General features: G+C 39.7%; 2 protein-coding genes across 2 annotated transcripts; both read left to right on the top strand.

Annotated features, from left to right (window-relative positions):
• Window positions 1-25408: 25408 nt before the first annotated feature.
• On the top strand, window positions 25409-36763 carry LOC127579908 (phosphoinositide-interacting protein-like). Its single transcript, XM_052032966.1, is given in 3 exon segments — window positions 25409-25611; window positions 33767-34011; window positions 34013-36763. Coding segments are annotated over 2 exon segments (405 nt in total). The 5' UTR covers window positions 25409-25611; window positions 33767-33799; the 3' UTR covers window positions 34206-36763.
• Window positions 36764-41677: 4914 nt separating this feature from the next.
• LOC127580124 (transmembrane protein 238-like) lies at window positions 41678-53142 on the top strand. Its single transcript, XM_052033338.1, has 3 exons — window positions 41678-41773; window positions 41843-42325; window positions 52220-53142. The coding sequence occupies exons 1-2, from the start codon at window positions 41678-41680 to the stop codon at window positions 42320-42322; spliced, it is 576 nt and encodes a 191-aa protein (XP_051889298.1). The 3' UTR covers window positions 42323-42325; window positions 52220-53142.
• The last annotated feature ends 18947 nt before the right edge of the window (window positions 53143-72089 follow it).

Genomic DNA, 72089 nt, shown 5'->3' with positions numbered 1-72089 from the left:
TGAAACATTAACACTTTCACTTGGCACAAATCTATATAAAGTAGCCTGTTGCTTCTTCCCATAATAATTGAAGAGGCACAATCACAGATCTAGATGCAAGCAGCCTTGAAGATGCACCAATGAGTAATTGGCACATTTAACCATGGTGTAAACTGCCTTTAATGTTAATCGAAGACAAAAACCTGCTTCGAGTAAAGGAATGTAATAATTACAGTTTCTGATTTAATGGAGACCAGCCATTTCAGAATACTGATTTAAGGAAAAGATCCCAATGCCAGAAATCTGAACTAGATTCAGCATACTCTGGGAATACACAGCTGGGCCCTCACCTTCTAGTCAGTGTATAATCAGAGATCACAGAGTGCGTCATTCAGCTCTTCAGCTTCTGTAACAGTTAACAGTTGCCCCACTCCACTTTTCCTTAAGATGTTCCCATTTTGAATGTGATCCCTCAGCAAAATATTAGCAAAAGTTCACTTGAAATGTCAAGCTAATTTTCCTTTTCAACTACTGATTGACCTGCTGTTTATTTCTAGCACTTGGAACTCACTAATGTAGATTTGGTCCTGGTCACCAAATGTGTCAAATATAAATTTTCCACCATGTTCCAATACCTGCATGGCATCATTCCTCATACCTTCATAATCTGCTAGAACACTACAGCCCACCTTCCCCACTCTCTGTATGCTTGTTGAGCAAACCCAATTCTTTGCCTTGTCATTGACCAGTCTATCTTCAGCTGCTTAGCCTTCAAACTAGCTTCGAGTAAATTCTCTCCCTAAACCCTTTTGCCTCCCCATCTGCCCCCTTATAAATGCACTTAAAACCCACTTCTTCAAACATGATTTTGGTCACCTCCATTCCCCTAATATTTCCTCTATTGTTTTGTTTTACTATGTCTCTGTGAAGCCCTTTTAATATTTCACTGGTTAAAGGATCCAAATCATTGCAAGTTCTTTTTACCTCTAAGGAATCCAAAGAAGATTTAAATGTAATGATGTAAATCAGAAGAACACAACAAAGCCATTCATAAACTGACATGAATGCTATGCATTATTCCAACCTGCCATTGCTTTTAAACTTGTGTTAATTTATAAAATGTCAAATTTATGAGGGCTTTAATTATTATACTGATACTGTATGTATAGCTATACTGTAACATGTGTTCATGCATGTCACATAGACCATTTATTAAAAGTTTCAATAAATCATCCTGCAGCAGCTCTTGCAACCATTTTAAATTTTCACTTGAATGATCTGTTTACCAATTCTTTCTTGAGATGCATTCTATTAAAGTTTTAAAAAGGTTATTGCACTCATTCTGGAGACAAGAACTAAATGCAAGGTCCATTACAGTAGAATGGGCTGAGTGTTGGGAGTGCATCAGGTGCTCCAGAATATAAAGTAAGAGATCCCAGAATGACGAACAAGAGAAAATTTCTAAAAGTAGGAATGTGGGAAGGGTTACTAACCTGCCAACGCTGTGCAAGTGCTGAAGCTTAATTTCCTGGAACTCACTGCAAATAAGCCAGAAGGAAAATCAACGAAATTTAATCCTGATCTTTCATTTCCTATAATAATTAAGTTTGTTAATTGTCAAAATAATATAAATATAGGGGTAAAGACATGTTTATTGGACAGTCAGTTGGTTGTGATGAATCCTCCAAGAACGTTTGACAACCCCAAGGGAAAGGGGGAGAGTTACCAAGTCCAGATTTAGAGATCCAGTTGTCCCAGTTTACTTCCATTAATACAAAGGTAGCACCTAAAAAGAGAAAAACATTGCCATATATCAAGATTTTTAAAAATAAAGAAAGAATAATTGAGACACTATTCTCCCATTTCACAAAAAGTTTATGGGATTATGATATGTAAATTGGATTTCTCTATCGAAATCCCAAAGCATTGACAGAAGTATCAACACAGAGGAGCCTGTGCTCACCTTGAAAACTGCCTTATACAGACATTTACCATAAAAGGCCAAATGTGCCTCTGCTGTCTCACTTACTTCGGATTCCAGCAAGAGCCTTACTAAGTATTGATTTCCCCAACCAATATTAGCACAGTGAGTTAAAACACTTTTTTTCACCTGTTTATTTGAATCTAAGCAAACTCAGGAGGTGGCAGTTGCCAGTTCCTGTTTGTTTAGATGGTTTTATTATAAGTTTAACGTGAGAGGGGAAAGATTTAATTGGAATGGGCAATGGGGGGCAAAGTTTTTACACAAAGGGTGGTATGTTGTGGAATGAGCCGCCAGTGGAAGTGGTTGAGGCAGGTCCAATAAGAATTTTTAAAAGACGGTTGGATAGGTACATGGATTGGAAAGGTTTAGAAGGTTATTGGCCAATCACTAGCAAATGGGACTTGCTTGGATGGGCGTCTTGGTTGGCATGGACCAGTTAGGCCAAAGGACCTATTTCCATGGTATATAACTCTATAGTCCAAGGTTAAAAAAAGTTCAAGTTATTTCACCCTAATGAATGGTGATAAATGTAATTATGCATCTAAGGTGTGATTCAAACTCAGAGAATTGTTTAGTATGAGATATAGCAATATACAACTGTGGTGTGACGTATTCTTTTAAATTTAGGCATGTTATTGGAACGGCGTACAGGAATTTCTGCATATAATCCATCCTATGTCTGTTCTGAGCAAGTCCTGTTGGACATATTCCTTCCTGGATGACAAGCAAGTAGAAAAGCATTCCACTTGCAACACCACAAATGAGTAGAACCATGTGTTAGCTACTGGCATTACATTTAGTGTTGTTAATTAACTTGAAACAATATTTTGGCAAAACAAAATCATATACGTTACAAGCATTTCAAGAAAAGCAAATAGGCCAAAATAGCACCAAATGATTTGCACAGTCAAATTACTAATGCACCCTTTCCACTTAAACAAGTGATATATGAATAAATAGCAGGATTTTTTTACTTTAAAATATATGCCTACATTTAATATTTCAATGGAGTCAAGTTTATGCCATTAACCATTTCACCCATTAATCTCATAAGTGGTCTGCTTGAATTTACATTCCAGGGTAGCATCTACATGCTGCAACATAATTGCATTTTAACATAGAACTGTGATTAACCAAGTAGACATTAATTATGAGGGATACAGATCCCCAGAGAAGAAGTTAATGATATATTCAATATCTAATGCTCATCATCCAATTAAATGAAAAGTATTTATATTTATGCTTCCCTATAATACAAACTAGATTGCAGTGAAAAATATTTATTTTCCTATTTATGTTAATTTTCAATCAAACAAATTAACAAAATTAGTAGCAATTTCCCTAGAGTAAAAAAAAATGGCTCAGCAATATACTGACTGTTCTGGTGATTTGATTTAATGCTAATTATACTTCATGCAACAGTTGAGCTCTACCAAGTAGCTTTGTGATTCTTCTATTAATTTGGGCGCATGGTCTAACTCATTCAAGTGTCCTGACCTCTTTCATTTCTCTGTTTTTTGTAGCAATCATACACTGTGCTGTTACTCTGAAAATTTTTATTGCATTGAGCAATCGACAAAACGTGTGTTTCTCAATGTGAATGAGCAACCAGCACTGAGAAAGAATAATTCTTCCAGTTTGGCAACCATGAATAACATGGGATAATTGGAACTAGGGCTGCTTAGGTTGATTGCTATTAAAGCTGTATCTAAATTCCCCAGCAATGGAGCTCAACCCCAAAACAATAAATAATTATAGTCTCTGTGAGTGAATATTCTTAGTTCTAATTAATATAAGGCCATATTTATGGCTCGGTTTTGCCCATTTAAAGTTGGTTTGAAACTAGTCAAATTCATTTCAATTCGAATCTCACAGCTTTTACGGAGAACAGGACAACACCCAAGCAGCAGTAGTTAAGCAGCAAAGAATAAGCTTTATAAGCTCTTCTCATTATTTCAATATGAGATGCAGAAGTAATTAAGGCTTGTGAATTACTCTGTCAGTAAGAGCTCCCTTGAGCTAGAAAGAAGGAAAATCACCCAGGGTTCCCAACTGCAACATTTGTTCAGTGACTTCCTTCCCTTATAGGTATCAGCAAGGGCTCAGTAACAGCACAATGAAGTCAATGGGTTCAAATTCTGCATTGGAGAATTAAGCACAAAATCTGCATTGGGAGTGTCGCCCTGTCAAAGGTGGAGACTTTTGAATGAGATGTTAAACCAAGGCCCCACACCAGAATAATGGACCTTGGTCTCCTGGCCAATATTTTACTCCCAAATAACATTAATGAAAGAGATTTTGTGAGGGCATACTATCATACTGCTGTTGTGGAACCTTACTGGACATAAATTTGCTGCCACGTTTACTGTGTTACAGCTGATTAGAATTCAAAAGAAAAGCTATCAGTCTTTTGGAACATCCCAAGATGCTATTTCAGTACAAGCCATCCATTCTAAAGACTATTTCAGAGTCTAGTCTATTGCTCCCACGATTGCATTATCTGTTGACTCTTTCCATTTTGGCTCATACATAAGTAACAGCTATTAAAGCAGTTCTTATATTGCTACTCTACCATCTTAGTATAACCATCTTCCAACGCAGATCTTATACAGCCTCTGACAATCTCAAAGTAAAATAGTGTTCACTGAGCTCAGACTCAGAGAAGTCCTATTTAACATGGACCAGGAAGAACTCTTAGGTTTTGGCCTGAATGTCTGACTTTCTTGAATCAGAAGCTGGCAACAGCAAGCTGATAGCAAACAGTTCTGGGCAAGGACCCAGGCCATCTTATTATAGGACCCAGGAATGGTGGGCGGACATCCCCTGTCGTAAATCCCATCAACAGGGATGTCAGCCTCTTCTCTCCTAGAAGTAAGGCCCACCTGCTTGACAAAGGCACAATTACCTTGGTCGGGATGTGATCCTCCTGAAAGTGAGATCACTAGCATTAGATTCTCCATTTTAATTGCTACCTTATGTTTTATTTTAAAATATTTTTTTTCCAAAAGTAGTTTATAATGGCAAGTAAAGGTTCACTGCCAAGTCCATTCTGATTTTTTTAAAGATTTCTCTTTTTGGAGTGCAACAGTCTATCAGAGGGCCAAGAACCTGGTGTCCAACTTCCTTGACCAAACACCACCCCCCACCACAAGGAGGAAAGACACCCAGGAAGCTCTGTACATGATGTAGATACTCACTTCCTTTTCTGTAAATGATCCCATTCTTCAGTTTTTGAACTAGGCCCTGATCTTGCCTCTGAAGATCGAAGTGAAGGGGCAGTAGAGGGGTTTTATTTTGGAAGTTGGGAACCTGGTTGCTTTGCATGCTGTGTAGTCTTAACTCAATGGTGTGTTTGAGTTCCTTTGTCAGGCAGGATTCCCAGCTGGAAGCCAGACAAATTAGCAGGGCTGTCTACAAGCCCATCAGCAACTAGGGAGCTGCAGCTGATTAGAGGGAGTGCAGGAATGAGTCCAAAGTTCTGTGGTGTTTGGGTTCTGATCTTAATTAAAAGCTGGAAGGTGGATGTAGCAGTCCCCAGAAGAAGTTTGTAGTGATCAAATATACACAAAATGGAGTTGATACCAAGGTGGTGTCTCATCTTGGTGTAACAGGGCCAGACGCCAACCTCATGTCATGACTTTGGATTAGGAATGTGTCTGATGTCAGAGAGGAGAGGAAGGTTGGTGGGTTGAAGCAGCCCTGGCCCTCTTGCCCCACGAGAAGTACTGGAAAGGCACTTTTCCTTGAGGTGATCTTTCCTTCCTTTATTTGCCAGGTCAACCTGGGAAATCTGGTTAAACTTGAGGCACCCCAGCCTTCCTGTGGTATTTAAACAGCCAGCCCACCTCCTGTTACCATTGACTACCCTCATTCCCCACCCTCTGACCCCATCCCACCTCCATGAAACCCAGAAGGAGACAGGGTTGAAGATGAGTTGGAGCTGAGTTTGAGTCTTTAAACTTTATCAACTCTCACAACCTTAACACATATTTTTGTGGTTAAAATAACAACCATTGTATCATTGCCGGTAAGTGGAAGTCTTTGAAAATCTTTTCATGAAAATCTGTAAAAGACAATACAGGACAGTCAGTAAAGGGTCAACAGGAAACTGGCCCAATGCCTGAATGGAACAGATATCTCTTAACACAGCACAGTCGAGATTTATTTATGTTGTATCGCAACCCCTTGCAAACAGGATTATGAGGATCTGAGTTTGTCTGGCAGGCTTTTGTTATCTAGTTTAGAGGAGTGTGTAGATTATGCAAATTGTTTTGTTTGTTGAACTGCTTTATGCCTGCACTTTAATTTATGTTGATTTACTTACATTGCCTCAGATAATAATGTCTTTATCATGTCCCACTGTCATATTGGTCAACTTGTATATGATCTACTCTGTACAAAATGCTTCATTTACTTTTTTTCTTTGTGCTAGGCAGGCCAGTTTTTTTTAAAGTATAGCAGACTCCAGGACCAAGACCGCTACAATGAATTAGCTCTCTATAGGGTAGCACTGGTGGAGTAGATTAGGTAAAGACCGCTACAATGAATTAGCTCTCTATAGGGTAGCACTGGTGGAGTAGATTAGGTAAGGATAGCAAATCTCCTTCCACAAAATATTAGTGAATCAAATGGGTTTCATGGTCCACTTTACTGATTTTTTTTAAATTCCAGATTATTTAGTTAACAGAATTTAAATTCCTCTGCTGCCATAGTAGTAGTTAAACTCTGGAATCTCGATCATTAGATCAAACTCCTGGATTGCTAGTACAATAACCTAACCCTCAGTAATAGCATAGACCACAATGAAGCAAATGGCCTCAGTTTCTTTCCTTTCCATCAGTAGGATTCAATGTTTGTGCTCCATCACAGCCTCACACACATTACAATGTTGTCAGATTCACACCAACATCTCACAACTCACACATACTGTCAGCCACTCAATCATATTACCCAAACACAGGTGCAACACCTTGATGCATCACCTTACCCTCCAGAGAGAAGAGACAGATGGAACCTTTCGGTGCTGCATTATGGAGTCCTTTGTCCACAAGGCTGTGACCATCAAAGACAACGATAGTTTCACAGCTAATCCTTCTTCCTTACACCTCACTTGCCGTATGCCACCATCTGCAGCTGGTATAAGCCTGCACCTCTGACTCTTGCCCTCATTTCAACCTTTCCCTTTTCAGGTGGCGAAAAACCGGCCATCAATTGGAGATAAATCGAGAAGAGGTGAAAATGAAGGCTCACCATCACTGAATGTAACATTCCCAATACCAGCCTCAATGTAGTTACTTTGCACAGTTTTAGAGGTCAACATTAGTGCAATCCACACGTGTTGAGTGATTGGAAGCAAGGGGTTTACAGAGGAGTTGGAGAGTAGAGCACAGGCACCATATCCTCAAAGGGTGACGTGCACATGAGTTCACTTGCAGCAGATTGAGATGAGAATTCAGGAGAAGGCTGTGAGATGCGCAATGAAAATTTTAGAGCATTGACATACCTGGCACAAAACTCGATCCTCACGCAGGAAGCTGAGAATGACCCTGACCTTGACCTCCACAAGTTAAGCAGTCCAGGCTCATATGTAAGGCTGTAATTGAATTGCAGGAGGTCACAGGTCTCAGTAAGGATTGTGCTGGTGAAACATAGCATGCATAGGCACTGATTCTCGGACAAGCTGTGTGAACAGGATGGGTGACGTCTTGGGTGATGAATCCTTCTATGCTTCCTTCCACCTCATCCCTTTGCTGCCTGTAACGCCTCTGTCATCCAAGATCCTTCTCCATCCCAGATGATTGCAAGTAGACAAATCCTCATTGGAAGCAGTCTTGACTACAGAAAAATCATTGTGAGTGCAGGAAAGGTTTAGGTGCAGGATGGGGTATAGAGTGCTGGGTGGAGTAACCTGGTTGAGTATTGGCCTTGTATGTAGCACAGTTTCAGTGGAAACATGGGTAGTAAAAGCTGGTTGTTATATAAGTGACAGAATCTGAGGGTAATTGATGGGAATGTGGGGAGAATATGGAATGGGATTAGAGCACGATTATTGTAAATGGGTGGTTGATGTTGGCAGAGACTTGGTGGGCTGAAGGGACTGTTTCCATGATGTATAACTCTCTGGCTCCATGACTATGACTCTGTAACTGTTGATTTTCAGACCAGCTAAGTCGAAATTTGTGCTGCAGATAAATTCTGGGTGTTGCACCTTTGTGGGTGTCATTTAAGGAAAATCAGTGATTGAATTTCTGCCAGGCACTAAGAGGCCAGGAAATGGCCATGATAATGCTCCAGCCCAGGTCAAACCTATTTACCACTGCACAACAAAGTTTCTTAGGCAGTGTGAGAGTAATAACTAAGCCAAACTTTTGCCTGATTTTCAATCTCTCAAGTGCCATTAAAATAAAACCTAGCCTTTTCAATTGGGCTGGAATAATCTGATCAAAGAAAATGAAATTTCCTGAGAGGTTTAGATGCCTGAAATATTGGTCTACATTCAGCCTGAGATAATTACTCATTAAAACCAGTAGCATCTATAAAGGAAGACTGAGGTAGCTGCTGAAGAAAACAAAATATTGCACTTTATGAAATGAAGACAGATAAGCAAATTTTCCCCATTCTATCTCTTGGGAAAATAAATGTGTCGTCTACACAGAGTCAAAAAGATTCCAACAGCATCCTTGAGTGTAGATGATAACATGTTGCAATACATGATAATGAGATGGCATTCTCCTTTACTTCTATGGGATGTCAGTTCACTTTCACTGAACTTACACTCTTCTTTAAAGTTAATGTTTATCCTTTTGTCCCTATTAAGTTGGCCAAGTCCTGCGACTATAGCCATGGGGATATAACAGTCAGCCTCCATGTCCCGTGGTTAAGTAAAGAGGAACTTCAGTTGGCAGTCTTAATATTCAGCATAATGCAGTGACCCCTGCTGGACACCATGTATTTGAGCTGAAGGCAGGATTATACTCAACTACTGTGCGTCACGGTCAAATGGCCTGTTAAACATTTGCTGTCTAAGCTCATGCACAGCCTGATTTTATAACCATGGAACCTTTCAGTTCAGCCCATCTGACCTGTACTTTCTTTTTGAAACAAGCTACAGGAACAGTTCTTCACCTTCTAATTAGGCACATTACAGCTTTCTGGATTCAACACTGATTTTGACAATTTCAGATAACCAGCCATTCCAGTCTTGTATCTCTCATTTCCAACATTCTGTTTTCTCTCTCTCTTTCTACCTCTGGTATTTCAGATTGTATTCTATTTACACCTCCTCCAGAGCAACCTTCAGTTACCCACCAGCCTTTACCGCTCCCTGTCAGCCAGGTCCATCACACCATCATTCAATCTCAGCTGATCTCCACCCTATCACAGATCTTCCCTTTTGTTCTCCCGAGCCACTCGATCATTATATCCCGAGATGTCTGTACGTGAATTCTTTTAACCGAGGGGGGCCAATGTTTGCCAGCTCTCACGGGGTTTTGACAGAGCAATCCATTAGCGGCCAAAGGTGTCTTCTTTTACTGTTCTCTGGTCCTGCCCAGAGATTCATCCTTGCTTTCTCTTATTTCGCATTTACATGTCACCCCTTGGTAACATCTTTTATAAAACACCATATTAGTTTCAATGTTAATGATGCACAGCTCTACCTCATTGCCACCTTTTTCAGCAACCCCCAGTACCTCTAAATACTCCAAATCCAGCACTCAATAAGCCCCACATAGTCCAGTGCCAGTTTCCTTTTCTGATAACATTCCTGTGAACGTGAACAACCTTTGGGCAATTTATCACCTTGAAAGTGCTAAATGAATACAAGCTGCTGTTTTTGTATACGTCATTTTTAATTGTGGAAATGATGGATACTGAGCTATGCTTTGAAAATATAGAAAATTCCCGTGACACAGAGTAAATCTCTTCCCTGTCCAATAGTATTTGTGGACTTTCCTTGGAGTGTGGTTCTTGGAACAATTTTTGTTTTAGGTGATTTAATATCTTTTACCACTTGGGGTCAGCCAAGCTCAATAAATAAATAGAAGTTGCTGTTCCTGTTATCAGGCAACACACTTGTTGACTTTTTTTCTCAGGAAACCATCACAACAAAGGAACAATATTGAGAGCATTCTGGCAAACAAAACACTGTAATGCAAGCATTTTATTCTACAATTGTTAATATTTTCCTCTTTAAAGTTCCCATCTACTTCTCTCCCTTCTTAACAGCTATCAGTCCCTTATGTCCTTGCCAGGCCTTTGTAATTCCACAGCAGTCTACAAGCCCGTCGACCATCACCCACCCTTCTCTCCACACTCTATACTCCTTTCTTCTCTCTTTCACCATAGCCAACAAAATGTCACTTGCTGGAGTGAGCAGTGACACAGGCAAAAGGAATAACTACCATTTGTAATTCCAACTTCCTCTTGAATTTTGCTGCATACCAAGATTTTATAATATGGTTATCATCAAAAAAATGTTCAAAATAAAACAATAAGCCATTAAGCAACTAGAGATTAATTTTTTTCAGAGATTTGCCATCAGTAATTAAAATGATAATGGGAAAAGGAAAATTGGCTGATACTAAATACAGGAGAGTTGAAAGAGAATAACTGTGCTGAATTTACCAGCCACAGAACAAATATTTACCAGCCTTTCAGCCAGCGGGTTACTGAGAAAGGTATGGGTGATAATGGGTGGGTGGCCTGTGATGAAAGTGGACCAAGGTCCAGGTAACAGGAATACAGTGCAACAACAATTCAACCAAGTGATTCAGAAAATTTCATAAATTCAGGAATATAAAAATAATAAAATGGAGGGAATATGAAATATTCATTCATACCTCCCACAGGCCCCTATCATGGACACTTCTCCCCTGATATGTTTTTGTGAGAGAAAATTTTGCAAAACATCAAAGGATCCATCCTTTCTCATGTTTCCATTATTCAAGCCTGGGTCGTAGCACTTCCACCCGTTCTCTTCCCCATTCATTTCCCCACCCACCCCTGTGCACAACACCTAAACAGGCATGAACAAAAAAGCATGTCATCGATATTGAATTTGGCTCTCCTCCATTGCTCATCTTTTAAAGAACAGAGAACATTATTACTTTCTAATCCTGTTGCTGATTGCTAATTGCTGCTGAAACTTAAAAATGTAGTCCATAATTATAACATGATAAGTATATCCAGAATAGTACAAGTGTGCTTTGTGAATGTCCTGTAATGAAGTGAGCAATTTTAGCGAGAAAGCGTCAACTTAAGAGAAGCTGATATGAATGACATAAAATACTGCTCTGTCCATGAGGTGAGCAAAAGCTGAAAACAAGAAGGATTACTTGGCTCTTCCAGTTTAATGATAGTTTGAATATTGCAATTAATATTTACTTCATTGTACCTTGGATTAAACGAGATTTTTTTAAAAAGGTGCCTTCTTGTATTGGACTTTGTAGCAGGATGCAATCTCTCTGTCTGAGCTGGGTTTCCTACAGTGCAGAAACAAGTAATTCCATTCACTGTCAGCAACATGCCTGGATTGGTAAACAGATAATCAAAATGAGACAGTACGAGGTTCATTTCCTGTAATTATTCCATCCTTTTCTTTTCAATCTTAATTGGCTCAATTAGCAGTAATAAAAAAAACATTAATCAGATTATTTTAGTTTATGATCATTGAAAGGATATCACTCTAGTATAATTTTTGTTCTGTAAGTATCTGCTAAAGCTAAACAATAATTCTGGCTTCTTTTCTAAACCATCTTTTTCTGTGATGATTTCATGCAAAAGTGATATGTTATTCCAGATTTTCTTCTCAAAACCAAAATGATACATTATTGCATCTTTTAACTTTGAAAATAGTAGATAACTTTTCTTGGTCTGATCACATTTATTTCAAAGACCAAGATTCCTTTCATCAAAGATGTTAATTTCCAGGTTTTTGTTCCATATTGAGGCTAGTTTGGGTCGGTGATCTTTGTAATTTCATACTGGAGATGTTACCCCATGTGGGGTGAATTATATTGAGTTCATGGACTGACATTGGATCTGGAAGATTGTGCTGCCCACATATTTATTTTAAGCCCTTGTCATGAGAGATGATGCTTGGTGTGAGACTGCAGTGCTTCCCCGCTGCTTTGTGCAGACATGCTTTTCATGTGTCACCAGTCTCTCTGAACTATAAAGGGACACTGCAGCACATTGGAATTCAACAGCAATCAGTAGTGCTGATTGTGCTATAGTGTAGCAACACACAAAATGCTGTTGGAACACAGCAGGTCAGGCAGCATCTATGGAGGGAAATAAACAGTCGATGTTTTGGGCCGAGACCCTTCATCAGGACTGGAAAGGAAGAGGGCAGAAGCCAGAATGAGAAGGTCGGGGGAGGGGCAGGAGCACACACAGGCAGGTGACAGGTGAGTCCAGGTGAGTGGGGGAAGCTAGGTGGGTGGGGGAGGGAGGAATGAAAGGAAGTGAAGTAAGAAGCTGAGAAGTGATAGGTGGTAGAGCTATATGACTATATTTATATAAGTGCTATATTGCAGTATCTGTGTATTGCACTCCGCTTCCAAAATTCAAAAGGAATAGTCTATACAGAAATTTAAGTCGTTCTTTTGTGCAATGCTGTTTTTAGTAAATAATTAGTTTTTGTTTTAAAAATCTTCAAAGCTTACAAAAGATGAACATGCACTGCCTGTTATGATACTGAGCTCAGACACAGTAAGACACGAGCTCTGCATTTGGACAGAAGTAGAGCAAATTGGTGCAAAATGAAGGCACAAGCACCAATTTTAGGACAAACCAAACCACACCCTAGCTACATCTGACCCAGTATTATGTCATGCAATGCTCAGGTACTTTTAGCAGCTTTATAATCAAGGTCACTCGAATCTTTTACTGAAGATCCTGGTGTTTTGTCAAAGACTTTATTGTGAACATCACCAATTTTAATAAAGCTAGACCTGATCTGTTCCATTCAGTTTTCTGTTCCATAATGTGACAAATCCATTAAAATATAAATATTTTCAAACTTACTTTCAAGGTGAGTAAGGACAGTGAAAAGAGCTCTCAAGTCTCCTGACAGCCCACAGTCAGGTCTATCCTTCCTAATCATCCTAAGATCTTCCTCGCAGCAGCTACTAGTTGGCCCAGCTTAATTTTTGTCAAACTGGCAGGCAGCAGCACAGTGGCTCACAGCACCAGAGACCAGAGTTCAATCCTCAGTGGAGTTCGTACATTCTACCTGTGACTGCATAGGTTTCCTCTGGGTGCTCAAGTTTCCTCTTACATCCCAAAGACATATGGGTTGGTAGGTTAATTGACCACTGGAAATTTCCCCTAGTGTGTAAATGAGTGGTAGAATCTGGGGGGAATTGATGAGAATGTGGGAAGAATAAAAAATAGGATTAAGGTAGGATTAGTATCAATGATGGTTGGTGGTCGATGAACGCAGTGCACTGAAGGGCCTGTGTTCAGCCTGTAAATCTCTATGACTCTGGATGCCTTGACTTTCCAAGCAATCGGCCAATGACGATGGGTGAGTCTGAGGTCTCTGGCTTCTGGTACAAGCTCCAAGCGGGGCAACTTATTTCAGGGCGTAAAATAGTTCAAAGTTCCTCATGTTTGACCTCATGAAACCGAATAATACAATCAGATCACACACCGAAGATGGAAAGACTGGGAAACATTTAACAATTAAGATCTAATATAATGTCATATGTTTCAAATTTTCCAAGGCATTTTACAGAAGGAAGAAAAATTGTAGGCGGACTTTACACAGATGTATTTTCACCATGATAGGAGGCAGCATTGAGCATAATTGTAATTTCAAGTAGTTCTTGTCAAAGCTGAGAGCATGCCCAGAACATCCAGACGTCCAGAGACTTGGGCAACTAATGTATGAAAGCATCTATAAGGGAATGAAATTGCCTGTGTCTATTGCTAATTGGAAAGCAAAAAACTGCAGATGCTGGATATCTGAAATAAAAACAGAAAATACTGGGGATACTCAGCAGATCAGGAAACATCTGTGGGGACAGAAATAGTTAATAGTTCGGGTCAATGACACTTCATCAGGAGTTTGTAGTCACCTTTGCAATTCTGATGATGGACCATGGACCGGACACCTTAACTCAGTTTTTCTCTCTCCATAGATGCTGCCTGACCTGCTGAATATCCCCAGCATTTTCTGCTTTTATTGAAGCTATTGTCTGATGATTTATGAAAACAACTTGATAATTCATTTGGAGCTGTAATGGTCAGATTTTCCAGTTATAGCTCCTCCTCATCCATTCCCTCCTAAATAAATTACAGCTAAAATGACTTCAATACACTTTCTCAAATAGGCTTATTGCATCTGTCGATGTTCACTCGACATCAATGAAATTATATTAACATTAATTACAAAGCATGGTTCATCATTGAAAATATGTGGCTTAACTCTCCCTCTCAATACCTTCATCTAAATCCTTATATCCTCAGTCAACCCCAAGCTGGGTCATCTCAAGAACTCCATAATTACTATCAAATGAAAATGTGATTAAAATATATTGCCACAGGTTTCACATTTCTACTGCAACTTTGTGCATCAGCTGCAAAATGGCAGGTCATGAGGTTACTCTATTCAACAGCCAAACAAAGATGCTGAAAGCACTCAGAGGGAGGAATCCATGAAACTATAGCCGTTAACGAAATACTGCAGCTGCAGAAAATCTGAAGTGGAAACAGAAAATGCTGGAAATACTCAGCAGGGCAGTGGAGCTAGAGACAGAGTTCACATTTCGGGTCGATGACCTTTCATCAGAATTGGGAGAAATTAGCAACAAGAAAAGATTTAAGTTTGCAAAGAAAAGTAAGGATAATGAAGGTTTGTTTTCAGGAGAGCTGGTGATGATGGTGCCAACTGAAAAAGGATGGTGAAGACCACTGAACAAGAAACAAAATGTCTGGGAAAGGTGTAAATACACAGAGACCAATGAAATCTGAAATTACCAGAAGAAGGGAGAGATAAAAATTGAAAGCTGGGTATGTGAGCTTTACAACCAGCCTGATTCTTGAGGCAGCAACAGATGGTAAACTTTAACAAACTTAAAGTTTGAAACATGGACTCCTAACTGTTTCATTTTTGAAATGACTCTTATTGTTCTAATAGTCACAGACTCTGACTGAAGCTCTCACTAATGCCTGTGTCTAAATGATTGATGTCAGAGGGGCTAACCATGGCAACATGGATAATTTAGCATGTTTGTTAATTGCTACCACCATCCTCTGTCCCAAGACTGAGGATGATTTTTTTAACAATATTTCAAAATTAACTTTATTCATAAAAAATATTTTCATGAAATACAAAACAGTACATGGCTTCCTTTATACTCAGATTGTCATCAAGTCTATACATTCACCATGTACTTGAGGAGTTGTCACACAGCCCATCAGTGTCTGATGGTGGTGAGACTCTTGATTGCTGTCCTTCCCCACAAAGCCCTTGCGTGGCTGCACTAATTTCTGTGCATCCATAGCACATATTCCTGCAGCATGGAATGTGCCAGTCAGCGACATTCACTTACAGATACCTTAGTGTATTAAAAGACCAAGAGGTTTTGAGGAGACCAAAGTCCATCTTTCACCAAGGTGTTGGTCTTTCAGCAGCACTTGATGTCTGTCCTGAGTCTGCATCCTAGGAACAGCCTTTAGATCAGGGAGGCTCTTTTACGCAGCTGCTTTGGACCTTGACAAGGACTCTGGCAGCCTTTTCCAGACCTTCATTGCAAACGCACAATTCACGAAGCGGTGGGCGATAGTCTCATCTACATCAGAGTTGTCCCAATGGCAGCGTGCATCGCGAGTGAGACTCCCAACAGTGCAAGAATGATGAGTTCTGGCGATGAGGCATTCCATCAAATGGTTTTTGACAGTTTGCTCAGGGACCATCCCACAGGATCCATCACGTCCTTCTCCCACAGGGCCTGCAGGACATTCTGTGCTGACCACTGCCTGGATGGACTTATGGTCAAAAAGTGTTTTTCTGCATAAACTTCTCTAGGAAGGGCAGGTAATGTGGCAATGTTGAACTGAATGGAACTTTGCACATCAACGAGGCCAGGCCCATCCTTTGCAACAGTGAGGACAGGTAGACCTCAGCCCATAGTGATACTTGGTGCTTGCATACTTCGGTTCTACACACAGCTGATGCAGCCAAGTCGACATCAGGACAAGGACAATGTTGAGTACATTTTGTCCCCTGTTCTCTGGAGACTTGTGCAACGCAACCTGTCGAGCACACTCCATCTTGGATCCCAGATGATTCGGAAGATAGCTCAGGTGACTGTAGCTGTAATAACACTCATAATGTGACTAGCAATGAATAGGCTAAATGTCCTGCCATTTACTTTGTATTTTATTTCACTCAAAGACTAATATTTAAGTGCAAATATATTCCTTATCCATAATATGTATTTTGTTGATAATCACAAATCAAAGTGAATGACAATCCATAACATTGTGAATTCAATCTTATGTCACTGACAACAAACTATCCTGTGTCAAAGAATATAATAGGATTAACTATATTGAATAATACGCATTTACTGACAAAAGTCAAACACATCAGGGTCACTGCTTTCTGACTTTTGGTCTCAAAATCTGTTGCAGTGAGCACATTCTATATGTACACTCAGGATCCAAAAAACTTTGTGCAGTCTTGAAATTTACTCCATTGTATTTGCATTCCTGGCACTCAGTCGTTGTTACTTAAAGCTGAATCACTGTAATTAGGAGCTCTGGCTGTGAAGCATGTGCATTTGCAACATAGCTACTTGTACCACAGAAGTATTACTGGAAGGGTACAACACTAATGATTGATCTGTACATGAATGTAAAGGTTTGCACTGTTTTAGTGTTGTATATAGTTTGTTTTTTATGATGAGTAAAGTTTATTTTGGAATTAAAGAAAGGTACTTGTCAAGGTTCATCCAAGCAGCTACGTTACAGAGGATTCTCTGATCTCCGGGCTGATCCCAGAGATGCATACTGAGATAAACATCAGGTGCTGCTGAAGATCAGATGAAAGATACAGCTTAGTCTGCACAAAACTTCTTGGTCTTCCAGTACACAAAATGTCTATAAGGGAATCCTGCCGCCTGGTGCATTCCAGCTGCAGGAGTGCATTCTGAGGGGTGACCTGAAGTCAGTGCAGCCAATGCAAAGGCTTTGTGGGGAAGAAATGCAATCTAAGGTCCTGCTGCCACTAGACATTGAGGGGCTAAGCCCTTTGTAGAAGCCAGTCACATACTTGGAGCTTGTATCATCCAAAGAGACCAATGAGTTGTAATGGTGCCTTATACATAGGATGTACTAACACTACAATGTATAGACCTGATAACACTATGAGTGTATGGACCGGACAACACTATGAATGCAAAGAAAGCCATGCACTGGTTTTGTATTTCTTGCATATAATTTTTATGAATAAAGGTTAGTTTTGAAACATAAAAATACATTTTATATTTATATTGAAGTAATATTTTGTTGTACAAGTAGCTGTTTTTGCAAAGACAAATACATGTACAGCCCTTCAACGTGATGGACGTAATGTACAAAGAGGCCACACAAGTGGTGCTGGTGCATTGTAAATGAATGTATTGCTTTAAAGGCACAATTAATGTGTTGATTTGATAACACTATGAATGTAAAGAAAGACATGTACTGATTGTTTTGTATTTCCTGCATAATTTTATGAATAAAGTTTATTTTGAAATAAAAAACTACTTCAAAATATATTTTAATGTAATAAGGCAATACATATGTGTTACTAGCCTTGCGGAGATTCACCAGTCACAATTCCACTTGTACAATGTGAGACACTTCCGTGTTTTGCAGTATAACTGAGATTGTCTAATATAAATAAACACAATAAATGCTGCAAAATTCTGAGCAGGTCAGGCAGCATCTGTGGAAATAGAAACAGAGTTAATGTTTCAAGTTGAAAAATTTTTCATCAGAACTTAGAAAATGAGAAAAGAAGTTAGTTTTAAGTAGCAGATAGGGTACGGGAGTGAGGGACAGAACAAAAGAAATATCTCTGAGATGGTGAGGCCAAGATTGGCAAGATGATTCTAATGTTTACAAAACCACCTGGTTATTAGATTGATGAGGGCAGTTTAAGAGAGGGAAAACAAAGAGCATGTTACAGCTTGAATGCAGGTCAGAGCTTTTACTAAACTTGAAAGCTAAAGGGTAGTGGTAAAAATGGCCAGGAAATCAGGCAGGGTCGATGTAGAGAGAAAAACTGAGTTAACAAAATGAGTGGATAAACCATAAACCAGAACAGTCTGATTCTAATACAAATAAGAACAGTGGGTCAAGTGAAATTGTTGAATTTGACATCAAGGCCCAAAGGCTTCAACGTGGCTAGATGGAAGATGAGATGATGTTCCCCAAGCTTACATTGAGCCTCATTAGAACAGTGCAGGAGGCACAGAGAGATAGGTCGGAGTGGGAGTGGGATAGAGAATTAAGGTGACAGACAGGATCGTCCCCGTAGACTGGTATGAGGGTTATTATCATTCTTTTTAATGCACTGAGCTCAGATCTCTCAGTAATAGAACACACATTCCAGGAGAACTATTCCTTCACCTAGCTAATGTATTACCAGTGAGGTTAAGATCTCAGGAGCTATAATGCACAGGTTGTTTAACATAGATATCTATTTTTAGAGTAATGGATTCACTGAGTGATACTGTCTCAATCAGGCCATTCTCTGTCTAGAGAAGCACTTTCTTGTGCAAACAGAAAAATCTGAGTGGATCCCTGTCTTTATCTGCTGATGAAAAATCTATTATTAGAAAAGAGCCAAATAATTGAGGCAGAAACTCAAAGCAATTCACATGGACACTCTTAAATATTATTTTTATGTTTGAAACGTTTGTTCGTATTTGTTGTTATTATATTGCTTGATCTGATTAAGAAATCCACATTTTTCTCCATATTTAATTAATTTAGTAAAGATACAATAAGATACAGAATTTATTTTGCCAACAATTTTTGGTATTGGAGGACAAAACTGAGAAATATTAATGTAAATCATTTTGTGAAAAAATTAATTCATATTAAGTTCTATAGTTAAATCTCAGAATTAGAAACAGCATATAAGACTGAAAATGTTGCTGCAGTATTATTTTAAGGACAGTTTGCAGTTAGATTCACTGGGGGGGTTAAACTGAATTTATACTTCCTAAGCTAAACATATTTGGTTGTAAACTAAAATACTGCAGATTCTGGAAATCTGAAATAAAACTGAAAATGCTGGAAATATTGAACAGGACAGGCATCTGTGGAAACAAAAACAGAGATAATTCTTCAGATTGATCATTTTCATTAGACCTTGGAATAGATACAACTTGAATATGTTTTAAGCTGTAGGAAGGGGAGAAGACCTAGTTTGAACCTTGGTTGAACTTAGAGACCCCTTGCTAAGGGCCAGTGTCATAAGTGTGTTGTGGAATGAAGAAACCTAGACAGCAGTGTAGTTAGAGAGTGTTAAAATGGGAAAACTCATAATTGTGGGTTAGCACTTGAGGTGCATGCTCTGGAAGCATAATTATATCTATATATCCACTGCAAAATATCCTTTAAAACCCTCCTATGTTTGTTGTGTCTATGCATATCTTTGCAAATATTAATAAAACCTCAGCTGTTTGACAGTGGCTTGATTTCACACTTGATCAAATTCACATTTCTAACAAGGGGCTGGATGGTTTAGAGTCCAGAATTTTAAGAGTTAGTGGAAGCTTAGGGGTTAAATTCCCACCTCTGTGTCTGCAGCATATGGACTCCAAAGACCTGAACACAAATGTTGTCCAAACATTCCAGTACAATACCGAGAGAGTGTGCCATCTTTCAGATGTAATGTTAAGATGAGCTCCCATCTAATGTCTCCATCATTTCTTTCATTTGGAAAATAGGAGGTGATTCTCCTGATATTCTTGACAAAATTGGACTCTCAAACACCACTAAAACAAGGTGATGTGATTATTATCACATTGCTGCTTATGGGACCCTGTGTGTAAGTTGGCTGTCACATTTTCTAACAAGACTGTAGTTCAAAGGGGCATCATTGATTTGAAGTACTTTGGGATGGCTTAGGTTATGAACACTGCAATATAAATGCATATTCTTTCTTTTACATCTAAGGGGTTATGAATCCTGATGAGATAAATGGTCTGGCAGCACTTAGTACTTCATGCCAAGACAAGAAGCCATTTCTTTCCACAACATTGACATCCTTTGCTTGCAGAGCAATAAATGCACGCAAGTTATTTGAAAAATCAAAGTTTAATTAAAATGTGACATTGACCCAAAATTGAACAGGAAATCACTGTGGTCCTACACATATATTATACATGAATCAAAAATTCCATAGATTCTGTAGAACCTCTGCTTCAAAATGTGAAATGTAAAACTAAGGGTGAATGCATTCAGACTTTTTTTCCTAAGGTTGGGTGAGACTAGAACTAGAGGACATAGGTTTAGGGTGAAAGGTGAAACATATAAGGGAATCTGAGGGGAGCTTCTTCACTCAGAGGGTGGTGCAAGTGTGGAACGAGCTGCCAGAGGAAGTGGTAGATATGGGTTCAATTGTAATATTTAAGAGAGGTTTAGATAGATGCATGGATGGGAAGGGTTGGAGGACAATAAAATTCAGTTTCGAGCAATTATGGAAAGATCCCAGAAAATATCTGAGATAAAAATGTTTCAATGGGGAAGAGCTAATTCAATAATTTAAGATGGGACCCAGCACTAATAGATTGGAAAAGTTAAATGCAGGGTATGGCAGTAATGGAGGCATTCGGGGAAAAGTACAAAACAGACAAAAGAAAAAGGTAAAACATCCATAGTTACTGAGCTGTGAATGACAAAAGGAAATAAAATTCAAATCAAAACAGAAAAAAACAGACTTGTACAAGAGTCCAGAACAATTTTCAATTAATAACCAGGACATTTATGGAAGTACAGAAGAGAGCTGAAAACCTTAATATGGGATTCAAATGATGTTTACGAGAAAAGACTAACAACTTAATTGAATGTTAAAGCATTTCATAAATATGAGGTTAGCTAGAAAACAAAATAGGCTTGCTGGGGATTCTTTACATTAGGGACTCCCAACCATAGGCCACAGGCTAGATATGGGCAACTGCATCCACTTGATCAGCCACTGAATTGCTTCTGATATTCCACTGCACATGAGGTCTAAAACACTGTACACAGTAAAAGAACCCCTCCCTTCAGAATTTATTGCCATTGTGGATACTAGGGAGGAAGTGATTTGGAGAAGGAAGAGTGGTTTGGCGGGATGAGGAGAAAGGTTCACAGAAGGTATTGGTTTATTATTGTCACTTGTACCGAGGTACAGTGAAAAACTTGCCTTGCATACTGTTCATACAGGTCAATTCATTACACAGTGCAGTTACATTGAGTTAGTACAGAGTGCATTGAGGTAGTACAGGTAAAAACAATAACAGTTCAGAGTAAGGTGTCACAGCTACAGACAAAGTGCAGTGCAGGGAGACAATAAGGTGCAAGGTCACAGCAAGGTAGATTGTGAGGTCAGAGTCCATCTCATCGTATAAGGGAACCATTCAATAGTCTTATCACAGTGGGGTAGAAGCTGGCCTTAAGCCTGTGGTATGTGCCCTCAGGCTCCTTTATCTTCTACCTGATGGAAGAGGAGAGAAGAGAGAATGACCTGGGTGGGTGGGGTCTTTGATTATGCTGGCTGCTTCACCAAGGCAGCGAGAGATAAAGAGTCCAAGGAGGGGAGGCTGGTTTCCAATACACGCTGGGCTGTATCCACAGCTCTCTGCAGTTTCTTGTGGTTCTGGGCAGAGCAGTTGCTGTACCAAGCCATGATGCATCCAGATAGGATGCTTTCTATGGCACATCGATAAAGTTGGTGAATGTCAAAGGAAACATAACGAATTTCTTTAGCTCCTGAGGACGTAGAGGCGCTGGTGAGCTTTCTTGGCTGTGGCATCTACGTGATTTGACTAGCACAGTCTATTAGTGATGTTGACTCCCAGGAACCTGAAGCTCTCAACCCTCTCGACCTCAGCACCATTGATGTAGACAGGTGCATGTACACCACCCCCTTTCCTGAAGTATTGGTGGGGAATCAGAAACAGGGCTGTATGGACAATTGGGAATTCACTGAAGACATCACACCAAATAGGAACAGGATGTGAAGCCAGAACTGACGGTGTAAAATTAGGAAAGCCACCAGCAGAAAGAAGTTGGACTTCTCAGACTACCCAGAAACAGGCTGGGTAGTGCAGAGATGTTTAACAAATGTTGAAGCATCTTTCAATCCTTCAGTTAAGAATTCATTTGGTGTTTGAAGACTACATCATCTGTGAGCCACAGATCCACTTTTGTGCAAGTGCTATCAATGCCTACAAGCTTCCTGCATGTTGCCACCCACATGAATGTACCAGCAAATATTTCAGCCTACAGACTACTCTAAGGTTTTTGGTTCCCGTGCTATACACCATGTAGAATTAACCACGCTGGTGCGTCTACCGTAAAAGTCAACATTCATAAAAAATTATCATTGAAGAAAACTACCGATTTTGGAGTATCAACATTAAATTGGACAAACAAAGCAAACAGGATTTTTTTTCTGTTGGGTGTAGTGCATTGTCAATATTGGACTTCAGGCAATTGGTCTCCATGCATCCGGGATCCAGAGGAATATTTCTCCCAAATTAAGAATAGCAGTTTCACTCCATAAATATAACAAGGATAATGCACCAGCTGAACATTTTCACTTTTATCTTGTCTTTCACAGATCTAGGAGGTCCCAAAATGCTTTTCAAAGAATGAAGTACATCTGAAGTTTAGACAATCCTACAATATAGAAAATGAGTTAAACTATAAAACTAAAGAGAACTAAAGAGAAAAAATATAAATACAATCTGGATGCAATGTTTATCATCAATGTATGGACTGAAATCAAATAGTGAATGAATAACGTGAGTGGAATGAGTTAATAATTTACAAAGCATCCTGCTCCCTTATTTTTCTGACTGCTAGTAAATAATGAAAGGATTTCCTTCTGGAATGAATTGCTGTGTAGTTTCTTTTATTACTTACTAGGGAGTTACACCCTAATTATTTTGTAACCGGTAAAATGCTGTGTTCCATCATTTAGGATCATACTTTACATCATTTTCCGACAAAGGAAAAATAGAGTATGCCATAAACAGGTTAAAATGCACTCACAGAGCTCTGTGCATTGTCATCCATTAGTACCTTCTTAAAATTATGTACTATCTCTTTCTCTTCCCTAGTTCCTATGACCAACAACCACAAGCCTGATGTATAAATTGTCAAACTTGCCGATAAGCAGACATAAGAAAAACATTGCCTTATTTTAGAAACCAGCTCACCCAAAAATGATCAAAACTGTGCATGAAGGTATATTCTGATACCTTCGTTTGCCACTTCAAGCATCATTATGAACTCTAGTTTAAACATTTGGTTTAATTCCTGTTGATAGCTTGTACTGTGGATTTTTCAATTTGCCACCCAGCTGACTAACTGGCATTATGCTTTGGTTACCTGATATAGAAATTGTTCAATGCAAATCACATGTATCCATTCCTCAGTGTCCATTTTATGCTTAGGTGCAAAAACAAAAGTCTATTCCCTGACCTTTAGGAACTGGATAGAAACTATTCATACTCATTTTCCTTGGGTACTAGGCACATTTATCAGAATAAGGAACAGTAATTCCAACTCCCTGGATTAGCTATAAATCAACTCTTGAGAATGAAAGGACAACCTGCCCCTCCACACACCCCACTGCCAACTCTCACCACATCCCCTTGCTCCTCAAAAGGACTGTACTTCTTTGAGTGTGTGTCCGCAATGCAAATTGCCTATGGATTCACCGAGCAAAGAAGCAGGCTATTCAACCCATCCTAGTTGTGCCAGTACTTTGAAAACACAATTCAACTACCCCAACTCTACCACTCTGACTTCTTCAAGATGAATATATTTCCAAGTCCCTTTTGAAAGTTACTGTTGAATCTACTTTCCCCACCCTATCCAGAAATGCATTCTCGATCATAGCAATTGGCTGCACTGAAATCTTCCTCCTCTCCTCTGCTCTGATTCTTTGCAACATAGAAATTTTCGGACACACAGAGAAATATCCCAGAAATCCAATTACCTTCCCATGCATATCAGAGGCAAATGTATTCAGGACCATCTGGCAAAACTGGCTATGTTTGCTGAGGCACAACATTGTGAGAGCTTACATTTTACTCCATGAAAACACAATTAGAAACAAACAAAGCAATAAGCAAGCTCGAGAAACTTCAGACTAGGCATATTACAGCTGTCAGAATCTAACAATTAATTCAATACTTTCAGGGCACCAGCTCCTCCAGTCTGTATCAGACCTCACCTGTTCTGATGAAAGTTCATTAGCCTGCAATGTTAACTCAGTTCTTCACTCTCCATCACTACTCTCTCCTCTCTCTGTTGGCAGTACCAATCCTCTCTCCTCTCTCAGTTGGTAGTACCATCATTGGCATCACACGAATGTTGAACATACAAATTAAAAGTGGGAATGGGCCACTCAGCCTCTCGAACCTATTCCAGCTTTCAATAAAGTTACCGTTGATCAGATTCCAACTGCATTCCTCCTCCCTCCTTCTCTACAATGTAAAACATGTTTGATTTCTATCTTCGTTCAACTCAGTTCTGGACTAACCTTGCACTAATTTTGTATTCTGTATATACCATTTTTGCACTCTTTGTACTTGCACATTTTTCTTGTCTGTGTTTATTGTATGTCCTCTCTTGTGTGAGTCTGGGGGAAACGACATTTCGTTCCTCCATGTGTTTTTATAGCATATGGGTGAATGACAATAAAGTATAACTTGAACTTTTTCTAGTTCTGATGAGTGGTAATCAACCCGAAGCATTAACCCTCTCTCTCTCCCCACAGATACTACCTGGCCTACTGAATATTTCCAGCACTTTCTTACTTTATTTCAGATACCCATCACCTGCAGTTTTCTTTTTCATTTGCTTTTTCAAATAGAGAAGCAGCTTTGCTGAACACTTTTTACACAGTTGTAACCCATGGGTTTATTGAAGGGGTGTATAATGCGGATAAAATGTTGGGGAAGATTCTTATTTCCTATTAGAAACGTTGATGAGCATTAAAAATGTCTCAATACTTTTAACTCTGCATCATTTTCCCTTTTTTCAGTATCGTTTATGAAAGAGTTGTGAATTACACATAGAGCAAACACACGGCAATCTAGCCTCAAATGATGCGAATAAACAGTACATTAAAATTGAGCAGTTTGCACTGAAGATGTAGTTTCTAATCTGACGCTTCGTCTGGCGATGATGTAATTCAGTTCCCGCCCGGTAAAAGATCTGCCTATCGCTATTCATATCGTGAACTCTCGCTGTTAAACATCTGTCGCTCTTTAACGGTGAGCAATGTTTCCCGTGACAAACTGCAGGAGGGAGGCATAGCCTTGATCTCACTTCGTTTCGGGGCGTTCCATAGACGGGACCTTGGGATCTGGAGAGCGACAACTCCGGGCGGAGAGAGGTGCCGGAGCTGGGAAAGAGTGAAGGCAAGTATCTTCACTGCTGGTCGGGACGGATGAGGGGCAAAGACCGGGAAAAGGATTGGCGAGTGTGAGGAAACAGGGTGGTATCAGGTAAAAGTGTTAGAGCAGGCAGTCTGATGAAAATATCTGAAATGCAAGGAGAGTTTAGTTACAGGCGGCTGCATTGCTGTAATAATTCTTTCCGACTGTAAACTGGAACTGAAATGGTTAAAACGTGCTTTAAACAAGGCTCCAGAGATTGTTTAACTTCTCCACCTTCACGTTTAATATCCAGGGGAAGTTAAGAGCGGGCTGGCAATTATCTCGGTGACTCATTCATCAGCCTTCAGTCTCTGGAAGCGGCTGAGAGGTTCGGGAAGAGGGGACGAGGGGTGAACGGGGAGAGTAGGTGGGGTGAAGAACAGGGGCGATCGGAGTGGGAGCTGACTGTATCTCAAGTGTTTGGCTGGCGCGATTAAAGACATTCGAGAAGCTGCAATACACAGATTATGGGGAAACAAAACGGGCGGTTAACTCTCCAGATTTGTGTTAAACCGTGGCATTTGTGGGCAGTGTTTATGTGAGGGGACAAGAGGATTTTGCAAAAGTCTCATTGGAGTTTGAACACAGGCGAAGTCCCGATCAATGGCCGTGTCGTGGCGGGAGCAGCTGCACAGCCGCTCAATGTAAATGTTTATATAAAGGCAGAAAGGGATAAATACGAACTGGCAACGGGAAGCCGCACCCAAACCTATCACAACTCCAACGATAAATAATGGAATAATCCCAAGGGAAACATTTGGCGGGCTGTGAGAGTGGAAAATAAATGGTAACTCGGAGCACTTTTGCAGAGCAAATCAATATATGACATTTCAAGCGGTGACGGCGCAATTACTATAAGTGTTAGTGCATATTGTGTGTGTATGTGTGTGCCTGTCTGTGTGTGTATGTGTGTGCCTGTCTGTGTGTGTGTGTGCGCCTGTGTGTGTGTCTGTGTGTGTGTGTGTCTGTGTCTGTGTGTGTGTGGTTTTTCCCCACCCCAATCAATTTATATCTCAGGAATAGGAGTTCTCTGGATGGGAAGCAGAGAAACACAGCTCCATGCCAACAACTGGCCCCTCTAAAGCAGTAAGATAAGATTTGTCACCATTCTGCCCATTATCCAGGTGGCCACAGTCTCAGTGTTAAGGAGTGTCCTAACAGAGGTTAGAGAGGTGAAGAGATTTAGGGAGAGAAGTACAGGGCTGACCAGGTGTCACCAATGGTGGTGGGGGTGGGGGGACGGTGACTCAGGGTTCCCAAGAGACTAGAGGAAGATTGAATTCTCAGTGGAGGAGATTAGAGGAGGTTACAGAGGAGGGAAGGGTAATTCCTTGGAGCGGCTTGAACATAAGGATATGAATTTTAAACTTGGCACACACTGGGAGATAATGTCATCTCAGGAATGTGGGTTTAGGACATGGAGAAAACAAAAGCAAAGGGACTGGTTCATGGAGTCTGGCCAGCAGAAGCATTAACTAGTTGGTTCTGGAGGGAACAGAGGTAAGAGTGATAGCTTGTACCTGCAGATAAACTGGGCCGTGCTACAGACACTACAGAGGCAAGACTAACTGGTTTTGATGAAGGAGAAGATATAAAGTCGGCAGTTGGCCCAGAGGATGCCAATATTCTGTTTCATAATCAAGTACTGGTGAGGAGAGGGGATGGGGGAAGGTGAAATCAAAGGCTAAGGAACAAATTTCTACCAACCTGAGGAGAAAGCGTTCCAGTCTGAAAGGTATTTTGCATGTGGACAAATCACTGGACAATCGTACAATAATTCACAAACATGTACACTCTAAAAAGTGATCCCAATCTGGAGTGGATAAACGTTAGTTAAAAACAATGGCTCGTTGCAGAAAATACTTCAATCATGGCACACTTTCTTAGGTTGTTGTTATATCATTGTAGCCTTCACTCTGTTTGATACCAGTGCACAGGGATTCTCTATTATACTTATGTGACAGAAGGTGTTATGAAATACTTATTGGAAATGTTTCAATTACGGAAAGTACAACCAGTCCAATTACTGATTCAGATCTTAAGTCAATATAACGTGGGGCCTTTTTTTAAAATCAACACAGAAACTTCAGTATAACAACAATGATCTGAATTTAACATTGTCAAAGCTCAGTCTTTTTATTAAACTTTTTTTGCAGGCAGAGCAAGTCTTAAACATATAAACATTTCATGCCAATTCTACAGACCTATAATCTATTGAAAGTTCTGAGTTCTATTAAACAAGACTGTGTTGCAACTATGATATGTTGTGTATATATAGCACCCTAACATAGGCAAATTATAGAGAGAAAGAGAAATTAAGGAAAATTGAAAACAAGCTTTTCCATTAATAAAATACATTTATAAAACACCTTCAAATCTGCTGTCTGGTTGTTGCATTTTTACACTTGGAAAGTTTGTTAGAATCTAAGACATTTTCCAGGAGCGTAGTCCAAAATCTGAGTTACTCTAAATCCTTTAGCCTTCACCCAATAGGTTAGAGGTGTACAGCAAATGTTCCAAATGTTTATTAACCTAGAACATTACAGAGGATTTATCTATATTGTCAACTTGTAAGGTTGACCTGATGGTTTGTGTTAATCGTGCACCTTCAGTTTTCATTAGACCATTATTGTTATTAGCCCCACCACCCAGCTGTTTGTGCTGCAGTCTTCTCCAGTTGTCTATTCCACCACTGCTACCATCCTAATCAATCCCCCCTTTGTACAGGCTGTTGTCCATACCTACTGCTTTCTGATTTCAACAAATTAGTGCTCATTACTTTTAATAATTTCAGAAATGAAATTGAATATGAAATGTCGAATCTGAAAACACTATGGCTTTAACTGCCGTCAAATCAAGTCTTTGAAAGTTTTATCTGTAGCCACTCATCTGTAAAATATGTTTCTTTTTCTTGTCAGGATATAAGGATTTGTGTGCATTCCCCCTTTGGAATAGGTCGAGCAACATCCAGCTGCGCTCAGTAGAGACTGCATTCAGCTAACTAAATGATCATTTATTTGGGGCATATAATTTTATGATTTCACAGATTATGTGAATTGAATCCAATATTTGAGCAGTCAGGTTTTTAAAATTTAATTCAGAGTCATCAACCCTATATACCTCACAGGTGAAGGAGAGAAAGAATAAGTGCACCTGCTGAGGAGAGCAAATCTTTGGTATCCAAATGTAGACATCTCAGCTGAAGTTCTTAGTGGTGTTAACACCTGATTACTTCACTTTGTAAAGGCATTTCCCTGTGAAAGATTCATATTAATGAGACCAGTAGAGGAAAAAAACTAAGAAGTTAATCTATAAGTACATATATTTTTAACCACAATTAAAACGTTGTAAATATTATAGTCAGATTCATTGATATCCACGAACATTTTCAGAAATTTCAGTACCAACAATGCACAGAGCAATTTTCTGCCTAAGTGCACAATTCAGAATGAGTTGCTAGCTTTTGAGTATTTTGATGATAAGCAGTCCACTTCCTTTAATTATATCATTCTGTCTAGAAGCTCCTGCAGTGAAAGCAGATTAGAATTGATTAGAAATGGCAATTTACCAGTTTCCTGCTTCCCTTCATATTATCTAAATACCATCTCTATGTCGAATGACCAGAAACAGACACTTGATATGCCTTATAAGGAATAATAAATCTTTTTGTATTATAAGGCATGATGTTACTTAGGTAGTTATGTTCTGTTGTTGATCTGCTAATTTTGCAACTGGTTCAAGACAAGTAGGTTTCATGGCTAAAATACAATGCATGATGATAGTATCATTTAAGGATAATTAATTCTGATATAATCATTGCAAGTTTGATTATCACAAATTAACACTGTCAGGCCTTCATATGTAAGAATAACAGTTGTGGCAAGAAAATTGCCAAAGTGTATTCAGCTTCTTGCCAGCTCAGTGCTAATTTATGATATTGGGGAAGAATTATCTCCATGAAAGCTGGTTGGATGAGCTCTCTACAAAATGTGATAACATAAGTCATGTTTAAATACACTTTGCACTGGCTGCATATAGCATTAATGTCACCGAAACACTGCAAGACGATTCCATTTTTTCCAAAGGATTATACAAAATGCATTGACCAGAAACAGACAAATTGGCCAAACTGGTTTGTGTTTCCAATAAGCTCCTCCCAAGCCTCTTTGAATCAAGCATAAACTCCATCAAGCATAAACTTAATTCTTTCTCTCTCATTTGCTGATGTAGCTTCTCCTTAAAAGCATCTGTGCTATTGACCACAACAACATCCAGCATTAGCAAAGTCCACATTCTAATCACTTTCTGGTAATGCAGCTCTCCTGAATTCCAATTTGATTTGTTTTGGACAATATTCCCAGTTTTTGACTCCCCACCCTGCCCCAAGCTATTATTTCTACGTCTATTCTTTCAAATCTTTTCATAATATTAAAGATCTCCATCAATCACTTTCCCCTTCTCATTTCCCCAAAAAGACACAACTTGTTTAAGTTCTTTTTTAGGTATAACCAGTCAGTACTAGAATTAAGCTTGTAATTTATTTTTGCACATTCTCCTTATTCTTTCTATAACGGTGACCAGAAATGTGCACAGGATTACAAGCATGTTTTCGCTGAACTTTTACATAAGTTTAATTTAACTCCTGTGCTACTCAATTCTAGCCCTCCAAGAAATTATCCCATTGTCCTGTTATTATGGCTCTATTATTTTCTCTCACTACTTAGTGTGATTTGTGTATCTGTTCCTCTGGAGCTCTCTTACTCTACAACTATCTCTAGGTTTCATTTTCAAAGAAAAGCAAAGTGTGCCACACAGACTTTTCTATACGGAAACTCATTTGCCAGTTATATTATTTTAGCACAGTTATTCGTTGTCTTAATCAGTTATGCCTTTCCTGCCTTTCTAAAGTTGTAAATGTTGTTTCTTTTGTTCAATCTTTAGAGTTTCTCTGCCTCCTATCTTTTGCACCTAATCTACTTCACTTGCTCTCTCCTAAACAATGTATAACCAATTTTAAAGCAGGAACACTGTAGTTGGTTAAAACAGTAACTGCACCAAAATACAAGTAACTGGCAAATGAGTATCAATATCAGTAAGTCTGAGGTGGCACATTTTGTAAGAAAATGAAAGTCACATATTCTTTGGAAACTGAAAAAAAATCAAAACATTCTTCTCAAACAACAAAAGGAACATAGGCAATGTTAGAGTTGCATTTATTAACAATGAAGGAAATGAATAGTTTATCACTGGGTTTCCTCAAATTCATACGCACACGCTGTTAAGTTTCCCCTCCATGTACTAGAGCTCTATTGATTCATAGACAATTGTACTGTTATACCAGATTTGCCATCAAAGTCAAAGTCAAGTCAAAGTCGAGTTTATTGCCATATGAATGTCCATGTATGCAATGAAAAACATACTTGCAGCTGCATCACAGGAACATTGCATCACATAAGCATTCACAATAAAAACATAAATTAAACATAAATTACTCACAAATTTACAAGAAGGAACACAATTAGAACAAAATGAAAAGTCAATTTTAGTGCAAAGTTATCGAAGTGGTTATAGTGTTGCTAAACTGTAGTGAGTGGGGTTGTGCCAGTTGGTTCAAGAACTGAATGATTGAAGGGAAGTAGCTGTTCTTGAACCTGGTGGTGTGGGACTTCAGGCTTCCTGCCTGATGGTAGCTGTGAGAAGATGGTAGCTGGGGATCTTTGATGATGGATATTGCCTTCTTGAAGCAGAAGATTAGAACATTAGACACTCAGTTAAGTCATGCGTACTCTGTTCAGCCACTCAGCAAAAATCTAATGTACAATTCCATTTACTCTGTCCTAACCATCAGCCTTACTTCAGATCAAAAAAGGGGATTTTCAATAAAGTTACACCAGTTTGATCCATTATTCTTCATACACTCTTAGCTTCATGTTATAATGGATTTAGACTGTCAGTTTAATGCCAACTTGTGCTAAATAATGGGCAGAGTAAATGCACAAGCTAAAATAAGTGGGTTGCAACTGGCTGAATCCATTTCACATTGAACTCTTATGAACATCAAAGAGATGAAACTTTCATCTTATCAGTTTGTACTAGATTCAACACTTGAGTTGCAGAGATTAAAGGATGTTAGGCTAACCCAGTTTCTGAAGTAGCTTTCCTGTTCTTTATTTTGAAATCATAATGATAAATTATTTCCTGTCATCAACTAAAAAGCATCATCTTGACAGTCAGCCTTCAGCATTTTATTGAAGAGTATGGCAAATGAATAAGAATCGATGAAGTGATAATATTTTTTGCAGAATGTTTAAACATATACCAGTCTGGAATTTTGCTCTCGCTTGCAAAAGGCCAGTGTCTAGTAGTGATCTAGAAAAGACACCCAGAAAGATTTAGTAAATTTAATTAGATTATGCAAAAGTCTGAGATATTTCAACATGCTTTTCAGTTTGGTGCTTACTTGAGCAGTGCAGTGAATCAGCAACTATATAACATTAAGCAGGCTGAGGAGTTCATCAGATTTCAGAAGTTTTACAGCTAGTAAACCAAAAAGGAAGAGCATGGTTTGTAATGCATTGTTCATTATTTAACAGAAGGCAGAATAAACATTAGGAACAGTTCAGGGGATTAGTAAAATACTAAATATCATAAAAAGCTTTTAAATAAAATTACTTATCAGGGTTAGTGACGTTCAGCCGTAATTAGGACTTCAAACACCACTAAAAACTCAGTTATATCTCATTCAACAATTTCAATGTTTTTACAGTAAGAATCATGCTTAAAAAGTGGAAATTCTTGCCATGCATTGATGCACCTATACATTCTGCAACAATGCCCGGTAGGGGTGTATATCACTGAGAACAACTTCCAGATCTCCATATTAAATTGCACATGTGCAGAGATCAGAAATAACTATCAGTTTTACACATTCACAGCAGCAACAGCAACTGCTTTGCCTTCATTAGAACTGCAAACTCAAAGCCAATGACTCAGAACAGGATGCACACCTAAATTAATCAACTGTCCCTGCTTTATGTAACCTGGCATTTATGCTCGTTGAGAACATTACATTGAGAATGTTAAACCACATCCACCACTGTCATCTGGGTAAATATTATCCCAAGTAGCTGACATGGCAACAATAGCAAAACACTACAGATGCTGGAAATCTGAAAGAAAACAGAGAAATGTTGGAAGTGCTCAACAGAATCAGAACCATTGTGGAAAGAGAAGGACAGTTAATGCTTCAAGTCAATGACTTTTCATCAGAGCTCAGGATTTGACAAAACCACATCAACCTGAAACCTATCTCTGGTATCACTAATAATGTACTAAATCTTAATAACGAATCTGATTTTTCAAGTCTTAAGTTTAGCATTTTGTAAAATTATCAACAGGATTGTAAAACTGCAACCTAAAGCAAAAATTAAACTGTTATATAAAGGAGATCTTTATACTCTTCAGTATCAGCCACAGGAAAATCAGAAGGCAGACAGGGGGACATGGAAGTTGAGGCTGCTTACCTGAGAGAACATCAGGTGCTTACAGGGGTCGGAGGCCTGCGAAGCTCCTCTCCACAGTGCATCAGCAGAAAGGGAGCAAGAGCAAAGATATTCTTTAGTTTCAAGGGTGTCCAGGGAACAAGGATGAAATAGAAAAAGATTTCACAACTCCAGAAAACTATGCAAGTTTATACTTTGTCTGGGCTTTTACACTGTCCACTCTTTAGTTGTCCTATTTAAATCCCACAGTCTCAACTTTACTTTTCTAATCTATGTGCCTGTAAAGACATTTATTACTTTCTTTCACATTCTTTGATAGTTTAATTTCATAGATTCCTTTTACCTTCCTTGGGTTTTTTCCTCAATTCTTTACTAATCATTTCATCTTCTTCATTATATTTTGAGAATGTGTGGAATTTCATTTTTCTTGGTCTCCAGAAGGATTTTTTTATCATCCCTTTCTAATGAGCATTGATAGTGACATACTTCATAATTCCACATTTCCACAGCTCGAAATGTCTGAAAAATATTTAGATATTTGAAAATAAATCAAAATATTGCACTTGTAAAAATATTACTCATTTTACCCTCTGTCGTTCATCTTCAATAATATATTTTTTAAAATTTAAATATAGGTACAGGGTAAGCTGGCATCCACCCCAGATCCAATGATGAAATCAAGTTCAACAGAGAACACAAATCTAGGCATGCAGTCATGCTCTGAGTCCAAAGATCTGCTGACCAGCCATGCAGGAAGTACCTTCTACAGCAGCTCTAGAAGTGTATCCATTTGGACCTCAGAGCCACGGACCGCCTGGGAGGTTTATCACAAACCTATCATTGTCATGTCAGTTGGAGGAGCGTTTTTTCATTTTGGGTTCCATTACGACTGGCTTGTACTTTGCACAGATCACCAAGAAGACATGCAACATACTGGGGCCAGCGTTTCTGTCAATTGGGATGATGTTTCTCGTATTTGGATTGGTCTGGCTTCCTATCCTCAAAGAAAAGCAACAAAAGAAGTCTACATCTAGATACTTCAGGAAACAGAAGTCACCATTTTTAACCTTGTGAGATAAAACAGCACAACAGAGATTTTTGGAAACCTTCACTATAATACATATTTATGTGGATGTGTAGGAATTTATGGAGATGACTAAACACTCTTTACATGTGCTTTGGAATCAATGAACTTGATAGAGAAATGGACTTCCATTCATAGGCACCTTTCAGGACCTGACGATATGCCAAGAACTTTACAACCAAGTATATACTTATTTTTGAAGTGTGGTCACAGTGGTAGGTTATAAAACATGGAATAAAGTCACAATGTGGCTTTTGATGATTTTATTTGTTTGATATTGTCTGAAATAAGGGAATTTGGAGATTCCCTTTCATGTTCAATATTGGTGGAACTTGATTAGGAATTTAACAAGGGCTTTTCAGGGCAATTCAGTTCTAGCTTAAAATTAAATGAAAAGCCAAGAATTGCTGTATCAAACAGTGTTATTTACTCTGCAATGAACAGTTTCAGAGGTCAATAAATAAATTATGCCTGTAATTGATGATATAAAGTTATTGTAAATATTATAGAATTAAGTCAATGAATCTATAAATAGCAAGGAAGAAAATATGCATGTTTTCTGTGTGATCAAGGTGGTGCATAACTTTAGGTGGCAGTTTGAGATAGAAGAAATACAACAAAGCCAAATACTGCACCCAAACATTAATAACATGCCTTAATTCATTGGAAGTTATTTGTGCTCGGTAAAGTGTGAGCCATTCTTACAGTTATTTGCACTCCTGTGCATTTGTCAAAGCAAACCCCATGTTAGCTCTTTATGCCCATCGGGATTTCTAATAAGATTGTATCTGATCAGGTTTGCAATACATTTCCTGGTAAATCTGCTCTTAGTTTTTAAATATGAACATCATTACACTTTGCACAAAGCATGCCTTAAAGGTAATCTCAAGTAATATAAAGATTGAATTGCATCTTTCAACAATAGCAAATTGCATTTCATGGCACCTTTGGCATTGAAAAACTATCCCATAGTACTTCATAAAAATAGACACAATTTGACAATAATTTCTATAATTTATTCATGTCATTGGCAAAGAAGGCTTAAGCTGAATGTATTTTTTTTAACTAAGGTTCAATAAAATTCAGCTAAGTAAGGACACAATCTTGTTAAGATGGTAAATATAATATAATTTGGTTTAAACAGATTGAAGATTAGAATTTGAGATTTCTCTTGTGATCCCCATAGATGGATTCAATATGAATTCTTGAAATTCTTCCATTTGCGATAAACTAGCTGAAAGTACCTAAACAATTTTAATCATATTGATAGAAGTGACAGCTTTTGCTATTCACATTCTTTTTTTGCCAAATATATGCTTTCATTTTCTCTGTTCCAAACACCATTCCCCAGCCAGAGTCCAACATGAGAATTGTGCAAGAGTTTGTGAAAGACCATCTTGTCCTTTATCATATCCATTTTAAGAACTATAAATGGCATCTGATTTTACCTTCCCTTTTTGTAATTAGTTATCAACACCTCCTTCACCACCTGTACTTTCAATGGTTGACTAGTAATCAAGAACGCAACACTTAACGAATTAGAATTAGGGCAGCTACATCTTATTAACTGATGAATGTTGGATCATCGTCTACATTTTTGTTGAGATCCAACAAGGAATATCTTTTGCAAATCTTTGAACATGATTTTAATCATAAATAATAAAGAGGAGGATGATTTTAGTATTAGGTTTCCGCAGTGATCCTAAATTCTACATAAATTACAAACACAGGCTCGAGCACTATGATGACACAAGAGACTGCAGATGCTGGAACCTGGAGCAACACACAATGTGCTGGAGGAACTCAGCGGGTCAGGCAGCATTGACTGTCCGTTTCCCTCAATAGATGCTGCCTGACCCACTGAGTCCTCCAGAGCTTTGTATAATGCTTGAGCGCTATGGTGTAATCCTTTGGCAAAAAGTCCATTGGATATTAGTATTGGCATTTGATTTTCTTCTCGGCAATAATTAATTTTGGTTATTTCAATGATATAAGTTTTGCACAAAAATATCTCCCCAAGGTATGGATCTTGATTGTAGTCTGAGTGTGGTAGAAATAAACATATGGTCCTGTATTTGCAATGGGTCATTTGCACAGCTTTTCTCTGTGTGCTTTTTGTACCCATTTATTCTGCACCTGAGTGATCCAGCAGATGACTTGCTGCTAGGCATCCATTTTATTTTAAATTAGTTGGGTGATTTAGCTATTCTCAATTGAGATAGATGAAAAATCTAATGGAAGCTCAATTTATACTTCTTGGTCATGCATTCACAAAATGGTAGATGGATTAATGGCACAAACATAAGAAAGTGGGTATGGTCTAATTACCATGATGGAAACGTGGCTGTAGGGTGACCAAAGATGGAACTAAATATTCCGGGATATTCTACTATTTAGTAAGGAGAGTCAAAAAGATGAAAGTGAAAGTGGTAGCAGGAGGAGATTGGGACAGTGCTGAGAAGTATCTTGACGTGATACACAATACACACTTAAAGAAATGTAAGTAGATAATGCATAGGTAGCAAAAGAAATATATTTCCTTAGGCACAAAAACTCACAGGAAAAGTAATTATCCATGGCTGATAAGAGAAACTGAAGACAGCATTAAGTCCAAGGAAGAGGCTTATAAAGTTTCTTGAAATAGCAATAGGCCTGGAAGTATTTTATAATTCAGCATAAGAGGACCAAGGAATTGACAAAGAGGGTCAGAATATAATATGAGGGTGGCTTGCTGGGAATCATAAAAAATAGACTGTAAGAGCTTTATAGGTGCATAAAAGGGAAAAAGCTCTGTGCCCTCCTCCTTGCAGACAAAATCAGAATACATAACAGGGAATAAGGAAATTGCAGTGAATTAAATAAATATATTTCACAGAAAGACCTACTGGATATATTAGAAAATTAAGGTTCTAGCAAGAATGAAGAACTGAAAAAACTAAGTATTACTGCTAGCAAAGTTGGTGAGCTTGAAAGCTGGTAAGTATCAAGAGCCCAGAGTTTTGATAAAATAGCTTAGAGATAATGGGTGCTCTGGTTATCGTCTTCCTATGTTCTATAGATTCAAGGATTATTTCCGTGGACTAGAGGCAGCAAATGTGACCCCACTATTTAGGAAAGGAGGGAGGACACAAATAGGGAATTATTGAACTGTTTAGGCTTTATTGCAGTATTAGGAAAATGCTGAAAGCTATAAGTAAGGATGTAATAATGGCACACTTGACAGAATACTAGGACTGAGCAGAGCCCACATGGATTTATGAAAAGAAAATCATGTTTGACAAATTTGATGGAGTTCTTTGGGGATATGACTGGCACAATAGATAATGGGAAACCTGTCTATGTGGTGTATTTGGATTTTAAAAGACATTTAACAAAGAGTTTGGTAAACAGGGTTAACACACATAGAATTGGGGGTAATGTACTGATATAGATTAAGAATTGGTTATCAGACACAAATGTACTAGCAGAGCAACTTTGCTAGCAGAGTGTGAATAAATAGATGTTCTCAGGTTGGTAGGTAGAAACACATGGGATATCACAGCGATCTAGGCTTGGGCCCCAGCTTTTCACAATCTATTTCAAAAGCTAAACTGAAGGGGCCAAAATGTCATTTCCTAAGTTTGCTAATGATACTAACAACGGTGGTAGTGTCAGAACAAAGGAGAATAGAAAAGGGGTTCAATGGGGATATTGAAAAGCTGTGTGAGTGGGCAATAACATGGAGGATAGAATATAATGTGGAAAATATGAAGTCATCCACTCTGTCGCACATAAAAGCGGAGTATTTGTTAATGCTAAGAGGTTTCAGCAGTGTAGATGTTCAAAGGGATCTAGATGTGATGGACATGAGACATTGAATGACAACATGGAGATGCAGCAAGCGATTAAGAGCACAAATTATATGTTAGTCCTTATACAAGAGGATTTGAATACAGGACTAAGGAAGTCTTATTCCAATGGCATTGGTCCTCACCAATGTGTGGAGTATTGTGTGGAGTTTTCTCTCTTTACCTAAGAAAAGATGTACTTGTCACAGAGGAAGTGTTGTGAAGATTCCAGAGGTAGTGGGTTTGCTGTATGAAAGAGAGACTGATTTGCCTGGGACTGTATTCTCTAGAGTTTGGAAGGAGGAGAGGAGATCTCAACGAAACATGCAAAATTCCCAAATGGCTTGACTGGATGGATACAGAGAGGATGTTTTCCCCTGGATGAGGGATTTAGGACCAGGGAGCATAGCTTCACAATAAGGGATGGCTTATTTAGGACTGAGACGAGAAGAAATTTCTTCACTAAGAGGGTAGCGAACCTTTGGAAATCTATGCCCAGGAGAGCTATGGAGACTCATTTGTGTTCATTCAACCAGGGATCGACAGATTTTTGTACCTTCAGAGGATCGAGGGATATGGGGATGTTGCTGGAAAATGCTGCTGAGATAGAAGATCAGCCATGATCTTAATGAATGATGGAGCAGGTTCACAGGGCAGATAACCTACTGCTGGTCTTATTTTTTATAGTCTTATAAAATAGGAATTCAGGAAAGGCAAACAACCTCGACTCCATAGGGCAAAGTCATGTGTCATGTATAATTCAGGAAACCCACCAAACAAGAAGATGGCAAAATAAAACACTGAAAAGAAAAATCTAATTGTGAGCTTGATAAGAAACATTGATGCTTATTCAACAAATGGAAAAATTATAAAGAAACTTAATATACTTTTGCCCGATCCAAACATTTTATGCTTAAATATGAACTTGCATATTTCTGCCGGTTGAGAACAATCCATTGTATCCTAAGTTGTTACCTGGCTGCAAAGCAAAGTTGTTGAAACCCCACAACTGTCTGGATAAGTGCATAATTTGTCTCAGTTCTCTAAACCATTTGCTGGTTTAATAAAATACCATAATAAATTTCAGAATCAAAATTCATGCTTTAAGAAGATTGCTGCAATATTGACTTGGCACAAAGAAAACATGTTTGTAATATTTTTTCCATTAGTGCTGTAAAATATTTACATTCATGATGACGCAGTCGGCTGGCTACTTCAGATTGTTTCGCTTTGAAAGGGTGATTTATGAATACTGGAGTAACAGAAGAAATGTGTTTAAAATAAGCGCCTGGGTTTCAAAATAGAGAATGCAGTCCTAACCTAGTCATAGAGAGAGAGACAACGCAGAAACAGGCCCTTCGGCCCACTGAGTCCAGGCCAACCATCAAGCACCCATTTTTAATTAATTCTAGTTTGACCCATTTTATTCTCTTATTGCCATCAATTCCCTATCCCAACTCCCCCCAAGATTCTACCACTCACCTACACACAAGCAGCAATTTACAGTGGTCAATTAATCTACCTACTGCATGTCTTTGGGATGTGGGAGGAAACCGGAGTACCCAGATGAAACCCATGCAGTTATAGGCAGAACATACAAACTTCATACGGGCAGCACTGGAGGTCAGCATTGAGCCAGGGTCACTGGAGCTGTGAGGCAACAGCTTTACTAGCCATGTTGGATAGCCAAAGATTACTATACCATAACTTCCATTATCACCAATTATTGACTGTTTTCATAATGTTAGATTTTAGTTTGACTTGTTTCCCAAAACTTTATATCACCTGAAGGTCAGCTAGTTATGTGGATCAACACTTTGAGCAGAACTCAAAGGGGTGTATGATTTATTAATGCTGTAGTATTTCTATCAGTTGAAAAAGTAGGAAACAGACTCAGCATCCTTTTGTGTCTTTTGATACCAGAAGCTGAGCATTAAGGACGTTATTACACATTCAACTTCAGCTCAATAATGTAAGCCAGCAATTTAGACCTTGCAAACCACGATTAATTTCAACAATAATTTATACTGTGCCTTTCATCCAAATCACTTACGATAATCTAACTTGACATATAGAAGATGGATGATTGAGTGATGTCAAAGGTTTGGTTTACTAATCTGTTGTCGCATAAATGATTGTCTGTCTGAATGGTGTTGTCAATGATTCGTACCAAGAGTAGAGGAGATCATGTACAAAGAGACAGTGATAGAGTCTAAATCACATATGTTAGTGCATTTACTGAGCAATACTGGGAAATATCCAGCCTTGATACCAGTACAAGGTGTAGAAATTTGAACAAGGAACAAAATAAGTAAAACAACATACATTGGTATCCCTTTTCAGTTCTTCTAGCTGATTGGAGCATAAATAGGATAGCATGAAGCCTAAACTTTTCTCCAGGTTTCATGCATGTATGATTGGGACAGATTCTGAGCCAGTAAATTGAAAAAATCGCCACAGCTGGAAACATTCCTCAAGACTATGATTATGCATTTAAATTGCAATTTGTAGAATATAACAATAAGCATTCTTCTCTTATATGTCAAATTGCCGTGAAAGTCAGTGATGTGATGAAATCTTGTTGGCAGAATATTGCTTGAATGTACTTAACCTGGGAATAAAACAAATGCAGCCCGATCATGAAAAATTGATGATTGGGAATGTTTGCACAAGTCCTCTTCATCTTACAATATGTACACAGCCTGAAATGGAATAACATTAACAGTAGCAAATCTTCTGCTGAGTTATAATGATACAGTCAAAGGCATTTCCTGTCATACCACATCAACTCAATACTGGCTTTATTGTCCACATACAAAAAAGATGTGATGTGGGTTAGATATTGTTGTTTATAATTAGGATAGTATTTTAGAAACCTTCAACTCTCAAAAGTTGCACATTTGGCAATAGATGTTCCTGCATTCCCTTTGGGAGCAGATCTGTAGGCTGCCTTCTTAATTCCAATGTTTCACACTTACTACACCCATTGAACCACTCTCCCCTACCCTTTCCTCTGCCCCCCATCCCCACCCCCTACTTCAGTTTCCATTTCAATAAAAGATATTTCAAAACTCAAGCTTGGCACCTCCTCGTGTTTGCTGTTTGCTGCTTTACCCTAAGCCCTGCCCTGTACAATGTGTTCCATGGTCTTTTACTTAAATGTTGCAATCTTTAAATATACAATTGAAGAAAATACTTAACTAATTTCTATGGCTGCCTACATGACAACACAACCTACAGACCTGTGGATTAGTCACAGTGCCATCATGCACCTTTACCAAAATTCCTTCACCAAAAGAAAAATGACCCTTCATTCAGAAAGTTTAATTATAACTTATCTTTGGGTTGACAAAGATTTTTAGTGTAGAATCTGTCATAAAAAACTATTGCAAGCTTTAATATAACTTCACTCCTGAAACAGCCGCCCCATCCCGCAACTATCCTTGATATCACCCCATTATCACCCCAACTAAAAAATAAAGCTAAATGGCTAAAAAAAACAAGTTTAAAACCTTCATGTCAGGAAATTATTATTCGCAGCTGAGAGGAATGCACGTCATAACGACTTTGCACATTTTAATGCAGGTAAATTAAAAATCATCAAACAGAATATCATAGATGTATTATTTTTGCACATGCATCTAACGCGTTTGGAAGCTTCAAAACCTGCTTTCCAAATAAAACAGGATTTACGTCACGGGAAAGCCGGTGTCCCCAGAGGAAACAGGTGGGTAAGTTTGCATTTTCCCCCCAAACTGTTTTTGGGGCAGGACTACTGGAGGTGAAGATGTTGAGGGGAGTTGGGAGGTGCCCCCTGCTTATTCTGGGTGGCTATCAGTTTAGACTTGGTAGGGTTGTCCCTTCTGTTGATTGGCATTTTTGCCAACGTGCAGGTCAGTGGCAGGGGGGTTGGGGACTGCTTCGTCTACACCGGTGCGATCATCATCTTCTTCAGCCTGATCTGGTGGCTCTCCTGGTGCACTGGCAACATTGAGGTTTCTCTGGAGGAACTCGAGAAAGGCGCTGTGGTCAGGGAGAACAGCTTGGCCAAGCTGACCAGAAAGTTTTCCGAAAGGTTGGCAGTCAAAAAGCACATTTCACCCGCGGAGGACAGTAAACAGAACAAGAAGGGAGTCGGGGAGCTCTCCACGGCCAACGGCCGGGACGTGGGCAGGGAATGGGGCGAAGTGTGGCCGCAGCAGAGGCAGGAGCCCAGATACGTGGAGCTCAGTAACGTGAGGCGGCCCAGGGAGCAGCAGAGTGGAGAGAGGCTGCTCTAGACGGTGAGAACTGTGAAGTTAGCTGTATGCGCTGGGGATTCAAAGGGCGAGAGAACCAGAAAATGCTGACGAATCAAAATTGGGAATTGTACTGTTCCGTTATTTGAAATGTTATCTCCTCCTTACTGCAGAACTAAGCATTAGGTTTATTTTCTTAATGGGAAATTCCTTAAAACAAATCTTCGAATTTCATAAAGTTACAACACATAACACTTGGGAAGGAGTCTGCTTCCTGAAAGTGAGCCTCAAGTTACCTGGACTGTGCCCAACGCAATTTGTGACGGACCATTTGTAGTTGATAATGTGATAATATCTAACAGGATTGCGAATCGTCCTTGCGTGGAGATTAATACCCAAAGTTGAAGTGGACTTGGGGCGTCGGTTAAAGGAGTTCGCAAATCTGCCCTGAATCAGTGGTTGTTCGAGCAGATGTGCATTAACGCATTGTTAAAGCAGTTAACTCTGCACTGGAATCGAATGGTAGTAATTCATTCAGGGAGAACGGGGTTATGCACAAACAGCTCATAATAGGCTGACTTGCTTTTTCATTTCAATTTCGTTTTATTTAATTCAAATCTGGTCCATTCCAGAGATAACTTAAGTAGTTTTTTTCCCCTCTCTTAAGATGTGAAAAAATTGCATGTGGTCTAAATATGAGAGACGTCCTGACACAAATAACTGAGCAGTTATAATTGTGAATGACTGGGTCAGTTGAGCTCCACCTGTTGTAATTCTGGGATAAAGCAAGAGTACAAGGTTAAATGAATTTTAAAAAATGCAGATCAGCATAATGCAGGGACATTAGGTTATCCACTTTGGTAGGAAGAATAGAAAAGCTGAATATTGTTTACACATGGTTTTTTTTATACATTTTCAAGATCTAGGACATTACTGGTGAGGCCAGATGTTATTGCCCATCCCTGTTTACCCAATCGAAGGCAGTGGTGAGCTGCCTTCTTGAACCACTGCAGTCCTTCTGGTCAAAGTGTCCCCCTGGTGATGTTGGGTAGAAAGTTCCATGATTTAGACCCAGACGTGATGAAAGACTGGCAGTTTATTTCCAAGTCAGGAAGATGTGTGACTTTGGGGGAACCCTGCAGGTGGTGGTGTTCCCATGTGCCCACTGCTCTTGTGCTCCTCGGTGGTAGAGGTTGCAGGTTTGGGAGGTGCTGTGAGTGAGGCCTCAAGGGATAACTGCTGTGCAGGTATGATGGAATTTAAGAAAGCAAGTGGAATGTTGGCCCTAAGTACAAGGGGGGTGGATTATGAATGTAAATGAAGTCTTGCAACAATTGATTGTGAAACCGTACCTGGAGCACTGGGTAGGTTTTGGTCTCCTTATTTAAGAAGGGTTACACTTCCATTGGAGACTGTTAAAACAAAAAGTTCACCAAATTGATTCCCGGGAAGAAGGAGTTATCTTATGATGAACACCTGGGCCTATAATCATTGAAGTTTAAAAGAATGAGGTGACTGTATTGAACTACTTAGGATGCAGAACAAGTTTGGTGCAAAAAATGCTGAGACATTTCCCTTTGTGGGGCATAGCTTTAAAATAAAGGGTTTTGAATCTTTGTGTTTCTACCCCAGAGAGTTAAGGAAGCTGAGTCATCGAGTTTATCTAAGACCAAGACAGAAAGACTTTGCATGACAGGGTATCAAGAATTATGGCGAACAGGCCAAAAAGCAGGGCTGAGGCTGACATCATATCCATCATGATGTCGTTGAATGGCGGAGCAGGTTTAGGGACTGTATGGCTACTCCTCTAAATTCTTTTTTTGTTACTCTATGTCCAAATCTCATTGTTATGATGTAACTGAAGTATCCCTGTGATAATTAGTAAGTGATTCAATGATTCTCACAAAGTATGCCTGAGACCCATTTCTAAATTGAATGCACAATTTGTGTACACAATTAAAAGATTTTGGACCCTCAGTGCTGGAATATATGGATTCTTATTGCTCTTGTTGGACCCAGAACTATTGGGCTATATATGTTACAACTAGGGTTACTGGGTGGAGCTGCATTACATTAAAAGTGATACACACCAAAGCAAAAATTCTTGGTGGGCATTTCAATGGTTCACTTCCTTATTTCATTTTGAATGAGAGGTGATGTAGCTTGGGCATCAGGAGGCAATCCATCTCTTGGGTGTCTGAAGATGACAAGCTCACTCCAGGAAGTAAGCTACTATTGGTTGAGTTTCACAACAGTTATAAATTTTAAAGCAACTGCAGAAAAGGCTACAATCTCAGTGACCAACGAAGTTGATAAATAGTTTCATATACAGTACAAGAGCACGAAAGTCATGCAGTCTTAATTCCCTGACGTGGGCTTTAGCTGAAGTACTTTTTTCAAGTCTGACTGCTACATTTTAGGATAGATGTTTAATGCTTTGGAAAGTGTTTAAAAAGATTTTTATTAGGATAGGATGTGAGGTGAAGTTCTTCAGTTAGCTGGAGGGACGAGAGGAGCTGAGAGTTTTTCTCCTTTGACTGGAGAAGTTTAAGGAAAGATTTGATATTTAAAATCAATTTATGGTAAATTAGAAGTACTTCCTCTGGCAGGAGAGTTGATTGGCAAAGGAAGCATATTTCAGCTATATGAGTAAAAGATCAAGGGGGTGTGTTATGATTGTGGATGCATTTACTGGCAAAGGGAATCCTATTCAGTGCGAACTTTCAAAGAAGATTTGTATAAAGTCCTGGTAGGAAAAAAGGTTCAGGTCTTTGGGCAAAAGCAAAGGAGTTGAACTATTTTGTAGCTCTTTCCCAGAGCAAGTACAGACAAAGAGACCAAGTAGTTTCTTCTGTGCTACCTAAATCTGTAGTCAGGTGTAAAATAATTAAAACTAGTCAGGTGTGAAATAATTAAAGCCTGCTATTAAATTTGAAATGTTTCTGGAATGACTGTTGAGGAATCCATGAAAGTTTTCTTTTAAATACATGGGCTTTAAAAGTTGGGAGGAAGATTGCATTTTTACTGTCCCTCTTACATTTAACCAGTATGTGCAGATGCCTTCAGGTGATATATAGACTTTCAATGGCACTAGGTGCAAACCACAAATAAGGCGTTGGCAGTCTTCAGCTACAAGTACTGGTCTCAATATAACAATGCCATCTTGGGGTAATGTTTTTAGTCTATAATCATAGGAGTTTAGAAGAATAAGAAATAGTTTTTAGCTATTGAAGGGAAAGATGAAGTAAATGCTTGTCTACCCAAACATTGTGCACCTGGTTATAGTCCTTCAGTCCATGCTTTCCATTAGCTGGTGCTTTTACTCTTCTGCGCAAATCAGAAACAAACAGCCCTTTGTTACAAAAATTATCCATCACATTTTTAATTGCTATATGAAAAACCGTCAATTTATAACGTGAGCTATACAGAGGAATGATAAATATACCATGTTTTCTGTTGCATCATGTACTAGAATTGAATGTTTCTGAAAGCAGAGGCATTACATGGCAAAGCAGCTTAATCCCTGTTTCTCAGGTTTTTAATCTGTCGTTCCCTCCTTGGAGTCTGGGATACTTCTGGTTGCTTTGCAAGTGTATATGAAAGTTAAATTAATGATTATGTAATGTCACACTTGTACATGTGAAATCAGGCTTGTATTCTTAATGTTTAAACTGATTTCTTCCCCAAAGATGAAATAATACTTTCAAAATGAGACACATATATTCAGATTAAAGAAACATTTTTTTTCCATTTCAGGCACCCAGCGTTGACCTCAGTAAAGTTAAGCCAAATGCAGAATAAAACTGCATCTCCTGGGCTGTGGCAATGTAAATGGCTTAACTTCAGATGTGTACCTCCGAGTACACACCTGTGAAATGTTACTCATTCACAGCCTAGTGTATAAGCAGTAGCAACTGGATTAAGCCTGTCAAACTAATGTAGGATCATTATAACTAGGACTCATTCTTTTATCTTATCAGTGAAGCCTAATTGTTCAGTCCAGTACCTGGAAACCTACTGGACCAAGTTCAAAACTTTAATATTAATTTACACTCTTTAAAAAAATGATTCACATTTGATCCCAGAAACTGAATTTATTACAATCATTGCAGTCTGAACTATTGACCAAAGTGCAATTGATATTTTAGGAAAGTTATGATTCTGACTAGTTATAAACTTATCAAGCTAATTTAATGTCAACCAAAGTCTGTTTACTAAGCCATGCTTTCAACCTGTAAATGAAAAGTGTTTAATGCATAATAGACTTGCTGTACATTTGTTGAAGTGCACACATGGGAGAAAGCTCTGTATTTTCTTTTTCAATCATACAGATGACATTAAGACAAGGTCTTATTACTAATTAACAGGGTGTGCCAGTCATGGGCTGTTACCATTGCTGAAGTTCAATCTCTCCTGTATCTGAACTCATTTCCACAACCCAGACAAAAATAGAAAGAATATTTTGGTCCCTATTCCAGACTAGGGACCATGTTTGCAAAATGATGTACTTTGCTGATTCTCGAGTTTCATCCTTGTTCTACATGCTCTTCTGATTTAAGTATAAGGCCTGAAATCAAGCCCCATTATATCCTTAGGTTTTTTAAAAAAACTTAATATGCATCTATCAAGTTCTGCAATGACATTGCTCTCCCCTTTAGTGATATGCCACAGAATGTGAATTCATTACAGCTCTCTTGATCTTCCATTCCAAATACATGCAGGTATGTACTTGCACTACTTTGAAAAAGACATTTTTCTCAGCCTTTGCACTGGGTTCTACATGCCAGGAGCCTGATGCAAACCCTGCCTTCCCCAGTGCTGCGTACTGCGGTTCCCTTGACTTGATATAGAGAGGCTGCCTGTGAGGACTGGTGTTGGGCAGACTGGGAGAAGTGGTTCGGTTATGGGGCTCAGGGATGCACCCTAGCTGCCATGTGAATGCAGGCCAGTGCTGCGATCTGGCAGTGCCTGCTTCATCTGTGTACAGACTGTCTGGACTCTACAGTCTCCCTCATCACCTATTGCATGTGATGGAAGCTGCTGTGTTCCCTCTCTGGTTAACTGCACAGCATTGCTCAGGCCAGAGCTTTCTCTATGGTGGCAACGTCGATAGCCTTCAACAACCATTGAGCTTGTTACCATAGAGGGGAGACAGGACAAGGATTCTCCACAGTGTTCTTGGCACAGTTGTGCTGCCAGTACATGCCTCTCTTTTATATCATGGTATAGTGATCCTTTTAGCACTGATTCTATTAGTGCTCTTGTCCTGACAACACACCCCAAGTGCTAAACAAGACAGTATTGTATTCGCAAAGACATTGCCAACCAGTCAATTTCATGTGGCCATGGAAGGTTTAGTGAAGACCCAAGAGATGATGGTGCTTGTGTTTTGACCAGCCAAACACTATAAACCTTGCAGATATAGGAATATTAGAAATGATATGGACTGGCTACCAAATGGAAAACTCTTTAAAATTATCAAAGAAGAAAAAAAACAAAGAATTTTTGCAATTAAATGGTAACTCATTGACTTTTTGTGGACTTAGAGCCAAGAAAAAAATGGGAGATGTTAGAGGTTTATAATTAGTATGGCTACAATGGGAAACTCATTACATCTGTTGACTGACTGACTGACACTGTGCGGTCTATGGTAATTATAGGTCTATTTGAAAGAACAAATTTGTGCTTATCACTACCTCAAGATAATCAATTTCCCACTTTTAAAGTTTAGTCCTTTTCAAGCAGTAGTCAATGCTCTAGAATTTGGGACACAGGTAAGGTGCCCTTGATGACCTTAGTCTGGCTTGCTCCACGTGCTTCGTCTCTTGCCCGGAGAAAATTTCCAGGTCATATCTAGCATCCATGAGGCCCATACATTAGCCACCCACAGAAACATCTTATCATCTGATAAGCCAAGCCCCCAAGGCTTAAGTGCATCAAAGCTGTCAAAGGCGACTTGAATGTTTGTGAATCTCACTGGCATTCTCAAACATTTAATACGTAAAAATCTCATTATTAGAAAAAGAATTTTAAAGATTTAAATTTAAAATTAAGTACTTAACATTAGAAAGCACAAAAACAATTAAATACATTTAACTTGATTAAGTAAAAATGTAGTTATGTTAACTTTCCCTCATTCCCTCCCAGCTGTTCCTCTCCATTGAAATGAATGGAGTCCCTGAACCCATTCCAGATCTAACCTTGCATGGATTCAGTAGGTAGCTTTCATGCTTGCACTGGTATCCTGAGTAATATGAAAACTGATGGTATTTCTCAGGGAAATCAAATGAATGATGAGTTAGAAAATGTAGTTTTAAGTATTGGTTGTGGAGACTATTGAACAGGAAATAAAATTAAAATGATGCAATGGAATCTGTTTTGTCCACTTAAGAATGGAATTGTTAAAATTTAATCCAAAAGCTGATCCTTCTGACAACACGTGACTGCTTTGCTGCTCTATTGAAGTGGCAGACTAGTAGACATGCACTACACAGCTTTCTGCCTCAAGTGAGAATGTTAGTAACTGAGCCAAGGTGACAAAAAAAATTGAAACACATTTACAGTAAAATTCTTGACTATGCACAAGTTATCAAAATACTTAATTTAAAGACCACTGTCAGTTGTTTTAGAAAAGACGCTTGGTAGTTCTGTACTTATTTTTTTAAACAGTAACCTAGCTCTGGTTGGTAACCTTGACCCTCTGAAATGGGAAATTCCTTTGTATGAATAATGGATGCATTTCTCATGTTAAAGTGAAATATTTTGGACAATATTGCTATTGAAGAAAAGATCTGCATTTATTTCACAATGTTGGGATATCCCAAAAGAGCTTTTAAAGTTTAGGCACTGTTTTAATCTAAGAAATGTATCAGCCAATTTGTCTAGGGCAAGGTTCTGATAACAGCAATAAGATAACAACAAATTAGCAGCTTTTACTAAAGTTATGGGATATTTACATAGGCAATTGGGGAGAACTCTTTTACTCTTCAAATAGAACCATTGCTACCTGAGAGGCCACGGAGTGTCTTGATTTTAATGCATCGCCTGAAACCATCTCTACCCGAGAGAGCACAAAGTGTCTTAATTTTAATGCTTCACCTGAAAGCCAGCACAAGATTTTCCCAGTGCTCACTGTAAATTGACCATTTTTTTTTGTGAATCTAAAAATCTGCATATGCTGGAAATCTAAAATTAAAACAGAAAATGTTGGAAACACTTGGCAGATCAGGCAGCATCTGAAAAGGGAGAAACAAAGTTAATTGTTTTTGGTTGAAGGCCCTTTGTCTGGTCTTCAACCCAAAGCATTAATTTTGTTTCTCTTTCCACAGATGCTGCTGATCTGTTAAGTGTTTCTAGCATTTTCTGTTTTTATGTCCACTTTTTTATCTGTTCAGTTACTGAAATGCAGTCATGAACTGACAGACTTCAGACCTATTGCTGAGTCACAGCCAACAATTAATATTCTATGCGATGAGGAAATTTGAACCAGAATCGAAATGACTAACATTCTATTGTATGAACATGTATTACGTGGAACATAAGGTTCAAGAGATTATGCAATTGGCAAGGAAAAGTTCAATAATGAGATTGGTGTCTAAACATGAACTCGTAAATTGACATCAGAGGGTGGATACTCTTAACGTGGCAACACAAAATATTGTCTGCTGGCTGTGGAGGGGTGTGTTGACGGAAGGGTGTGAATATAACTTACTAATTCTTTGCAGTTTTATACTAAAGAACAATTCTCCATTATTTTTGAATTTAATGATTTTGAATTAGTGGGAGATTATCTTCTTGAACTGAGGATTCAAATATGTTCCAACAGTCTGGGGGTGGGGAAGGGGCGGAAATAAACTTTGATCGGTAATAAAAGGTTTAGAGGAAAAGGGTTTGTTTCTATTTTGTTATCTTTCCCTGCCCTTCTTCCTGGACTGGTGATGAAATAGAAAAGGCAAGGAATACTTTAGTCAGGCGGCATCTGCGAAGGGAGAAACAGATCCACACACAGACGCCTTTGTTTACTTCATCTTTGGTGTTCTCAATTTCCTTAACTGAAGTAATATCATAGAATTCGGCTTAAGCTGTTCCCCTGAAACCTTAAAATCTAAAGTGTTAACTTTGCTCGTGTCCCAGGAGAGCCATGACTTTAATGCCTTCTTTGCCTCGACCACAGTTTCCAGGCGCAAACTGTACATTGTGACTTAATTCTATACATTGGATCATGGACTGATTGGACATCAAAATTCCGTATTTAGATTTAAATTTATTTCAGATTGATGATATCGACCATTAATTTGCTTATTTCATTAAGATCTCTTAAACTAGCTTAGACTATGGTACTTCCCTCTATAACATGGGTAGCTCATAGACCACCGTAAGATAGCCGTCCACTTTCTTGACTCCTAAATATCCCTATAACGTAAGACTAAAACACATGCTTTTTTCGTCCTGCATTCTACATAATACAAAAACACCATGTGCATCTCAGTACCATTACCTGCCGTCAGCCTTGAACCATCCCTGCTGCTGCACAAGCCTTTATCTCCGCTGTTATTACTTCGAGTACAGGGAACCATCTTCCAACCCATTTATGGTGATATCAGAATTGCTATGATGGGGAAATGTGGAAAGAACAGAGATTTAGTTTGGTAACCTGCCTGTTAAGATTGTTTTTTAATGAGGACATTGGTTCAGGCAGTTATCAGTAAATTGGCAAATTGGTACTATGTGGTATAACTTTAACTACATTGTTCTATCATACACACCTTATAGTTAACTGTTGTTTATCACCAATAATGAATGTTTGTCTTGAGCTCTATCCGGTTTACTTGCCTTAATAAACAATATAATGAAAAATCTATTGAAACTACACACAATGATTGATTTCCTTAGTGCCCAAAAATCTATTGACCTCTGTTTTAAATGTAATTAAAGACTGAGTCTCAGCAGCTCCTCTAGGGTAGAAAATAACAAACATACACAATTCCTCACTTCTAAAGTGGTGACCTTTTATCTTGAAATTAGGACTCCCAGGTCTAATTCTACAATCATAATTGCTTTAGGGCAGTGGTTCGACACATCTACTGATTGCAATTGGCAGAGCCACTGGCTCACAGCGCCAGAGACTTGGGTTCAGTCCTGACCTTGGATGCTGTCTGTGTGGAGTTTGCTGCATGTGCTCTGTGGAGCTGCTCCGGTTTCCTCCGACATCCCAAAGATGTGCAGCTTAGCCACTGTAAATTGCCCCTTCGTGTGTAAGCAAATGGTAGAATCTGAGGGGAGAATTAAAAAAGATCAATGTAGCTTTAGTGTAAATGGATGGCTGACAGATGATGTGGACTCAGTGGGCCAAAGGGCCTGTTTCTGTGCTGTAGCTCTCTGAGTCTAAGAAATCCAGGAGTTCGCACTAAGCCAGTGGTGCACAGTGTTTTTGTGGGGAGGCCCAGAATGCAGAGCACTTCTGTAGGCCATTCATTTGAAGGTCCAAGCTTCCAGAGAGGTTCCCACTGCTGTTATTCCCACAGCCGTCTGAAGTTGGTCCTTTGAGTCCAGCAGTGGGTGCCAAGAGCTGATGGTTCCCTGGTGGTTAGACTGGGAAATGTGCTTGTGGAACCTGTGTCTGGTTCCACCTCAATTCATTTCAATGGAGAGGAAGGGATTCAAGAAGGATGGGTATTTTATTAGTAACTCAGATTGTTTTGGCAAACTGAATTTTTAAAAAAATGTTTGAATATATTTAAACATTTTATGCTTTTCAATGACCTAATTATTTTTCAATTCTTAAAGATATTTAATAGTTTTGTGAATGTCAAATATTCATAGGCACTCAAAGTCAAAGATCAGCATGGACATGTTGGGCCAAAGGGCCTGCTTCTGTTTGACTGGTGCATGGTTAAAAATATTAAAGTTAAATTATAACTTATTGTTTCTGTTCAGCAGGGCAAGAATCCCTATTCAAATGAATGGGGTCAACAACACTGCATTAGATCTCGGCTAGTGTGGAACTGCAAAGGTGACTTCATTGTAATGCTGGGGAATCTAACAAGCTCAGCCTCTGCCTCTGGTCTCCCTGCAGAGTTCAATGATGAAGCACAGTGATAGATGCAGTGATGTCTGTCACATGATAGATTCTGGACATATAGCTGTTGCACCTAATCCGAGACCAGCTTCTGTGGAATTGGCTGACAGTTGCCTGTCTTCTAGAGAACCACTGGCCAGAGCCAGGAAAAATGGGCTCATTAATTCAAACTATTCTTATAGCCATCGTATTAGGACTGAACGAGTGTGTTTATATGATTCGCATAATCCTAAAGTAGCTGGTATTACTACAATTGATTTATTTTCCTAATATTTGTTACCTGTGTCAACTAAAATTGTTCATCTTCTGAATAACTAATTGATGGTCTTTTCCCCTCTCCAGTACAGATGATCATGTGACACTTAATGTATGTAAAATATGAAGGAAACAGTGTTCCACTGAAGAATGAAAGCTTTAATTTTGTGCACAGTTTCTTCAGACAGTGAAGATTTTTATTTCCTTAAAAGCACGTAATGACTGATCTATTTTATCTTTGTATTCGTCATGATACACTTTATCCTTGACAGAATTGTTTTAGCTATATATTCAAAAAAAGAATGTTGCTCAATCTTGCTGTCTTCGCTATGAATGCTTCTCTCACTAAAAATTCAGAACACAAATAGCAACATAATATGCAGCCATGGTCATGTTTGGGTTTATTTACTTTTGCACTAATGTGTAATCTATTAAATTCAATATTGCATTGTGCTTGATCAGGCCTTGTGTGTTTGGTGTGCTGTTCTCAGTGTAGTTATCAGTCTTACACTTTCAAATTTAAGTTGTATATAATATTAAATCATGACAAATAAAGATTTCTTTATATATAAAAATTAGTGCATTTTCCAGGATTTTTTTAATCCACAAAAGCCGTTTATTCTGATTGACCTGACCATAACCTGATGGAAAAATAATCATGTTTTGAATTAATTGGCTTTTCAAGCAGATTAGAATGCAATATTTAATACTGATACCAGGAAGTTGCCCCTGAGAAAAGTAGTTTCCATTGTTGTGGCAAAGATCTAGAATTTCAAAAGGTTTATGTTCTTGGCAAATTGTCAGCTGAAGCTCTGTTGTGTAGGAAGTCCATTTTATGTTGTTTCCGGACTGAATTTACCGTTTGCCTCTTAATGATGTACTAGGGTGTGGAGCAATCAAAATCATAGATCGATAATGACCTCATTTTCACTGATAGTAGAATGGGTATAAGTCTGCAGTAAGTTAATATAGCTTCACCTGACCTTAACAAAGATGTTAAATAAAAGGAACACCAGGGTTACATATCAAAAAACTTTAAATGTGATTCATTTAATGAATGTTTTGGTTTTAAATAATGTATACGCATAATACAATGAACTTCTGAATGTCCCTTTTAAATTGACAATATTTGAAAGATAACATTTCCTTCAAATGCTTTTCCTTGATAGCTTAAAGTTAATTGACTAGGTGAGCAGCCAGAGTTCCTGGCAATTGATCCATGGACATGAGTTTGAATCCCACCATGGTAGCCTAGGAATTTAAGTTAAATAAATCTGAAATCTAAAGAATAAAAGTTAATTTTGGCAATGGTAACCATGAAACTAATGGAATGTTCTTTTTTAATTAAAAAAATGTTTTCATTAATGTCCTTTTAGAGAGAGAAATCTGCCATCCTTGCCTTTCTCTGGCTTAAGTGTGACTCCATACCCACCAATGTAGTTGGCTTTTAATTGCCTCCTAAGGGGCAATTAAGGATGGACAGTAAATGCCACAATTGCCAACAACATCAATATCCTGTACAAAGATTTTTTGTAAAAGCACTTTTTTTTTACAGTTGTCAGTGTGAGAAAGTTCCATTAAATTCATAAATGATGGTTTGTGCTTTCTTGTGAAAATAGTTTCTTCTAAACATGTTTCAATAAAATTGGAGGAAATTTTATGAAGATTCCATTTAAAATTGATTTGGAAATTATTTCTTCAATGTGATGAATTCAGAACACAAATAGCAACATATTATGCAGCCTTAGTGATGTTTGGGTTTATTTACTTTTGCACTAATGTGAATCATTTTGCAGTTATTTGATTCACTAAGAAGATAGTACTGGAAAATACAATTAATAGAATATCCTTGAAGGCTGGTTCCATCTCTGCAGAGCGAACTAGGAGATTTTTGTTCAGAAAGTAAAGGAATTTGATTAAAAAGTGATGAATGTAATATTGTTGCATGCCTTGCATTAAAGATACTGTACAAGTTGAGGAGCTGCTGGCAGAGGCAGATCAATTTTAAATGGTCCTGGAAAATGATGTTTAGTGATGCAGTTTAGTGATGGAGGGGAGTTGTTGGAGCGTAGAATATTCTGCCACCCTATCATCAGAAATTTTTGAATAAATGAAGTAGGGACAACAGGTACAGATCAGTAGGAAGTCAGCAAGATAGTGGGATGCACTTTGATTTACCTCTGTACAGATGTGAATTACTGAATGATAGTTTCCTATATTGTTAGCAACTTCTTAATATTAAAAATACAGAGGAGTGAATTTCTCCTAGGATTGAGCATGTTAAATGTATGGTTATTTTTTGTTCAAGCAGTGCACTCCCGGGCAGGCGTAATTGTGACCTTTTTAGGAAGCGCAACTGGGTGTTCTCTGACAGGTAAAAGCCAGATGATGGTATGAGAGAGTCACAGCTGATCACCAGGAAGTAAACTTCATTTGCCAAGTTTCCAGAAGACAATATCATCAAAAAAAGCGTAGAATTTGATGAGTTTGCCACAGTCTCTTTTGTATACTGAATTGATGAATTAGCTTGCTAACATTGCAAAACACAGAAGTAAAATGGCTGACGTGATCAGCAAAATGTGTGAGTCAAAAATATTCAGTGGTGAGAAGTTGAAGTTATTTCTTTAAGTTATCGGCTCAGTGTACAAATATTTTTAAAGAAACACATCGTTAACTCTCCAAAGCAAGCCACACCATTTACATGTCTAACATCAAACTGGTGAATCAAGCCTACTCCAAGTTCTGTCACAGCAAGGGATTAAGGGATTCTGTCACAGCAAGAGGACAAAAAAAATAGTTCAAGGGTTTTCTCAAAGTCTCCTCAAAGCTATGGCATCCTAACCTAATAAAGGAAGGCCCTTTCCAGTCACGTGTCAAAATTGCAAAGGAGCATCTGGGAAGGTACTGAGCAACTCTGATCTCTATGATGAGAGTGGCAGAAGCCTTGTGCGATGAGCAGAAGGAATGCACAAGATTTCAAACAACTCACCCAACCACCCCTCATGTACCACCAACTCCTCCATGATCCCTCCCCATTAGACTCATTAGTTGTCTCAAAACTCGCACAAGAAGAGTGGAAGCAGGTCACTCTTAGCCCAAGGCCCCTCCAAAAGTATACTTGGAATTAATTTGTGCCACAAAGGCTATTAAAATTGGATTGCAGCATAAAAGGCCCTGACCAAATATTTATTTCAACCATTAGTTCCTTCCCAGTCGAGAAAGACAGTAAATATATGACATAACTCTGCATGGCTCACCACTCGCTGACCCTGCTTCTTTCAATTTCTAGATGAAGACATGACTTTGATATTGAATAACTTAATCATTTATACAAATGTTTATTCTAAGTACACACCAAGTAATCATCACAGGGATTGCTACGTGGGGGTGTTGTTAGTCTGTGCTGTGAAGAGTGCACTTGAGGAGAGAATCTTTTTCTAAACGAATCGCAGTTAATTCAGCTATTTCTTAACATCTGCAGGAGTGAAAAGAATTAGCTGAAGACTTGTTTCTGTGATGGTGAGGCTCTTGTAAAAAGACCGAGGTAGATCATCTACTCAGTAATTTTTGATTGGAGGTGTTGCAACCTCATGTATTCCACTTAGGTGCTGGGCTCCATTTACTGTACACCACCATTTACAACTGCATCTGAAAGGACTTTAGAGCTGCATTCTTCAGCTGAACAGATCTTGTATCTCTGTTTTCCTATTTTTAAGATGTTCCTTAAAACTTTGTGCAAGTTTTTGGTCTCTGGCCTTAATAGCTCCAAGTTAAATTGCTAGTAGAATTGAACACAAAAGTAGGAAGGTGATGCTTCAGCTATTCATTGCATTGATGAGGCTACATCTGGAACATTGTGCAGATGTAGCATCCTATTTAAGGAAAGATATTAATGTGTTAGAAGCAGGTCAGTGATGGTTTATGAGACCTGCTCCTGGAATGGGAGGGTTTATGAGGAAAGATTGGACAGACTCTGCTTTTCTCTTTTAGAGTTGAGAAGAACAAGGGCCACTTGATTTAATCATGGGATCCTGGTAGAAATTCTTGACTGATGAATGTGGAGAGAATGTTTCCTCTTTTGAAAGAAACTAGAACTAAAGAACAGTGTTTTAAAAATAAGCAGTCACCCATTTAAGACAGACAAAGCAAATTTTTTTCTTTAGGCACTGAGTCTTTCGAACTCTTACTTCAAGGGCAGGTAGAAGCAGAATCTTTAAAAGTTTTTAGGCAGAGGTAGATGGATTTTGATAAGCAAGGATGTAACAGGCAACCAAAGGAAAGGGGGAAATGAGGTGATGTGATCACAGTTGGATGAGCTGTGATCTGTTTGATTGGTGGAGAAGGCTCCAGAGTTGAGTGGCCTACTCCTGCTCCTTCGTCATATGTTTGTGTGGTTTGGTCGTATTTTGTTCTATAATGTTTCTTGACTTTCTATTTAAACATTTCTAAAAAGTCTCTTGCTTAGCTGCTTGGCACTGTCTAGGTTCCACATTCTTCACATGAGCAGTTATCAAACTTATCTGTAATGGTGCTGGTGCATGGCAACCCAGTACCTTAATCACTGCACCTATATCCATGGAAAGAAGTTCCCAAATTTACTGTACTCTTGGCCCAAGTTGTACTTTCTTTCACCTTTTTAGGTAGTGGAACAGGAAAAGTTTCCCTTTCTCCAAGATCATCCTTTTCATGCCGTTGGCAGTGAGGCTCATAGGTACCCAATACTACTACTACTGTGTCTCAACAGAACATGTTTGAACTATTTCTGAAACACACCCTGGCCTATGGAAGATCAACACCCCAGTATCAATGTGCAAACTGATCATGGAATTCTCAATTGATGACCTGGCTAACAAAATACTGTCATAAACTTTAAGGTGTGCAGTAAATTCCTTTCAACACACCTATATCTACCTCTCTACTTTCTAATTATGTGCATAGTGGCACCCCAATGGGACTGTTCTACATCTTTGATCCCTTGCATCGTCAAGCAGGGACTAACATTTCTGCCAGCATTTAAGGAATTTGCCTCACTCCGTCCTTTCCCAGTAGAAATGGCAATTAATGTATTAGTCTGTCTTGAATCGTGTTTCTGAGGATGGGTGGTTCCCATAACATGGAGACGCAAGAGACTGCAGCCGCTGGAATCTGAAGCAACAAACAATCTGCCAGAGAAACTCAGCAGGTCGAGCAGCATCTGTGGGAGGAAAGGAATTGTCAACGTTTTGGGTCAAAACCCTGCATTAGGACTCACCAACTTTGGCACCCTTCCTGCAGAGACCCCTTCTTTTACAGCTACATGTCTTGCAGGTTGCCAGCCTTAAATATTCATGTAAACGCCTGAGTTCTTCCGAAACTGCAGCATCCATCTGATGCAAAGAAGGCCATATCATTACCTGTTCTGCGGGCTTGTTTCCTGCCTCACTGAACCACACCTGAGTGAAACATTTTCAGTTTTCCATACTGACAAATATTCTGCACACTCTCCCAAATGTTAGGTCCATTATATAGTCATAGAGAGAGACAGCACAGAAACATGTGTTTCAGTCCACCGAGTCTACACTAGCCATCAACTACCCATTTACATTAATCCCATTTTATTTTTATTTTCCTCACATTCTCATCAATATTTCTTCCCACCGCCCCCCCCCCCCCCCAAACCCAAATTCCACTATTCACCTACACACTAGGGCAACTTACAATGGTCAAAGCATCTTCAGTCCTTTGTTTCTCTTACAATGGTCAATCTTTCTCTTCACCTTTAAGAGTCACCCATTTAAACCAACTTCCAGATACAATTGTAGTCACTGTTCCTGATAATGTATTTAGCAAGATGACAAATTTCTCTATTAAGCTAGTTTCATGAAATGCTGGAGTATGTTTACATTTACATGGAATGTTTTGATCCATTTTGTTGTTAGCAGTCTCTGGGGAGAGTCAGGCCAAACCAGTGTAACCCTGTTTCCATATTCCATATGCGGGTCAGTGCATTTTTCAGCACAATTGATCAGTGGTGATCTGGAGCTGAGAACCTTACTGACTACCACAGCCAATTGTAGAATCCTTTGCTTGATTCCAGTTGGTGCTCAGGAGAGTCACAGAATAATACACTACAGAGGATATTCAGCCCATTGTTCCTCTGCCAACTCTCTGAGAAAGATTCCAAATAGCCCTCCTCTGCTCTTTCTCCACAACCCTCCACATTTTTTTCTTTTATCTATTCCAGTCAAGAAAGAGGGAGATTTTTAGATATTAAGGGAATCAAGGGATATGGGAATAGTACAGGAAACTAGCATTGAGATACAAGATGAACCCATAATTTCATTGAATCATGGTGCAGGCACAAGGGGCCCAGTGACTTCTCCTGTTTCTATTTCTGGGTTCTGACCTTCTGATAATTACAGCTGAACCTTCTTGCCCCACCTTTTCAGGCTGTATGTTTCAGATGACTGCAAGCAAACCTTGGTGGTTTGATCGCAAAGAACACTGTGCCAATTAATCTCTGAAATGTATGCTTGATTCCGTCACTTCGTTTAGAACAAAGCAATTTAATGATTAAAGGTTGAAGCATGTTTTATCTCCCCTAACTGATGCCACAGTTATTGTCTTGGCCAGGAAAGGGTTCCAGAGTTTGAGTGATATGAATGCACAGAGCACCATGGCTGTTCCCTTTCAATGTGATTTTTCTACTCAATAATAGTGTATTTCCTCAGGCTAGAGATGGCAGCATGGGTATCATGTTTCTGTGTTCCCTGACTTTGTGGTAAGGTATTTCTAAATCGAGTGAGGTGTATCTTCCTTGTTATTGTCTTCATAGAGAACATTATATTTCAACCAGCACAGAGCGGTTTGTGCGCTAAATACCTTAATACCTTAGCGCAAGCTGCATCCAGTTGAAGCCAATCACTGGTAAATACTGCTGAGGAAATGGTGATGCCTTCTTAATACTGAATGTCACTATTGCATAATTGTGCATACCAGATATAGCTGCTCTAAAAGCACACCCTCATCCACTAAACCAGAATGACAAGCCTTTATTTTTAACTCTTGAAGCATATTTTTATTCTTCCCTTTATTTCTCTTCAGATATCCCCGGCTAAAATGTAACCAGATAACATTTTCAGACTGCCATAGTGTGGTCTAGTTGTTTTTGTATGTTACAGGGTCCAAATGTATGAATACTGCAGTGTACTAGAGGAGATCTAAAAGTACTTTTGGCAGTCACTTACTGAGAAGTCGCAGTTTCACTAAATCCTTCCAGACACTAGGCAGGCACGGTAGTGTAGCGGTTAGCGTAACACTATTACAGTGCCAGCGACCCAGGTTTGATTCCGGCCACTGTCTGTAAGGAGTTTGTACGTTCTCCCTGTGTCTGCATGGGTTTCCTCCGGGTGTTCCGGTTTCCTCCCACATCCCTAAGACATACAGGTTAGGAAGTTGTGGGCATGCTATGTTGGCACCGGAAGCGTGGCAACACTTGTGGGCTGCCCCCAAAACACTCCACGCAAAAAGATGTATTTCACTGTGTGTTTCGATGTACATGTGACTAATCTTAACAAACTTGTCAAGTCAGTTCAAAGAAAGGTTTACATTTTCCTAGCACTTTTCATAGCTCAGCATGTCCCAAGGTACTTTACAGTCAATTGAGTATTTTTGACAGGGATCACTGTTGTAATGTAAAAAATGTGATCATCAATTTAGCATAGCAAGCTTCTGTGAATAGCACGTAATATTGACTATTAGTATTGCAAGTAGTATTTACTATCAATGAGGTTGATTGAAGGGTAAAAGTTGTCCAGGGCACCAACTCTTCTGCTATTCTTTGAAGCAGTACCTGAGAGGGCAGACAGAGCCTTGGTTTAACATCTCATTCAAGTAACAGCACCACGGACAATGCAGTGCTTGAGTCTTAGTCTTTTTTTTTGTTTGAGTCTCTGGAGTGGGACTTAACCCACTTGGGACATATATTAGCATCCCAATGTAGGTAAGAGTGCAATCACTGACCCAAAACTGGCACATTGCCATGGACTAACAATTTTACTGCAGAGTTGCCACTGACAGAAAGAGTGGAAAAACAGTATTTTTTTTAAACACTGAGAAACTTTTAAATGGGACTATATGGAAGGATTTTTTTACAAGCAGGGAGATGCAACAAGCAATTAGAAAAGTAAATGGTTTGTTGGCCAGCACTACAGGGGGTCTGGAATATAAAGTTAAATATAAAATAAACAAAAGTACTTGAAATATTCAGGCAGAATCTATAGAGAGAGAAACAGCAGCAACATATTTCAGAATTTAACCTTTAATTAGATCTAGCAAAGTTAGGAAACAAGCATGCATTAAATTGCTGAGAAGAGGGAGGGTGAAGAGAGCAAAGGAAATGCCTGTGATAGGTGGAGACCAAAAGACTGAATGACGCAAATGCTGGAGGCAGAGAAACAATGGTAAAGACTTGTTAATTGTAGGTGATCTGAATGGAGGACATAAATAGGACATGAATGGGGACAAAGGAGGGAGAAAATAGACAGTTCTGGGACAGTGAGACACAGAACATTGCGGTTGCTAGAAATGTGAAGTAAAAGAGAAAGCTGAAAATATCCAGCGGGTCAGACAGCATCCGTGGAGAGAGAAAAACTGAGTTAACCCGAACACTCTGCTGAATCAATACTCAGCATTTAATTCAATAATTTCAGATAACCAGGTTTTCCAGTTTGCTTCAGAATTGCATCATTAACTCAGATTTTCTCTCTCTCAATGGGCTGCCTGATTCCCAGGGTATTCCACTTGCCTTAGAGGTATTCAGGGTATCTAATGAATATTCCCATGATTTATTTGAATACACTTTTTATGAAGCTTGTGACCAGGTGTTAATAGAGACACTACAGTTCATCTCAGAAATTGTAGAGAAGGGAAAAGAGCACAGGGGTCTCAGTACACTGATCTCTGTAGAAAAGGTATGTGGAATAAAGGACATAAAGGGTCTCAGTTGCAGTGGTATATCTTATCAGCTCTGTCTACACTTTCATGTGAAAAACCACTTGAACAGTTAATCAGAGAGTGATTGGCAGCTGGGGAACTGTGCCCCATCTTCATTCGCCATCAAAAGGGGAAAGCAAACAACCAGGAGTAATTGGAGCTGGCCAATATATAGTTTGAATTATGTGATATGACATGTTGACTAAGCCATTTCCATTGTTATTTAAAGTATTTAAATTACTGTGAACTCACTGGCTGTAGGTGTTGTGAACCACATTTTGTTACAAAATAATGCATTATACCTCAGAAAAGAAAATGTGGAAAATATTAGACTGCAAAGTTTACATTTATTCAAAAGCTACAACATTTCGTAATTCACAGACACCTTCTCTGTAATCTTGGTAATACTGTACCATGATTGCATCTATAGTTATTTTCACAGGCCTGTATCTTTGAAATGTGTCTCACAGCTTATTTTTGATTTCAGTGGTATATCAGGTTTCAGTTTCATCATGAGGAAAATAAAAATTGATGTCAAGAACCAAATTTTGGAAACAAAAATATGTGTTCTTAAATTTTTAATCACTTTTTTCTACAGTGTTAACATTTGTAATCTTTTATCTTAAAAGAAAGAATTCACTGCTTTTCTGGCAAGAGGTCATTGACCTAAAACGACCGTTTGTCTCTTCACCGATGTTGCCTGACCAGCTGTGTGTTTTCTGTTTGTATTTCAGGTATGAAGCATCTGTAGTTTTGTTGTTTTTGGAACATAGAACAGTGCAGCAGAGAAACAGGCCATTTGGCCCACTGAGTCTGTACTGACCATGATGCTAAACTAACCAATCCCATCTGCCTGCATGTGCTCAATATCTTTCTATTCCTGCTGGTTCACATCTCTGTCTAAATGCCTCTTAAATGTTGCTATCGTATCTACTTCTACCACCTCACCTGGCAGGGTGTGCCAGGCACATAACACAGTGTAAAAAAAATCTTGCCTTGCAAATCTCCTTTAAACTTTCCCCCTCTTACCTTAAACCTATGCTCTCCAGTATTTGACATTTCCACCCTGGGAAAAACTATGCCTCTCACAATTGTATATACTTCTATCAGGTTTCCCACATTCCAGAGAAAACAACTCAACCTCTCCCTTTGCTTCAGATTTCCAGCATCTGCGGTTTTTCAGTGTTTTGTATGAAAATTGCCAGTACAATAATTGTGACCATTTAGGTTGTTGTCAGTTGTTGCAGGAGTGAGGTTCCTTTTAAATATAATATACAAAGGTTAATCTGGAGCCTATGTAGATCAAACCAAACACTTGGGAGAGAACATTAGACAAAGGAAAAACAGCATTCCTTAAGCTGCTTGTCAGTGCTAAAAATATAATCCGCCATGCAATGCTTGCTACGCAAATAGTTAGATCCTAGGGAACTTCCAACCCTTCCAGTCAGATGCCTTGCCCATTTTTTTAGGTCACGCACATAGTCATATGGTTATAAGGTTCAGTCCAACTTTGCTTCTTTTGACAGTGACAAACCACTTTAAAGAACCTTGGCTTAGCAATATAAATGCACAGCTTTGGGGGGAAAAAAATCCATTACAGGATTGTAGAGTAAAATCAGTAGTGCAACACAATCAGTACCTAAGAATGTGCCTCGTGTGTGATGAAACACAGACATGCAAAGTGTGCTGGGTGTGAGGTCAGTGGATGTCTTCCCTGATTTGCACTATGATACCTGTGAACTGTGAGCCACCATCACTGCATCAGAACTGCAGAAATGGCCCAACACCTGCACCATCCCCTGAAGTACAGAGCGGCAGGCAGCACGGGGATGTGGATTTGACCAGACTGTAGGCTTCTCGGGGGGGGGGGGGGGGGGGGGGGGTCGGTGGAGAGGGTTCACAGGGTGCTCGGTCTCATCTGTATGAGGGCAGCGATCGCCTGCTCTCCCATATATTTCTGAGACTTGGACTGTATTACAGCAGGTGCCACAAAGGCTGGGAGAGAATAAGTGAATTTGCAACCCCACGTCCCAGTGTTGAGTGTCTAATTACACTTAGTTGGGCAGCGAGCTGGTGTAGAGCCAACGTTGCTGCCTCACAGATCCAGGCAATGGGTTTGATCCTCACCCCTCATGCTATCCATGTGGAATTTGCATGTACTCCCTGTGACCAGATGGGTTTCCACCTGGTCCTGTGGCTTCCTCCTACATCCTAAAGATGTACTAGTAGGTTAAGTGGCTCATGGGTTAGTGTGGGCAAGTGGCTAAAAGACATAAGAGGAGCTAATGGACATCTGAAAGAAGGCAAATTGCAGGGCTACAGGAAAGTGGACGGAAGAGGAATAGGACTGATGGGATAACTCCGTTGGGGGCCAGTATGGACTCAGTGGGCTGAATGGCAGCCTCCTGTGTCGGAATAAGTCAGTAAGTTGGCTCTATTGGGCAGGCCACATCTAAGAAGGTACTCTGGACACCACATGTTCACAGAGAGTTCTATAACCTGAAATGCCATCACACTTGGACATGTGAGTAACCAAGAGCAAAAGATCCTTCCAGTCAATGGCATTTCAGGACCTTCTGCCCGAAGCAGTCTATCACACCCACCTTACCTCAGTCACCCTGTCCTGGGTAGCTACTCACTCCATTCTTGGTTCCTGGTCATGCTGCTGGGAGCAATTACAACCACAGTTACATGAAGCATGGGAAACTATTGTGGAGTCCTCCAGATCCAATTCCCCTCCCTGGACTACACGGCGAGCAACATGCCTTCATGCTTGCAATACGTTGTCAGGTTCTGTCACACTTGCTGTCCCCAGCTCTTCACTCCAAGCACACTCCAATCCAGCAGTAGATTTCAGCCACTTGAGCCATTTCCATGTTCTCTCCCTTGTGTTTGTTCATGGCACATGGAATGCTTACTTTCATAAGTAAGGGTACAGAATATAAAAACTGGAATTTTATGATGTTGCAACTTTTCAAAACACTTGTTAGGCTGCACTTGAAGTACTATGTGCAGTTCAGGTCACTGCACTATAGGAAGGATGTGACTACACTGGAGAGAGTGCAGACGAGATTCACCAGAATGTTGCCTGGATTGGTGGACTTTAGTTATGTGAAGAGATTGGATAAGTTGGGCTTATTTTCCCTGAGTGAAGAAGGCTGACAGGTAGCCTGAGAGAGGTGTATAAAATTATAAAAGGTATGGCTAGGGTAGATAATCAGAATCTTTTTCCCATGGTAGGGGTTCCAAAAACAAGAAACCATGGGGTTTAAGGTGAGAGGAAGGAGTTTTAGAGGGGATCTGATGGTTGATAGTTGGAAATCACTGCCGGAGGGGGTGGTGAGTCAGATACAATCACTATGTTTAAGAGATATTTAGATAGGCACCAGAATTGGCAAGGCATAGGATACAGATCTAATGCTGGCAAATGGAATCAGTGTAGATGGGCAAAAAAGTCGGCATGACCATGATGGGCTGAAGGGCCTGTTTCTGTGCTGTATGACTCTATTACATGCAATGCTGTCCAGAGTAGGCCACGTGAGACATCATTGTTTAGCATGTAGCAGATAATCACATAATGAGATAACAAGACACAACCCTTCCTTGCTGGCAGGAGCTCAGCGAAGGAAAGGGATGATAGTATGTGGTGATGAAATGAAGCCCTCTTTGAATCTGCCATCAGGCCACTCATAGCCTAACTTTAGATGAAGACCACTCTCCCATTGCCTCAATTGTCACACAGTCCATGCCCAGATGCAGCAAGACCTTTCCAGTGATCAGTCATGGGAAATGGCCAGTTGCCATTGCTTGGGCCAGGCAATGTCCACATGTAATGAGTGGACATGAACAGAAGCTGTTTGGGCAGGCTGTCTGGTGGCCAATAGCGAGGGAGGACATTGTTAGAGCAGGAAAGGTGTGAGCACAAGCAGTATCATTCTGAGAGATTTGTGCTCCATGGAGCCAACACCACTGCCCACCTCCCGGCTAGGACTGCAGCAAATGCTAAGGATTTGATGAGGGACATTTACTGGGCAGCCATGACAACTTCAAAGGCCCTTCAAACATCGGTGTCCAGAAGCATCTTTGCAGCATTCTGAGTTTATGTGGCAGCAAGTTGGGTGTGGATAGCTGAAGTCATTGGTTGGGTATCTTTTGCTTGTCCTGCAGGTGAGGATGTGACCTCTCTCATTGACTGCTACTCTGTGGTTGGGTCCAGGCACAGTAAGGTAGCAGTTAGCGTAACACTATTACAGCACTAGCGACCCGAGTTCAATTCCGGCCGCTGTCTGTAAGGAGTTTGTACTTCTCCCTGTGTCTGCGTGGGTTTCCTCCAGGTGCTCCGGTTTCCTCCCACATTCCAAAGGCGTACAGGTTAGGAAGTTGTGGGCATGCTATGGCAACATGGAAGCGTGGCGACACTTGTGAACACTCTACGCAATTGATGCATTTCACTGTGTGTTTTGATGTACATGTGACTAATAAAGATATCTATAAAAAAAAGTGTTAGCATGGATACTCCAGGTTCCCCCCCAATACACACAATCCCGGACATCTCACAAACGCTATCAGAGACCCTGGACGATGTGCTGAGCACCTTGACGTGTATGGGCATCAGCCTTTGGCTGTGTCATCGGGATCCTCCAGACCAGAACTGGCTCAGGAGTTCACCCACCAGGGAAATGGCAGAGCTACCGTCTCTCTGCCAGTGTACTCATGTCCGGCGACTCACCACATTCAGATCCTGTGTAGAAATCTCCTTCCACTGTCCACGATCTCATCCATCAGATCCAGTGATGTGATGCCCTCTTCCTCTTCAGCTGCAGGAGAACTCTCTGCTGTCTTCTGGCTGAGGCCAGGGTTGGTGAGGCAGATTGCTTGTTTCTCTGGCTGTGCTGCTATCCTCCTTTTCAGTGCCCCCCAACTGGCATACTGTGCTCGATGTGATTCAGTGCTCAATTCTCCTTTAAGAGATGACATGATTACTTTCGACAGGTACACTGGACCCATACTTAATTTGCATTAATTGGGGCAAACACCAAATTTGCTCCATTTAAGTGTGTGTGTCCTTGCATAAGTAAGACAGAACAAAGTCACACACAAATAACAAAAAAGCCATGGGCCCCCAGCACAGTACCATTCCAACACAGGTCTTCATGGGTGATTGAATTTCCAGGCTCATGCTTCCTGAATGTAGGACATCTAATCTCAGTAAGCACTGTGTACCCAGCCTGCTATCAAAAATAATCAGCCTGCGATGGGTGAGGTAGTGGTTAAATTAACTGACTAGTGATTCTGATGGTTAAAGTAATGGCCCAAAGACTCAAGCTCAGAGTCATCCACAGTAACTAGGGAACACTAGTTCAGTGAATAAAATAATCTGGAATTTTTTTTGAGACCTAGTCATAGTAATGGTACCAATGAAGCTGCACCAGATTGTCAAAGAAGCTTATCTGGCTCACTACAGACATTCAACTGCTGTCCTTATCCTACTCTGGCCTAAGTATGACTGTAGATCCACAGCAATGTTGTTGACAGTCTCTAAAATGCTATAGCAAGTCATTCATAGTGAGTCATAGTCATAGAGAGATACAGCATGGAAACAGTCCCTTCGTCACACTGAGTCCACACTAACCATCTACCACCCATTTACACTAATCTACACTAATCCCACTTTTTATTCTCATCAACTGACCTAAATTCTACCACTCACCCACACGCTAAGGATAATTCACCGTGTCCAGTTAATCTACAAAGCTGCATGCATTTGGCATGTGAGAGGAAACCGGAGCAGCCAGAAGAAACACGCACAGTCACAGAGAATATGGAAATTCCACACAGGCAGCACCCGAGGGCAGGACTGGACCCGGCTCTCTAGGTGATGAATGAACTAACGAAAGGAATTGATCTACTTGACCTTATCCTCTCAGTCTATCTGTTCTGGGTACAATATTTCTATGACAGCACTGGTAGGAGACAAGGGCACATCTTTACACCTAGGACACACAATGCATACATATGATACAGAACAGATCTGATGGCTTAAACTGGACATTCATGAGGAACAGTGAACTGTCTGCAGCAGCACAATTACACCCCTGCGCAATCAGTAATCTCGTGCCTCAACATATCCCTTACTCAACCATTATAACTAAACCAGAAATCAACACTGATTAGTGAAGATTGTTGATGGGTGTGCCAGGAGTGGAACAGGGTGTATATAACAATGAGTTGCTAAACTGGTGAATTGCAACACAGGACCACAGGTATTCTAAACAGCAAATGGAACATACAACAAACGGAGCTAGGTGGCCCTACAGCCACCTACAAAACTGGAAAAGCATCAGAACAAAACTGGAATCTTGCCACGCTCAGTCATGAATGGTGGTAGACAGCTGACCAGTTAACAGGAGGAGAAGGCTCCAAGAGCACCTTCACCTTGACAATGAGAGAGGCCAGTACCTGAATGTCACGGACTACTACCTTGACATGCCAGGCTTCCTCCTAAGGTCTGAATCTAGCAGGCTAGGTCTTTATTCCATAGAACCATAGAACACTACAGCACAGAAAACAGGCCATTCGGCCCTTCTAGTCTGTACTGAAACTTTATTCCGCTGGTCCTATTGACCTGCACTCGGTCCATAACCCTCCAGACCTCTCCCATCCATGTATCTATCCAATTTATTCTCGTGCCTCAACATATCCCTTACTCAACCATTATAACTAAACCAGAAACCAACACTGATTAGTGAAGATTGTTGATGGGTGTGCCAGGAGTGGAACAGGGTGTATATAACAATGAGTTGCTAAACTGGTGAATTGCAACACAGGACCACAGGTATTCTAAACAGCAAATGGAACATACAACAAACAGAGCTAGGTGGCCCTACAGCCAATGCATCAGAACCAAACTGGAATCTTGCCACGCTCAGTCATGAATGGTGGTAGACAACTGACCAGTTAACAGGAGGAGAAGGCTCCAAGAGCACCTTCACCTTGACAATGAGAGAGGCCAGTACCTGAATGTCACGGACTACTACCTTGACATGCCAGGCTTCCTCCTAAGGTCTGAATCTAGCAGGCTAGGTCTTTATTCCATAGAACCATAGAACACTACAGCACAGAAAACAGGCCATTCGGCCCTTCTAGTCTGTACCGAAACTTTATTCCGCTAGTCCTGTTGACCTGCACTCGGTCCATAACCCTCCAGACCTCTCCCATCCATGTATCTATCCAATTTATTCTTAAAACTTAAGAGTGAGCCTGCATTTACTATGTCAGGTGGCAGCTCCTTCCACACTCCCACCACTCTCTGAGTGAAGAAGTTCTCCCTAATGTTCCCCCTAAATCTTTCCCCTTTCACCCTAAAGCCATGTCCTCTCGTACTTATCACTTGTAATCTAGGTGGAAAGAGCCTACTCGCATTTACTCTGTCTATACCCCTCATAATTTTGTAAACCTCAATCAAATCTCCCCTCATTCTTCTACGCTCCAAGGAATAAAGTCCTAACCTATTCAACCTTTCCCTGTAACTCAACTCCTGAAGACCTGGCAACATTCTAGTAAACCTTCTCTGCACACTTTCAATCTTACTGATATCCTTCCTATAGTTAGGTGACCAGAACTGCGCACAATAAAGGAAGTCCCCTACTTACAAACGCCCGACTTACGAACACCCGTACTTACGAACCGACCTTCGTGGTTGGTTCGTAAGCGAGTCTGGCCCCCGGTCCTACCACAGTGGCGGTACACCTTCTTCGGCCCAACCCTGGGCCAAGTGCACATATGCAGCCGCGATCCCCGGCCCAAGTGCACATGCGCGGCCACGATCCCCGGCCCAAGTGCGCATGCACAGATACTGTTCCGAGTTACATACAAAATCGGGTTACGAACAGTCTCAAACACGGAACTCATTCGTAACCTGGGGACTTCCAGTACTCCAAATTTGGCCTCACCAATGTTTCATACAACCTCACCATAACATCCCAACTCCTATACTCAAAGTATTGGATTTATGAATGCCAGGATGCCAAAAGCCTTCTTTACAACCCTGTCTACCTGTGATGACACTTTCAGGGAATTATGTATCTGAACTCCCAGATCCCTTTGTTCCTCCACACCCCTCGGTGCCCTACCATTTACTGTGTATGTCCTACCTTGATTTGTCCTTCCAAAATGCAACACCTCACACTTGTCTGCATTAAATTCCATCTGCCATTTTCTCGCCCATTTTTCCAGTTGGTCCAGATCCCTCTGCAAGCTTTGAAAGCCTTCCTCGCTGTCCATTACACCCCCAATCTTAGTGTCATCAGCAAACTTGCTGATCCAATTTACCACATTATCATCTAGATCATTGATATAGACAACAAACAACAATGGTCCCAGCACAGATCCTTGAGGCACACCACTAGTCACAGGCCTCCAGTCTGAGAAACAATCATCCACTACCACTCTCTGCCTTCTCCCACACAGCCAATTTCAAATCCAGTTTACAACCTCTCCATGGATACCTAGTGTCTGAACCTTCTGAACTAACCTCCCATGTGTGACCTTGTCAAAAGCCTTACTAAAGTCCATGTAGACAACATCCATAGCCTTTCCTTCATCTACTTTCTTGGTAACCTCGAAAAACTCTACAACATTCATTAAACACGATCTACCATGCACAAAGCCATGCTGACTATCCTTAATCAGCCCCTGGCTGTCCAAATACTTGTATATCCGATCTCTCAGAACACCTTCCAATAATTTACCCACTACTGATGTCAGGCTCACCGGCCTGTAATTACCTGGTTTACTTTTAGAGCTTTTTTTAAACAATGGAATAACATGAGCTACCTTCCAGTCCTCCGGCACTGCATCCGTGGCTAAGGACTTTTTAAATATATCTGCCAGGGCCCCTGCGATCTCTACACTAGTCTCTCTCAAGGTCTGAGGAAATATCCTGTCAGGCCCGGGGGATTTATCTACCTTTATTCGCTGTAAGGCAGCAAGCACCTCCTCTTCTTTAATCTCTATATGTTCTGTGACACTACTGCTTGTTTCCCTTCCTTCCATATCCACTATGCCAGTTTCCTGAGTAAATACTGATGTAAAAAAAACTGTTTAAGGTTTCCCCCATCTCCTGAGGCTCCACACATAGACGACCACCCTGATCTTCTAGGGGACCAATTTTGTCCCTTACCATCCTTTTAATATTCCTTGGTACGTTGGAGACCAAGTGTATAAAATTATGAGAGGCATAGATAAGGTGGATGGTAAGTCTTTTCCCCAGGATAGGGGAGTCTAAAACTAGGGGACATAGGTTTAGGGTGAGAGGGAGAAAATTTATAAGGGACTTGGGGAACTTTTTCACACAGAAGGTAGTAAGTACATGGAATGAACTGCCAGAGGAGGTGGTTGAGGCAGGTACAATGGTATCATTTAAGAAGCACTTGGATAGGTACATGGAGGGCTGGAGCTTGGAGCGATATGGGCCAAACACAGAAAATTGGGACTAGCTGGGTGGACAACATGGTTGGCATGGACTGGTTGAGCTGAAGGGCCTGTATCCATGCTGTATTGCATTATAACTCTATAAGGTATCTGCTGTCAAAGAAGCCAGTCTTCAGCCAGTTCAGGTCACTGCATGTAACATCCAGAAGTGGTGAACTTCATTGTATATTTTGATTCTTTTAATGACTGGAGGAAATAATGACAGAAAAGGTGCATGTTAATGTTGTATCTTGAGGTCTGTTCACTAGTTAAGGACATCCAGATCCTCTAAGTGGATTTCTTCAGTCACTTTGTGAGGTGCAAGTTCAGAATAAGATGATGATGATGATGATGATGATCTCCTTATTAGTCACATGTACATCGAAACATACAGTGAAATGCATCTTTTGCGTAGAGTGTTCTGGGGGCAGCCCGCAAGTGTCGCCACACTTCCTTCACCAACATAGCATGCCCACAGCTTCCTAACCCGTACGTCTTTGGAATGTGGGAGGAAACCGGAGCACCCAGAGGAAACCCACACAGACACAGGGAGAACATACAAACTCCTTACAGATAGCAGGCGGACTTGAACCCAGGTCGCTGGTGCTGTAATAGCGTTACGCTAACTGCTACACTACCGAGTTTGCAATGTATCTCACTCAACTTCGTCCCTCCACAAATAGAGGTTGGTAAGTGCATGATGCTCCATTTATTCAACATAAAGACACACCTCACATGTCCTGTATGAACTCAGTTCAGTGTGATCCAGTATTTACACTGCAAATAGTGTCACGAACCAGCAACAAAAGAAACACACTGAGCATGATTCAGTGTTAAAAACTATTTTATTAATCACTACTTATGATAATACGTAAAATAAAAGTAAAAATGTTAGTATGTTAGAATTCAAAAATGTTAAACCTCGAACGTTAACCCCAAAACTAAACTCTTCGTGTGTGTGTGACGAAGTCCCAAACTCCAAGTTCCGGAATGGTTCTTAAAGTTCAGTTCCGCAAGCCATAAAGTGAAACA

Source organism: Pristis pectinata, chromosome 18 (assembly GCF_009764475.1).
Source record: "Pristis pectinata isolate sPriPec2 chromosome 18, sPriPec2.1.pri, whole genome shotgun sequence".
Taxonomy (NCBI): Eukaryota; Metazoa; Chordata; class Chondrichthyes; order Rhinopristiformes; family Pristidae; genus Pristis; species Pristis pectinata.
The sequence above is the reverse complement of the archived record's forward strand: the minus strand, read 5'-3'. Positions and strand labels throughout refer to the sequence as shown.

What these genes read in the sequence shown, in the direction of transcription:
- LOC127580124 (XM_052033338.1), top strand. Translation starts at nt 41,678, where the DNA reads ATGCATCTAACGCGTTTGGAAGCTTCAAAACCTGCTTTCCAAATAAAA. An exon ending in TCCCCAGAGGAAACAGGTGG is followed by an intron (nt 41,774 to 41,842) that starts GTAAGTTTGCAT and finishes TGTTGAGGGGAG; the next exon opens with TTGGGAGGTGCCCCCTGCTT.